Source organism: Myxine glutinosa, chromosome 3 (genome assembly GCF_964187855.1).
Source record: "Myxine glutinosa chromosome 3, kmMyxGlut1.1, whole genome shotgun sequence".
Classification (NCBI taxonomy): Eukaryota; Metazoa; Chordata; class Myxini; order Myxiniformes; family Myxinidae; genus Myxine; species Myxine glutinosa.
Genome location: NC_136263.1, coordinates 53,494,160 through 53,566,248, shown reverse-complemented (window position 1 = coordinate 53,566,248; position 72,089 = coordinate 53,494,160). Strand labels below are relative to the sequence as shown.

At 46.7% G+C, this 72,089-nt stretch overlaps 1 protein-coding gene across 2 annotated transcripts; it reads left to right on the top strand.

The window, feature by feature from the left end:
- The first annotated feature begins 39,562 nt into the window (after window positions 1-39,562).
- Window positions 39,563-69,823, top strand: HIKESHI (heat shock protein nuclear import factor hikeshi). Of its 2 annotated transcripts, none has more exons than XM_068110851.2 (5): window positions 39,563-39,810; window positions 45,963-46,212; window positions 66,489-66,634; window positions 68,325-68,443; window positions 68,621-69,823. In XM_068110851.2, the coding sequence occupies exons 1-5, from the start codon at window positions 39,721-39,723 to the stop codon at window positions 68,673-68,675; spliced, it is 660 nt and encodes a 219-aa protein (XP_067966952.1). In that variant the 5' UTR covers window positions 39,563-39,720; the 3' UTR covers window positions 68,676-69,823. The 2 variants fall into 2 exon arrangements, with proteins under 2 accessions (XP_067966952.1, XP_067966953.1); XM_068110852.2 differs by having other exon boundaries at window positions 39,616-39,810; window positions 68,325-68,425.
- Window positions 69,824-72,089: the final 2,266 nt, after the last annotated feature.

Genomic DNA, 72,089 nt, shown 5'->3' with positions numbered 1-72,089 from the left:
ATGATATGGACCAACTTCTATCTACTCATCCCAACTCTCTCTTCCTCATATGTGGTGATTTCAACTGTCATCATGCCAGTTGGCTGGGTGTGGGTACCTCTCTCACCAGCCATGGCTCCTCAGCAAAGGACTTCTGCGACTCACTGGGACTGACACAATCTGTCAATTTCCCGACCCGGATCTCAGTCAACGGACCATCTTCTCTTCTGGACTTGGTTATGACTAACTTCCCTGAAAATGTCTGCTGCTCTTCTTCTGCTCCGATCGGATCATCTGATCATGTCCTTGTTAAAGTGGACATCTCTCTGACCATCCTCAGGGAGCCTGCTCAGCGTCGACGAGTCTGGCATTTCACTCAGGCCAACTGGCACGGTCTTCAAGCAGCCATCAATCATCTGGACTGGTCTCCCATCTCTACCACCTCTGACATCAACTCATCCTGGGAATTCTTCCAAAGTAAATTGCTCTCTCTCATGCACAGATTTATCCCATCTCGTCTTCAGTTGTCATACCCTTCCTCCCGTCCATGGTACACGGAATCTTGTGGTGAGGCTGTTGCCCAGAAACAACTTGCCTTCGTCTCCTGGAAAGCAAATCCAACGGAAGGAAATCTCATTTCCTTTCACAAAGCCCGAAACAAGTGTGTGTCCACCCTCAGGAGAGCCAGGAAACAATATCTCTCCGTTCTCAAGACCGAACTCTCATATCTGTCTCCCTCTTCCAAATCCTGGTGGCGTCTGGTCAAATCCGTTTCTGGTGTTTGTTCCCCCTCCATCCCCTCCCTTACCTCAAACGGCTACACAGCTGACTCCGCACGTGAAAAAGCTGAATGCCTCAACTCTGTGTTTGCCTCTAAATCTTGTGTCCCAAACCCATCCCTCTCTGTACCCACCATACCCAGTCGTACCCTGCTGCTCCTGGACTCCGTGTCCTTTCCTCCTGACAAGGTGGAAAAGTTTCTGTCAACCCTCGACTCTGATTCTGCAACTGGACCCGACGGCATCAGCCCACGGGTCCTAAAATCCTGCTCTGCTGCTCTATCTCACCCTCTCTCTGTTCTCTTCACCCTCTCTTTTGCTCAAGGTCAACTGCCATCTGCTTGGAAATCAGCCAATATCACCGCTTTGCACAAAAAAGGTGCAAAAACAGATCCTAGCAACTACAGACCAATCAGCCTTCTCCCAATTATCAGCAAAGTCATGGAATCCATCATTGCTTCGGATATGAAATCTTTCCTCTTCTCCAATGGCTTGATCTCTGATCATCAATTTGGTTTCAGACCAGGTCACTCTACTCTGGACATGCTGCTTCTGCTGTCTCAACAATGGATGGAGGTCCTCAATGCCAAACAGGAAATTAGAGCTGTCTCCCTCGACATATCACGTGCCTTCGACACGGTCTGGCACCCCGCTCTGCTCACCAAACTCTCCTCCTTTGGTATCCATGGAAATCTCCACGCATGGCTGGCGGACTTCCTCTCTAGTCGTCGTCAACGTGTGGCCCTGAATGGGTTTCTCTCATCTCCTCTTCCTGTTCAGGCTGGAGTTCCCCAAGGCAGTGTTCTGGGCCCCGTGCTTTTTCTGGTCTTCATCAATGATCTCTCTGACTCTCTCGAAAATCCTCTCTATCTCTTTGCTGATGACTCCACTCTCTGCCGCTCCATTCCTCTTCCCTCAGATCGGCAGTCTGCTGCCTCCTCACTCTCTGAAGACCTGGACAAAATCACAGACTGGTCAAACAAGTGGAACATGTCTTTCAATCCTGACAAATCTCACACTCTTACTATGTCTCTCCGAAAAGATCGACTGGACAACCCTCCCATCTACTTTCTCAACAATCCTCTCCAAGAAGTTCTGTCGCTCAAGATTTTGGGTCTCACTATCTGCCATGATCTTTCTTGGGAAAACCACATTTCCAAGCTGGCCTCCAAAACCAGTCGCCGACTGGGCATCCTCCGTCGTGCGAAGTCCTTCCTTGGCACACCTGAGCTCCTCACCACATACAAGGCTTTCATCCGCAGCTCAATGGAATACTGTTCTCCCCTATGGGCCGGTGCTCCTGCCTCACACCTAGCTCGGCTTCACGCTGTTGAAACCAAAGCTTTCAGAATTATTGGAATCTCCCGCGATGAAGCTATCTCTGAGGGCCTTTCACTCACTCACCGCAGGCAGGTAGGTGGTCTTTCTGTCTTCTACCGACTCCTCTCCGGCCTTGCACCCCCAGCTCTCTCTGTGCTCTGTCCCCCAAATATTCCTACAGGTCGCACAAGATCTGCCAGCAACCCTCTGATGGTTAAACTGCCGAAATCTCGGCTCTCTGCTCACCTTCACTCTTTCATTCCTCTTTTCTCCCGCCTCTGGAACAAACTCCCTCACTCCCTTCAATCCCACTCCTCCCTCCAGGTCATTAAAACAGCTGTTCACCACCATCTCTTATCTTCCCCCATCCAAAACCTTGATATTTTCTACCCCCGCTAATTCACCCCAGATCCACCTTGTTTGAAATTCCAACTTCTTTCCTGGAAGTCCTGGCAGTGTCCATATGTTTTATACCTCTCCCACCGCCCCCTTCCCATGCCCCCCCCCCCCCCCAAAGCCCTCGCCCTCTCTCAGATCTGTCGATGTCTCCATGTCTCTCGGTCCCTGCTCTCATATGTTGTGTTTGTGTCCTTCCCCCTCTCTCCCCATCTTGTCTACCGCTCCCGATGTTATATGTGTCGGTTTGTCTTTCTGTGTGATTAATGTTCGCTCTTTCACGAGCCTCGATATTGTATACAAAAAAAAAACAAAAAAAAAAACAAAAAAAAACAAACAAACAATACCCCTAGACTGTTAAAGACACAAAAGACCATGAAGACCCAGAAGTCCCCAAAAGCCCAAAAGACAGAAAAGTCATTGAAAACCCTATTGACCCCAAACACCCAAAAGACCCCGAAGACTCTTAAATACCCAAAAGACCACAAAAAAACAAAAGACACTGAAGACCCCAAATTCCCCAAAGACCAATAAAGACCCAAAGACCCAAAAGACTGAAAAGACCCAAAGACCCTTAAATACCCAAAAGACCATGAACACCCAAAATACCCTGAAGACCAAAAAAACCCATGAAGACCCTTAAATATCAAGAAAACCCAAAAGACCCAAAAGACCACCAACACCCAAAATACCCCAAAGACCCAAAATACCCTGAAGATCCAAAGACCTTGAAGATCCAAAGACCCCAACGACCCTTAAATACCCAGAAGACCCAAAAGACCATGAAAACTATATAAAAAAAACCCAAAGATCCAAAAGACCCAGAAGACCCTTAAATACCTCAAGGACCCAAAATATCTCAAAGACCCTTAAAGACCCAGAAGAGCAAAAAGACCCAAAAATCCAAAAGACCCCAGAGACCTAAAATATCTCAAAGATCCCCAAAAATCAAAAAGACCCAGAAGACCAAAAAGTCCCTGAAAACCCAAAATACCTCAAAGACCCTTAATGACCCCACAGAACCAAACAATCCAAAACACCAAAAAGACTCTTAAAGACCCTGAGGACCCAGTGGAACCCAAATACACAAATTACCCCCAAAGACCCAAAATACCGAGATGACTGAAAAGACCCGAGGACCCCAAAGAGGCAGAGGACCCAAAGGACCCAAATGACCTAAAACACCCCGAAGACCCAAATTAACCTGAAGATCCCAAGGATGCAAAAGAGCTTGAGCACCCAAAGGACCCAAATTAACCAGAGGACCCAAGAGACCCTTTGGACTCTGAAGACCCAAAAGAAGAGTAATCATGTCTCTTACATTGGAATTGTAGATGGTGGCTTGCAAACCGAGCCTCAAGGTCGGTGAACGGAAGCGGTTTTTTAAAATTACAATAAATACACGGCGTAGGGAGGTGAAATTCGCTGAATGTGAAGTGCAAAGTGCGCAGAGTAAAACGAGTGTTCATTTACGTCTGTAGGATGTCAATCTAAAACACCAAAAATACCCTGAGGGTGCAGTGGACCCTAAAGACCCAAATTACCCCAAAGACCCAAAATACCCCAAAGACCCAAATACCCCAAAGACCCAAAATACCCTAAAGACCCGAGGACTCCAAAGATCCAGAGGACCCAAAAGACTCAAATGACCCAAAAGACCCTGAGGACCCAAATGACCCAAAAGTCCCAAATGAACCAGAGGAACCAAAAGACCCCGAGGACTCTAAAGACCCAAAATAAGAGTAATCATGTCTCTTACATTGGAATTGTAGACGGTGGCTTGCAAACCGAGCCTCAAGGTCGGTGTACGGAAGCGTTTTTTTTAAATCACAATAAATAAAAGGCACAGGGAGGTGACATTCGCTGACCGTGACGTGCAAAGTGCGCAGAGTAAAACGAGTGTCCATTTACGTCTGTAGGATGTCTAATAAATGAAGATAAGAGCGTTTACGCCTGTGTCGTTGGAGATACTGACTGCTATAGGGAGGCCCCATCACCCTCCCTCCCCCATCACCCTGCCATCACCCTGCCATCACCCTCCCATCACCCTGCCATCACCCTCCCATCACCCTTTATTGGACCATCTGACTTCTATAGGGAGGCCCCATCACCCTGCCATCACCCTCCCATCACCCTGCCATCACCCTGCCATCACCCTGCCATCACCCTGCCATCACCCTGCCATCACCCTCCCACCACCCTGCCATCACCCTCCCACCACCCTGCCATCACCCTCCCATCACCCTCCCATCACCCTTTATTGGACCATTTGACTTCTGTAGGGTTGGTTTTCTAAGGCTTATATCAAAATATCAATTTATATCAAATAAATCTTTTAAGGTGAAAGCGCGATGACGTCACCACGTCACGCGGCATGAATGCGCGCCTGTATCGTTGGAGGTATTGACTTATATAGGGTTAGTTTTCTAAGGCTGTAGGCCGCACCTCATTTTGTCGAATAAAGTGGTATTCGGGTGGTTCCGGTATTTGGGACCGCAGGGACGGAAAGCGCAGGTACGGGGTGCTTGGCACTCCCCAGCCGGCCCGCTCTGAAGGTTCGGATCGGGACACCGGGATTCATTCCGGTCGCCCGGTCGGCCCGGAGGTGGGGGTGCGGGGCCTGTCACTGAACGTCAAAACAAACGGCCTGCCGGGGCCGCCCAAAAATCGGGCGTGGGGGGCGCGTCCACTAATGGAACGCCTCTCACTTCCCAGATCGAGGGCCACGTACGTGGTCAGGAGAACCTCGTCCCTTCTGGTTGCCCTGCCGTCCCACCGGGAGCGCTGGCAGGGTGTACTTCAAACTAAGCTTAAGTGTCAAGTGTTAAGTTCCTCCTTGCCCTCGCAAGGGAAAGGCTCGGGTCAAGCTCTTCCAAATTTCCGAACACTAGAAATCGGACGTCTCAAATTAATTAATTATTTGTGTATACATCTCAGTCGCCCGCGACCTCTCTAGCGCGGGCGTCGAACCAGTTCATTCCCGGCGCGGCCGGGCCGATATTCGGCCCGGCCGTGGCTGAAGCCGTTGATTCCGCCGTAGCACGCTCACGCGTAGGCTCGCGCGTCCCCGGTCCGCCGGGGCTCCGCGGGTGTCCTACCGTGCCCACGTCGTCATGTCTCACTGAATAAGAGAGTCATCTGTGGTGCCCGGGGACGGAGGTCGCTGTCTAAACATGGTAGCGCAAGGCCAGTGGGACCGCCGGGACCCACGTGCACTCACAAGTTGTTCTGCGCGTGGGCGGCAGTATCAGACTGGGGCGCCCAAACGCTCCCCGGCTAAAGTTCATCCTGAAAGCGCCCACATTGTGCGGACAAACCAAGTCAAGGGCCACGTGGTCAGGAGAACCTCGTCCCTTCCGGTCACACTGTGCCTATCGGCCGGCCTCAAAGACCGAAATTGTGACGGTGTCACCCCAAATTGTGACGGCCGCGTGACCTTTAGACGGGTGACACCGTCACAATTTCGGTCTTTGAGGCCGGCCGATAGGCACAGTGTGACCGGAAGGGACGAGGTTCTCCTGACCACGTGGCCCTTGACTTGGTTTGTCCGCACAATGTGGGCGCTTTCAGGATGAACTTTAGCCGGGGAGCGTTTGGGCGCCCCAGTCTGATACTGCCGCCCACGCGCAGAACAACTTGTGAGTGCACGTGGGTCCCGGCGGTCCCACTGGCCTAGCGCTACCATGTTTAGACAGCGAAAGTCCGTCCCCGGGCACCACAGATGACTCTCTTATTCAGTGAGACATGACGACGTGAGCACGGTAGGACACCCGCGGAGCCCCGGCGGACCGGAGACGCGCGAGCCTACGCGTGAGCGTGCTACGGCGGAATCAACGGCTTCAGCCACGGCCGGGCCGATATTCGGCCCGGCCGCGCCGGGAATGAACTGGTTCGACGCCCGCGCTAGAGAGGTCGCGGGCGACTGAGATGTATTAACAAATAATTAATTAATTTGAGACGTCCGATTTCTAGTGTTTGGAAATTTGGAAGAGCTTGACCCTAGCCTTTCCCTTGCGAGGGCAAGGAGGAACTTAACACTTGACACTTAAGCTTAGTTTGAAGTACACCCTGCCAGCGCTCCCGGTGGGACGGCAGGGCAACCAGAAGGGACGAGGTTCTCCTGACCACGTGGCCCTCGATCTGGGAAGCGAGAGGCGTTCCATTAGTGGACGCGCCCCCCACGCCCGATTTTTGGGCAGCCCCGGCAGGCCGTTTGTTTTGACGTTCCATGACAGGCCCCGCACCCCCACCTCCGGGCCGACCGGGCGACCGGAATGAATCCCGGTGTCCCGATCCGAACCTTCAGAGCGGGCCGGCTGGGGAGTGCCAAGCACCCCGTACCTGCGCTTTCCGTCCCTGCGGTCCCAAATACCGGAACCACCCGAATACCACTTTATTCGACAAAATGAGGTGCGGCCTACAGCCTTAGAAAACTAACCCTATATAAGTCAATACCTCCAACGACACAGGCGCGCATTCGTGCCGCGTGACGTCATCGCGCTTTCCCCTTAAAAAGATTTATTTGATATAAATTGATATTTTGATATAAGCCTTAGAAAACCAACCTTATAGAAGTCAAATGGTCCAATAAAGGGTGATGGGGGAGGGTGATGGGGGAGGGTGATGGGGCCTCCCTATAGCAGTCAGTATCTCCAACGACACAGGCGCGCATTCGTGCCGCGTGATGTGGTGACGTCATCACACTTTCACCTCAAAAGACCCATTTGATATAAGTTAATATTCTGATATAAGCTTTAGAAAACCAACCCTATACAAGTCAATACCTACCTCCAACGATACAGGTGCGCATTCGTGCCGCGTGACGTGGTGACGTCATCGCGCTTTCACCTCAAAAGATTTATTTGATATAAGTTAATATTTTGAATAACTCGGTCAATATCAGTCCGAATTTCGCCAAATAAAGGTTCCCGTTATCCACAGATACCCCTGTATCCTCCTAGAGGCGAAGTCAGGATGAATTTCGAAAAAAATAAAGTCCTTCGGCAACGAAAATTTAACATGGGGCTTTCCTATGTAACTTTATCCCGAGGTAATTCCACCAAAAATCTCCGAAATTTCGCGGGTCCCGTTCTATTGAGTGTTAAGCTAATCTAGCGACTGCAAAATCTGAAAACAGAATTAAGATCCGAGGATTCCGAGTCCCCGTTCACTCTCGAGGGCCTCCAAGAGCAAATCGCATATATTCCTAGTGAAAAAACCCCGGAGTTCCTAAATCCCAAATCCCATGCCATCCGATGTCAATCCATATATCTATACCTCACTACGAACGTTATGCATCTAATGATAAGCATTAAAACCATCAAAATATATTTTGTGACCACTTTATTTAACAAAATGAGGTGCGGCCTAGCATCTAGTCGAGACCAAGTCACCCAAGCCTACCACCCATTCCGACCCCAAATTCCTCATCGACGATAACTAAACAATATATTATATGAATCGCACCGTACATACCTCCTTCTAGATCTTGTTCTTGTCTTGATATACTCACTCAGGCTCACCCTATCACGACTGAATCCTCTCAACTCTTCCAAATGGCGTCCGCTCCGCGGCCTCCGCCTCGTGTCCAGTCCACCTCCGAGCTCTTCTTCTTCAAAAGACCTTCAACACTCATGGTGGGGGCGTGATGACGTCACTGCGCTTCAGTCTTAGAAAACTAAGGGCGTGATGACGTCACTGCGCTTCAGTCTTAAAAAACTAATTTTTATATAAGTTAATATTTTCAATAACTCCTAGAGGCGAAGTCTTAGAGAATTTCGCAATAAGAAATAGAGTCCTTCGGCGACGGAAATTTAACACGGTGTTTTCCTATTAGTCCGGCAGATATGTGAAGAATTGTGGTAGAATTGTGCCTTTGATGATACAAGCATGAAACTTGGCACACAGTTAGGGCATACCCTTACAGTGAAATTTGGATGTAGGGGCATTCCAGATTTCTCCTTGGCCCAAAATGGCGGCCATTTTACAAAATGGCGGCTAAGAAGGACATATTTACCTATTATTTCAGACTTGTCATTTGTGCTGCTATTGAAACACAATGTAATGAGCATATTATAAATTGTCATGTACATGCTATGCAATACCTTCATACTGGGTTCAAAATTGGAATCTACGGTGGCCTATAAGGGGCAGAACAAATGGTTTACCATTGCAATAGACAGGACTGGTCTAGCGGTTTAATTATTTAACTTTGCATGACTATCTGATTTCTCCTGGGTGTAATTTTGGTTCAATACCTTTATATGAACAACTTTGATGTAGCTTTATGAACTTTCCTATCATAGACTAGGTGACTATAAGGAACAATGCAAGGCTAGTGAAAAGTTACGAAAGCGAATTACTATATTTATGATAATAATGTATGTATTTCTTTTTCAGATGATAACTCGACTGCACTGCACCTTCGCTCATTGACTGTAGTGGCTACCTAGATTTGGTTCCCAATTTGTATATTGATTGAATGGTGGTGGTGGATAATGCTTAATTGACAATGGCCAACAAAAATTTCAAGCTATTAGACCCCCAAAGCCCTAGTACATCTGGAACAAACATGCCTTATCTGACAGATTGGGAGAAGTGTGTGTTATGTCAGGAGGTCACCGATGAGGCCCTTGCCTGTCCAGCTGATTCCAAGCGAACCACAGGGTCCGGATACCAAACTCTTGCAGATTATCTCCTCACCTTCAGCCAGATGGGCTGCCTGCCAAAATCTCTAGAACTGTCCCGCCTGGACGATGGTGAAGGTATCCAGTCAACCTTCCAGAGCCACAAGGCTAAGTGGCATGATTCATGCAGACTGAAATACAACAAAACTGAACTGCATCGGGCACAAAAAAGAGAAACGTCTAGTGAAGAAACCGCAAGTGTCTCAAGAAAGTACACCCGTCACAGAGTACATGTAGACCACACACAGCCACAGCCTGAAAAGTGTTTCTTTTGTGACAAACCAGCGGGTACTAATTCTCTGCGAAAAGCTTCCACCTTCGACCTCGATAAACATGTCAGGACAGCTGCCCTGAAACTAGGAGATCAGGCACTTCTTGCTAAACTGAGTGCAGGTGACCTTATAGCACAAGATGCACAGTACCACGTGAAGTGTCTGGTGTCACTTTATAACAAAGCAAGGGCCACAAGCACAACACTGAATGAACAAGATGATATCAATCACGGTATAGCACTTGGAGAGCTAGTGTCCTACATCGATGATGCCCGCACAGATGCTCTTGTGACACCAGTGTTCAAGCTGGTAGACCTAGCAAGACTATACACCACCAGGCTGGAACAGCTTGGAACAGTCTTGACCAGGCGTGTCCACTCCACCAAACTCAAAGATCGAATCATGACATATTTTCCAGACCTAGAGGAGCACATGTCCGGTCGAGATATTCTGCTTGCTTTCAACCAGGATGTTGGCTCAGCCCTTCAGAAGGCATGTGATCACGACACTGACATGACAGTGATGGAGTTTGTCTTGCTAGAGCCGCAAATATAGTTCGTAGAGACATGTTGAAAATGAACTCAACATTTAGTGGTTCATTTGAAGCCCACTGCCAAGAACATTCGGTACCTAATTCGCTTGTATCACTAGTTTCTATGATCTTGAATGGTCCTAACATCCAAGAGCAGTCAAGCCACTCGTCGGTATCAACACCTACTCTCACAATCTCACAACTCCTTATGTTCAACAGTTACTCACGCCGCAGAGAGAGTAGCAGTACTACCACGTCCACGAGGCACAGTCACAATCGGGAGACTCCCCTGCCTGTGTACCTGGGCACCCTTATCCACACAAAGACTCGAAAAAGAGACCTGGTTGATACTATGTTCAACCTGGGTCTCTCGATCTCCTATGACAGGGTGCTTAGCATCTCCACGGACTTGGGGAACAGAATCTGCCGTTTCTTCCAAAATGAGGGTACAGTTTGCCCCCCTGAGCTAAAAAGTGACCTCTTCACAACTGGGGCAGTGGATAACATTGATCATAACCCCAGTTCAACAAGTGCCCACGACTCCTTCCATGGCACTGGCATTTCACTTTTCCAGCACCCAAATAGCGATAGCCGTGGAGTTCAACGGGTAAACCCAGATGACACATCAACAACAGATGCACACCTGCCACAGTCATACACCATCGTACCTCCTGTTGTTCTGGGTAAATGTGACCCACCTGTACCCAAGCTAGCGGGTCCCAACAAAAGCAACTGCCAACTCATCCCTGAAGCAATGCAGATTGAGTACAGGTAACTGATTATTGTGTTTGAACTGTGGACAGTTATATGTGTACCTCAATAACCAAGACTTGTTAACTTGTGTGGACTTGTTTGTTCTTAATTGTGTTCATTATCTTGCATTTTGACAGGTGGCTGGAGCAGATGGAGAAGACAGTGCTATCTGACACACCACTTAAGGGAGACGAGACAGTATCATGGGCTGGATACCATGCCAGCAAGCAGTCTATTCCAGAAGAACCAGAGTGTAGTGTGGCCTTAACTTCATTGCTGCCTCTCTTCTATGACCAGGCAAAATCTGTGGCAATGATTCGTCACTCCATGGATGTCATCAAGAAAGCAATCGATATTCTGAATCCAGGTCAGATCCCTGTAATCACACTTGATCAGCCACTGTACACACTTGCCAAACAGATCCAATGGAGATGGCCAGAAACACACGGAGAAGATCACTTCGTCATGGTCTTTGGTGGACTCCATATTGAGATGGCAGCATGGAAAACCCTCGGTGACCTTCTGGATAGCAGTGGGTGGACAGGCGTTCTGATGCTTGCAGGGGTTGCTACAAGTGGTACTGCTGATTCCTTCCTGAAAGTGACCCATGTGACACGCACACGACGAGCACACCAAGTCACAGCCAGTACTCTCTATCTTCTCCTGAAGGAAGCCTACAGCCAGTACACCAGTGGACTAGATGAGGGACAGGATACGATACCACTAGATGACTGGTGCGGTGAACAAGCCAATGCAAGTCCACAGTTTCAGTTCTGGTTCCTAATTATGCAGCTAGAACTGGCAGTCCTGATCTATGTGAGATCCGTCCGTGAAGGAAACTTCCAACTGTACACTGATGCTCTGACCAAGCTTGTACCATGGTTCTTCGCCTTGGGACATACAAACTATGCCAGGTGGATCCCAGTTCACTTGCGCGACATGGTGACACTTGCAACAAAGCATCCAACTGTATACGCACAGTTTCTGGCAGGAAACTTCACCATGAAGAAGACTACACGTGCATTCTCTGCCATAGCCTTAGACCAGGCACACGAGCAAAATAATGCATTGGTGAAAGGTGATGGAGGGGCTGTAGGTCTTACGGAGAATGCTGCAGCTTTGCGCCGATGGATGGTGTCTGGTCCAGAGATGGCCAAACTGATCTATAAGTTCGAGGCCATTGCAGAAAAAAGAATTAGGAAAACTGAACTAAAACACCATGAACAGACAAAGCACACGCAGGTAGCCTTTGCTCGAGATGTGAGAGCACTCACCCGTGTCATAGGAGAGATGGGGAACCCATTCTGTGACGACAGCAAAGATCTCTTGGTGCTAGACAGCAGAGACCTGGCAGACCCAGCAGTCATCAACACCCTTTACCAGATCGAGAAGCTGGGAAAAGAACAGTATGACACATATGTGAACGAGAGGCTTGTACATCAGACAAAGCCTATCACTGACCCAATAAAAAGAAACAATCTCCCTCTCTTCAGCCGACCCCCAGTCAGAGAGAAGTCAAGAACAGAGTTGAAGGTGGTATCTCTGAAGAATGACTGCGTTCTGTTCTCCAGGCTGTTTATTGCATCCCAGACACGGAATGGAGATCTTGATGAATTCTTTGCACATGAAAACCAAGCTTGTCCCCCTGCATTGTCACAAATGGGCAAAATCCGGCTTGGAACCAAGTCTGATCTGGTTGGGTGCTTAGAAGATCTGATCACCTCACGGGAAAATGATGATGTAAGCCCCCCTGTTGAAGTCATGATCCTGGATGGAGCAGCCATCGTGAACATGCTGGCACCTCGTAATGCGAAGACCTTCTCTGAGTATGCATCACTAGTATTCTTGCCATACATCACATCTCAGATACAAAATAAGAGCAGGGTTGATATTATCTGGGATGAATATTTCCCAGACAGTTTGAAAGCCGACACCAGGAAGACGAGGGGTAAAGGCACCAGGAGACGAGTTGAGCCATCTAGTTCCATCCCTCGAAACTGGCAGGCCTTCCTTCGCATAGACGAGAACAAGGTGGAGTTGTTTGACTTTCTAGCAACGAGGATAGCAAACATTGAGACTGACAAGCAAATCGTCACCACAAACCACAAAGAAGTTTTTTGTACACAGCCACGAGATGTTACTGGTCTTTCCCCGTGTAGTCACGAGGAGGCAGATACAAGGATACTACTCCATGTCCAAGATGCAGTCAGACAGGGCTATACCAAGGTGTCAATCCGCACAGTGGACACAGATGTTTTGATCCTTGCAGTGGCAGCAACTGGATATCTTGACATCGATGAACTCTGGGTTGCTTTTGGCACAGGGAAGAATTTCAGGCACTTGGCAGCTCACGAGATGGCTGTGGCACTGGGACCAAACAAGTGCCGAGGGTTGCCATTCTTCCACGCCTTCACTGGGTGTGACACCGTGTCCTGCTTCGGCGGAAGGGGGAAGAAAACAGCATGGGAAACATGGAAAGCCTATGATGAGGTCACCTCAGCTTTCTGCGCACTGGCTGCCACACCAACCATTTCAACTGCAAATGACAACATGGATCCACTGGAGCGTTTTGTTGTTCTGCTCTATGATCGAACAAGCAGCCAGGAACATGTTAACGATGCCCGCAAGCATCTCTTCACCCAGACTGGTAGATCAATAGAGGCTATCCCACCAACGCAAGAAGCCCTCAGACAACACATCAAGAGAGCTGCCTACCAAGCCGGCTTTTGTTGGGGCCAGATGATGATTTGCGCACCTGAGCTCCCATCGCCAAGTGAATGGGGTTGGAAACAGAGTAATAACGGCTGGGGGATATATTGGACAACCCTCACAGAGGCAACTGAGGCATGCCGACAATTGATTAGATGTGGATGCAAGAAGGGTTGCAGGAAACAGTGCAAGTGTGTTAAGGCCGCACTCCAGTGCTCAGCTCTGTGTCACTGTGCAGGGGAGTGCACACGATAGTATACAGGAGGAATAACACACCTGTTACATATACACAAACATGTGGAAGACTGTTTTGTAGACTGTTTTTATCTGACAGCGTTAATGTGGCATTTTCACTTCATTTCCATTGTGTTTCTGGAGTTTGCTCAAAATAGCTCAAAAAGTAATTATTTTTGTAAAGAATAAGGACCAAATAAATGTTATGTGAGTTTGTTGACATTTAATTATGATCTTACAACCTGTTTACGTGAAAAAAACATCATAGGTGTGCTTGAGCAATAAGTAAATATAGTTTTATAGACATCGGTACTGTGTGTCTTATTATCCGTAAACGGCCATTTTTAAAATGGCCGCCATTTTGTCCCTAGGAAAAGATTTGAATGCCCCTATATCCAAAAATCTTCCTAGTAGTATGCTCTATCAGTGTTCAAAATTTCATGCTTGTATCACCAAAAGCACAATTTTTTCACATATCTGCTGGGCTATATGTAACTTTACCCTGAGGTAATTTTACCAAAAATCCCCGAAATTTCACGGGTCCAGCCCTATTGAGTGCCTGCGGCCTCTCAAGTCCCTTCACAGAGTCGGGCTAGAGTCAAGCTCAAAAGGGTTTTCTTTCCCCACTGATTCCGCCAAGCCCGTTCCCTTGGCTGTGGTATCGCTGGATAGTAGATAGGGACAGTGAGGATCTCGTTCATCCATCATGCGCGTCACTGGTTAGATGACGAAATGAATGAGTTCATTCATTTTCGCTGCATGATTTTGGGGTGACACCGTCACAATTTCGGTCTTTGAGGCCGGCCGATAGGCACAGTGTGACCGGAAGGGACGAGGTTCTCCTGACCACGTGGCCCTTGACTTGGTTTGTCCGCACAATGTGGGCGCTTTCAGGATGAACTTTAGCCGGGGAGCGTTTGGGCGCCCCAGTCTGATACTGCCGCCCACGCGCAGAACAACTTGTGAGTGCACGTGGGTCCCGGCGGTCCCACTGGCCTAGCGCTACCATGTTTAGACAGCGACCTCCGTCCCCGGGCACCACAGATGACTCTCTTATTCAGTGAGACATGACGACGTGGGCACGGTAGGACACCCGCGGAGCCCCGTTGAGGATGGTGATGGTCACTGAATTAATCAAACCGGCTGCTGGAGCAAATTGCTCACCAGACTCGGACGAATTCATTCTGACGCTGCAGAGTCACAAACAAGAAAATAACGAGTCGATCAGTGCGGTTTGTCCCAACTGTTCAGCACAGATAGAATAAATGTTGCAATTGCTAAAGTTCAACTCAGGCCTCCTCAGCAGAACATACCAGCACACATCTCTGGTTATGTGTGTCGCAGAATCCTCAGTGGACATGAATTGCTGTCATCGTGTCTGGTTTGCAGAAACGATCTTCTAAGAAGTGCTGCTTTAATTGGATGATCCTGCCCTGCTCTTCATTCACAACAGGGAATACGACATCCAAGTCCAACTTTCGATCTCCGATAGTCTCATCAGATGAGTACCTCACTTTTTGTTCACAATGTGAGGAAGCGTTTCATACTGAATTCAGTGAATCTAAGATGACGAGAAACAATATCTGTCTCCTGCTCAATGAGGCCATGCATCAGCTGGATGTCTACAAGGATGTACGGTTGCAGTGAGCAATTTTTGATTAATTCATTCATTCATTCACTCATTAGTTATTTAATTTTTATCGATTAATTAAGTACTTATTTATTTCCTTTCTCATCTGGGCAATTTCTCAGGCACCTTTTGAGCTCAGAAGCTAATATTTGGACACGATAGTGACCAAGTGATGTGGCTATGTAGGATATTTTTGATTTATTGATTAATCAATTAATCGATTAATTATTTAATAATTCGATTAATAACTTAATTAATTTTTTGAAGTTACAGATTGGATGAAACGGTGGTGGTATAGGTATTCTATTATCCAATTGATTAATTATTTAAATAATTTATGATTATGATTTATTTATTTTCATTATTAATCATTTATTTATTTTCTTTCTCATCTGGGCAATGTCTCAGGCACCTTTTGAGCGAGGACGCTGATATTTGGGCATGACAATGACCAAGTGATGTGGCTATTAAAAAAAGAAAAAAAAAAAAAAAAAAGTGATGTGGCTATGAAGGATATTTTTGATTTATTGATTCATCAATTGATTAATTTATTTATTAATTAATAAATTATTTAATTTTTTCGATTGATGACTCATTTAATTAATTTTCTAAAAGTTACTGCTTCGGATGAAGCACTAGTGGTTTAGTTATGCTCTTTGCCAATTGATTAACAAAATATTTTATGATAATTATTTATTGATTTTAATTTTGCAATATTGATTCAATCAATTATTGTGCACTCCTCCCTCCAAATACAGTCTCTATATGCTAGACTGCAGTGGTTATTAACCTTTTTAAGGCGCCGAACCCTAACGAAACCCACCGAACACTCGCGGAACCCCTCAAATTTGACAAAAATTAAGAAGAATTGCATCTTAATGCATTTTCTGTTCTTTTCGGGAGGCGATCTGGGAAATGCGTGGTTTTATTTTGGCAAGGGCCACCCTCAAATCATTTTCACATGCAAGCCTGCTCCTTTTCTTTGTTTTAATGTCCACCAGTTTCGAAAACGCATGCTCGCAGAGATACGTTGTAACGAACGGCGTGAGGATCTCAAGGGCAATTTTAGCGATGTGAGGATACCCTTCCATTTGGCAGCACCAAAACGTTGAGAGCGTTGTTGTGCTGAAGAGTTGTTATTGAGTCTGGCTCTGCTGAAGTTTGATGAGGTCGTCGAGGTATTGGTCGTTGACATCTGCCGTTGCAACATCGAAAGTAAACGGCTGCCGCCCCCATGCTGGGTATTGCTCTTGGTTGGGGAAGTAGGCGTTGAATGACTTTCCCAGCTCATCCAAGTGCGTGGCAATCGCTTGCTTCAGCTCCCCCGGTACAGCAGTGCCTCCAACTTCAGACTCATCTTCGATCCCGCTCACGCACTCGTCCAGTGGCGAAAAGTTCGCGAAGTTGTCGTTCTCTGTTCGCCGCCTCCACAACGGTAACTTCTTTCGGAAAGCGCTCAGCTTTTCTTCAGATTCGATGACATTCACTCCACCGCCCTGCATCTGGCAATTGAGATGATTGAGTGCGTCGAAGATGTCAGCCAAGTACGCCAAGGCGAGGATGAACTCTGTCTCTTGGAAGTGCGTTGCATGGCAATGCTGGTGTTCTCGCAAAAACAGGGCTAATTCTACACGCAAGGCAAAAGCATGGCTCACTACCTTCCCTCGTGATAACCATCGAACGTTGGAGTGGTAGAGAATGACTTCGAATTCAGAGCCAATTTCATTGCACAGCTCTTTGAAGATGGGATGATTCAGAGCATAGCTTCGCATGTAAATTCACAGTTTCAACGACGATTTTCAGAACATTGGCCAGTTTTGGAGGCAGAATTTTTGATGCCAGCGCGTGTCTGTGCAGGACGCAGTGTGTGACGATGATGTGTGGTGCATTGGCCTTCACCAGCGCTGCAAAACCGGAGTTGCATCCCAGCATGGCTGGAGCTCCATCCGAGCAAACTGCAGACACCATGTTCCACGAGAGGCTGTTGCTTCTGAAGAAGTCGTCCACAAGCTTCTTCACATCAGCTGCCTTCGTCGTTGTTGTGAGAGGCTTGCAGAACAGAAAGTCTTCCTTGATCTCGTCTCCTTTGACATAACGCACAAATAAGATGGGCTGTCTCAAATTCAAAACATCGGTGGTCTCGTCGAGTTGAAGGCTGAATTTCGTCGGGCTCGCGACTAAATCTGCAACTACCTGGGCGAGGATATCGTCGATCATGTCGTCGATTCTGCATCTGATGGTGTCATTTGAAAGTGGAACGAGAGACGGCTTGTTTTCAGCAGCTTTTCCCAGCATGATGTTGGCCATTTTCAACGCGGCCGGTTTGATGAGTGTCTCACCAACGGTGTGCGGTTTGCCCTGCTTTGCGATCAGGTACGCAACTTCATACGACGCGGTGAGGATCGGTTTGTCAATTGGAACGAAGCCGAGAGTGGGCAAGGTAGCACTTGCGTCGAATCGGACTCTTTTCAATTTGAATTCATCCAGCGTTGCGTCTTTGTACTGCCCATCACTGTGCAGTTTTTTGAAGTGTTCCTGTAGTTTTGCTGGTGCAAGGCTGGTGTTGCTCAACTTGACATTGCAAAGCATGCATTGAAGACGCTGACGTCCGTCCCGTTCTGTCAAACACGTGAACCAGTACCGCATGTAATCCTCCGACCACTTCCTTTTTGAAGGAAGAGCTTTTCTGACATACTGCAAAAAAAAAAAAAGTAACAAACTGATCTTAATTGAGTTCGGGCAAATAATTATATGACAAAAATTAAAAAGGAACATGCTTTAATAGAATCAGTACCCCTCTGAAAACTGAGAAATTTTAACGAATAAAACATAACTTATAGTTACGATGACGGGATTTATTATCTACTCAACTCTCTGTCACCTCAAATCCCATTATAATATTACATAGAAAACTGCGAATTGTTAGTTTTGAATTGTGACCAAAGGAGTTATCTCACCTCCACCTAATTTTCTGAGTAATTCAATCATATTTTATAATCACCATCTACTTTTGACTTTAATATAATTGAACCCACCCTGCATATCCACAAACATTTCCAACTTACTTTTCAATTAATCAGTAACTCCAAAGTAAGGCGCGACTAATGACGCACGGCACACGGCAAGCTAATCGAGGCTATTCACGGGAATTTCCGAACACCTGCAAAGTCCAAAATCCAGTAAGTAAGTAAGCAAGTTAGCACCATCAACATAATAATTAGCAAGTTGCTCATTGATTCAACTTACTACAGTCAGTGTGAAACAAGTTATCTTAAACACAGACCAGAGAAACCATGAATGTGATGGGAATAGGCCTACAATTACAAATAACATTTCCATTCGTTCGTAACATACATAGCAAAATAATAATAATATTAATAATAAGCATAATTACACATAGATTCAAAATTGATACAAAACTAAAAAATCAAAAAAAACATTGCAATGCGTTTCGGAGGACCTCCGCCGAACCCAAGACTGGCTCACTGAATCCCTGGGATTCGGTCGAACCCAGGTTAAGAACCACGGCGCTAGAGGATGTTATTTATTTATTTGGCATGGGGACGGTGTGATTTGAATGTATCTGTACTTATTTTTGTGCTTTTTTATTCCTTTCTTGTTACAAAACCGCCAGTGATTCCACCATCATGTCACCAAAGTAAAACATTTCATTCATAATGCAATTAATCCCATTCATTTACACACGAAAACTAGTTAGAAAAACACTGCCTTTAAATTGATATTCCGTCCCCTCCTTTGCACCCAAAGGAAAAAAACCTTCATTCAATGCTACGTCGGTGACGGTCAGTAGTCATGGAGCACCGCAGGTAAGTTGCTTTCCTAAAATGGCGGCCGTTTCGCCCCAGTGCGTGTCGGTTTCATTCCATCGTGTTTGTGCGACATTCACATCCCAGCACAACCACCTTCACTGCAAGTAGGAATCAGTGTTAAAAAATTTTGGTCGTTCTGTCTTCTACCGACTCCTCTCCGGCCTTGCTCCCCCAGCTCTGTCTGTGCTCTGTCCCCCCAATATTCCTTCAGGTCGCACAAGATCTGCCTGCAACCCTCTTATGGTTAAACTGCCAAAGTCTAGGCTCTCTGCTCACCTTCACTCTTTCATTCCCCTTTTCTCCCGCCTCTGGAACAAACTCCCCCACTCCCTTCAATCCCACTCCTCCCTCCAGGTCTTTAAAACAGCTGTTCACCACCATCTCTTATCTTCCCCCATCGAAAACCTTGATCTTTTCTATCCCCGGTAATTCACCCCAGAGTCCTTGCAGTGTTCATATGTTTTATTCCTCTCCCACCTCCCCCCAAGTCCTCCCGATGTCCCTGCTCTCAAATGTTGTGTTTGTGTCCTTCCCCCTCTCTCCCCATCTTGTCTGCCGCTCCCCTTGTTTTTTGTGTTTTGTGTGTCGGTTTGTCTTTTTGTGTGATTAATGTTAGCTCTTTCACGAGCCTCGATCTTGTATACAAAAAAAAAAGAAAAAAAAAAAGATGAAATTTTGCCGAGCGGTTTAGCAATCCCAAACTCGAGCCGTTCACAGAAAGACTAACCCGATTCTGAGCGGTTCCTATATCGTGCCCCCGATATTCAATTGGGGACAGGACGCAAGCGATCGGATGAGAGGAACCAAAGTAAAGCAAGAACAAATATAATTTATTAATTATGTACAAGAAACCCGAAGAGGAAATGAAAGAAGGGTCTATACAAGAAGAAGAAGAAGCAGTGACACAGGGTAGCCTTAAACAGTCTTATATTATCACACGCCCAGGACAATACAAACACACTTACATGAATGGGGAATAGCAGGTAGAAGGAGAAGGGTCAAGCAGATGGTTCCAGGCTCCGGGTCCGCCGCGAAGAATGGCAGGCAGCTTCGCGTGTCGTTGGTGCACGACCGGACTTTATAATGATGCGGGGGACTGGGATGCCACGTACGTAATCTTTGTGCCAACTCTCTCTCGCCCAGCGTTCGTCTTGGAGGGTACCCTTGCGCAGGTCGCTCCAACAACGTGACAATCAATCGAGCGCTCCCCTCGCAGTTCGTTCACAATCAGCATCCCCCGGCGCAGTCCTTAATCAATGGCCTCCCCTCGCGCATCTCTGTGAGAGGGCTTAGCGCTTGCGCTTTTATAACCCGCTCAAGAATCGAGCCGCGCTTCATCGAGCCACGCCTATTAACGAGCTCACCTCAGCCCTGGTTGGCTGGTGGGGGCTTACCGGCCACGCCCTGGTGGTGAGTTGACGTGGCCACACCTCGTTCTTGCCGCCCCGCCCCCTTCTTCTCCAAGCCTGACCTCGTGTTCAATGGCAGCTGAGCCAGGCAGCGAACGCTACTGGCAAGTCAAGGAACACACTTTGGAGGAAGGCTACGCCACAATATGAATCGACAGCGGGGCCTACTCTTATTTAATTAATACAATGCAGATTCAACTATTGGGAACAGATCCTTACCTGAAACACATACTAATGAAATAACTAAAGAAGAAGCCTATGGTGTGCTACGTGTTGCCCGTGGCCTAACTAGGGTGCGACCTTTGACCTTACACCAAAATGGGAATATTTACAGGGGATTATTTATAAGAGAATATTACAATATTTACAAAGTGGAGGGTTCTAAAAACCGCAACAATATTTTTATACCACCTTTTCAATTTCATTGCTCACTTGTTCCATATAGACATGTAGATATGGATTGTCAACACGTGGTGTCCAGGTGCTTTTTGGTTTAGGTAAAGTCAGTTGTGGTGTATTAGTATCGGTGTATGTGATTGTATGCGTGTTTGTTGGTGTTGTTTGTTGTGGTGTTGATGGTGCTGGGTGTACTTTAGCAAAGTGTGCCTTTAATGTCATTTGCCTATAGAAATCTTTTAAATCCTCTTTCAATTGTAATTGGTCTATTTGTGGAGCGATTGGGCAAAATTTTAAACCCTTAGAGAGCAGGTTTATTTCCGCCTCACCGAGGGAATGATTGGAAGGATTGATGATCCCGAGTTTAGGTAGATCTACAAGTTTGGTTGTAGTAGAAGTTATATTGTTGTTGGTTTGACTATTTTCAACCTCAGCTGTGTTTATTTCCATGGAGGAACGGTTCTGTATGTAATGATGTCTGTGGTTTGTGTATTGTTTTTTTTACGATAATGTCGATTTTTGTGTTTATGCTTAAGTTGGTCAGAAGTGGTTGGAAGTGGTTGTGGTGGTTGGGGTATATATATAATATTGCGAATCTCAGCACCGGCCTTTTCCCCTTACCAAGGGGGGAGTAGTCCCCTTGTCTTTGACTAGCAGACGGGACCCGGGACCGATGACGTCCTTCCCGGACAGCACGAAATATGGTCGTAGGACTAATCACGAATACCTAATTACTCGCGTTGATCGGAAACGAGGAAATAAGCCCCACCCAAATCACGGGTGTTGGTGGATACGCCGAGCGGTAGCGAACCCGTGACCCGAGCCATTATCGAGGACTAGATCCCGATCCGAGCGGTTCTTAATTGTGCCACGCTTACCCAATGGAGGGAATCAATGAAACGGTCGAATTTGGAAGAAAGGGATAACACGATTTATTTACACTTTGTACAAAAATAATAATAAGAAAACACAGTGCAGCCTTAAACAGTCTGAACTTATCCCAAGACAAACGGGCCCAACACACTCAGACACACTCACACGGGGTTGCAGACGAATAGGTTGATGGTCCAGGGATGGCGTCCAGGCAGCTCGCTCTCCGGTCCCCAACTCGCACCGCAAAGTAGATGAACAGATGGCAGGAGCTCTCCATGTGTCGTCCTCCTGCACGGGATTATCACAGGGCGAACGGTAGGCTGGGTTTTGGCGGTTACACTCGCGGGGCTGCGTACGTAATAAACGAACAGTTCAATAAATGCGAACAATGCGCTTCTCAATCAATGGCCTCGAAACTGTTGTGTGCATGCCGTTTCTCTCAATGCAGTTCTCCTCACAGGAGGGCTCTGGATCAGTTCTCTCCAACTCGGGCGCCTGCCTCTCCCTTCTCATAACTCCGTATGCATGCGAGTCCTTTCAGTCCTCTTTACAAAGCGTAATTCTTTCACCCAACGATTCCTCCTCAAGGGCTTTGTGCACTGGCTTATATAGCCTTGCCCAGCGAACCCTCTGGAACTTACTAGACGCTCTTTACCACGCCCTATCAAGCCATGCCCTCTCAGCCCTGGTTGGCTGGTAGCTCTTACCGTCACCGCCTCTGACGCGCTGCTGGCCGCCAAATCGGAACAAACTTGAGGGATGTCAAATGGGGCGCGGGATCGAGTTTGCCCATGATGAAAATGAAGGGTGGCCGCAAAATGAAAAGGACCTAAGCTCATTTCTTTACACAATGCAGATATCACTCGGGAAATGGCCTACTCTTACACATACTATGACATAACTAATTCTAATGGGCCTACGTGTTGCTTGTGGACTAACTATGGGAGGCAAACCTTTAACCTTTAATGATGTTATATGTACAATCTCAAAACCTCAACAATATATATATATATATATATATATATATATATATATATATATATATATATATATATATATATATATATATATAATATAAATATATATATATATATATATATTGTATATATATATATATTGTATATATATATATATTGTATATATAAATATATATATATATATATATTGTATATATATTGTATATATATATATATTGTATATATAAATATATTGTATATATAAATATATTGTATATATAAATATATTGTATATATATATATATTGTATATATAAATATATTGTATATATAAATATATTGTATATATATATATAAATTAGGGTGGGCTTAAAAAAAGCAAAATGCAGATGTTCTCCGGGACATGGCCTATTGCTGTTCCTTTTGGTGTCAAAGGAAACCACACCAAATTTGAATGGAATCCAATAATATGTAGGGGTGCCACATCAGTGATGAATTTTCCCCCATGCAAAAATAGGAATTCCCATTTTTTGGGCTGTATATACACAAAATAAATACATAATTATATATATACATTAAATATAATATTAAAAATAAATATATAGTAAATATACATTAAATAATAAATATACATAAATACACATTATACATTATATATATACAATATATTATACATACAGGGGCGCGGGATCGAGTTTAGTTTTGAGACTTCCTATGATCACTATCTGGGCAATTTTCATGCATGTTTTGTACAGGTTCCCGGGGTCAGGGGTACGCTTTTTTAGTGTGTAATATGTAGGCCTAACTTATTGACTGTGGCTCTTTTGTAGAGAGTGACCCTGTGGAGTAAGAATTAACAGGATTTTACCCACATTCTTGCTTATTTTGCAGATATGGCATGTGCTAGTACCAGTGTTTCATTGAAAACTCGGGCTCAGGATAATGTGTATCTCATTGGGTCCACTTCTGGAGATGCCATCAAAGGTGCCAAGCTCCCGACTGTGCATCAATCTCTTGTCCTGTTTTTCCATCACCTGAAGAAGGAGAATCGCACTGCCCGGGAGAGTGCAACCCTCACCATTGAAGAGGTTGTGAAGTTCTGGGAAAAAGCTCACCTACCTACAACGACGAAGCAGCACAGCATCCATCGTTTGGAGAGGCTATATGAAGAATGGAGGAGCCTCCAAAACGGTGCAAAGCGGGGTGGTGCGACCCAAGAGAAAAAGGAAGCATCCTTCAAGGCCTCCTTGGAGAAGACGTTTGATCTTAGGCATGCAGATTCGGAGGCCATAATCACCAACCCCGAGGACAGGAAGTTTCTTCACGATAAATTCTCAGAGAGGAAGGCTTCAATGGGATCTGTAGACACTGTGTTGGAAGCAAAAACGTTCTTGTGTGTTTGAAAGATCAGCAGCCACTAGATGATTATCGTGAACTCCTAGAACTGACTGTCATCTACATGGGAGGAATCCCACCTCGTGGAATCCGGATCATGGCTCCAGGAGCAATGCACAGAGCCAGATGGATGGCAAAAGCACTATATTCACTACAGGTGTTCATGTTTCGGTCAGAGTTCCACTTGACACTTCGAGAGGCGAGAGAACTCCGAGCCTTCAACATTTTTGTCTGCCTTGTGTATGTACAGGCTTGGTTTCGGGCTCCACAAGCTATTGAGGCTCCCCTGAATGACATTAACCTCTTCAAGAAGTTGGAAAAGTTTGAACAAATCAATCAGAAGATGGCTCAGGCAGCCTTGAAGGCACTTGGCCGCCACACGTGGTACATGAGCCCAGTACTAGTGGCATTTGCATTCTTTGACACCACAATTGACAAAGAAAGCAAGATCAATATGATTGAAGCATTGAAAAATGACGGTGAAAACCCCTCTCCAAAGAGACCAGCTATCAAACGAGGAACCGCCCTGTCAATCGCTGGCCTCATAACAAAACACACCAAGCATTTCTTCAGCATCCTAGGGACCCCAACTGATTGGATGGATAAGGATCCTGGTTCATGGGAGCAAGAAACCAGCTTTCAGGAAGCAATGAAAGCCGCCAGTGGCTTAGTCGTGGTGAACGACAGGGCAGAAAGGGGTGTCGCATTGATACAAGACTACAATAAGCTCCTTACAAAGGATGAAGAGCAAAAGCAAGCTCTGCTCCAAGTTGTTGCTGCTCACAGGAAGATGTACCCCGATGCCAAGAAGGCAACAGTGGTGAAACAGGCCCAGAAATAGGAGTTACATTTCTCATTATATTTGGGTTTTTTAATATTATGTGATATGGTGTCTCTTCATTTTATGAACTGAACATTTGGATTGTTATCATTGAATTTGAGTTTTCATAGCAATATAGAGCTATTTGTGCAGCTATTGTAACTTGTGTTTGCTAGAATACAAAGAAAGTGAGTGGAGGGTGGATTTTCATAAAACCAACTTCTGGTTTTGCTTTCGATCCATATATAGAAAAGGTTTGTAGACACCTTTAGTTTGAAGGCTGATGTGGCACCCCGAAATAAAATCAGATTGCTTTCATATTTGGTGTCTTTTCATTTTGGAACAAAAGGAACAACATAAAGCCATGTCCCAGTAAATATTTAAAAATATATATTTTGAGCACCACCCTAATATATATATATATATATATATATATATATATATATATATATATATATATATATATATATATATATAAATATATTGTACATATATATATATATATATATATATATATATATATATATATATATATATATATATATATAAATATATTGTTATATTTTGTTATATATTGTTACTATATATTATATATATATATATTATATAATACTATATATATATTATATAATATATATTGTTACTGATCGCGGTTAGATGGTATTGACCGAGCGGTTGGTATGACCGCGACCTAACAAACTCACCCGATTCCACCCGAACTTTGGCCGTATCGCACCGCAGCTGCCCAATCTGGAAAACTCTAAAACGACCGAATGCAAAGAGGAAAAGAAATAAGACAAGAAGACGGACAGAAGAGTAAGTGGATTTATTATTATCACAAGCAAAAAGAAAGCAGTCACGTTTATTTACAACACATAAGACGCAGGTGACACAGTGAAAATTATTGGCTTATACAGACTTAACTTATTCCCAGGACAGAACAAACAAAGACACTGACTCACGCGGGGAATTGCAGAGTGGATTGCTGGAAGGAGGTGTGTGGCTGGAGGGGGAGGACGGCACGGAGCTGGCTGGAGCTTGATCCCGCACGGGACGTCGGGCTGGACCTCGACGGCCGCTGATGCCACCGGGCCTGTCGTGTGCGCGGAATCACGGGTCGGAGCTGCTTGGTGGAGCCGACGCGCTGGTGTGGGGGTCTGGCATGACGGGTTCTCTCCTCTTTACGCGCCCTTGCTCTGACGACCCAGCTCTTTTTCCTCCTTCCTTGTCTCAACTCAAAGTGCATCTCTCTCCTTGTCTCAACTCAAAGTGCATCTCCCTCCTTGTCTCAACTCAAAGTGCATCTCCCTCCTTGTCTCAACTCAAAGTGCATCTCTCGCGGACACACCCCTGCCTTGGGTTATATAGGCCCCCGCCCCTCAACCTTTGCGAACCTCCCCGATCGCTCTTCCTCCGCCCTCTCTAGCCAAACCCCTGGCTCATGGTTGGTCGAGTGGGGCTGGCTCACTCCTCCCCTCTATGACGAGGTGGAGACACGCCTTTCTTCCCCAACCCTGCCTCGTGGTCAATGGCGGCAATTGGATCGGAGGTAATTGGTAATGGGAATGGAGGGAATCTATCTCTTTCACTGGTGCAATGGAGTATTTCTATTAATGGAAGACACAGCCTTATCCTAAAACACAGAATAAGATATAACTATCGAACAGGGATATTCTATGATTGGCTGACGTGTATGCTTGTGGACTAATTATGGAACGCCCTTTGATCTTTACACAGCTCCGGAGGCAGGAGGCACAGAATAACCAATAATAATAATAACAAAGCACACAATCAAAAAAATATCCAGTCCTCATATCCACAACAATATTGTATATATATATATATATATATATATATATATATATATATATATATATATATATATATATATATATATATATATATATATAAATATATTGTACATATATATATATATATATATATATATATATATATATATATATATATATAAATATATTGTACATATATATATATATATATATATTAGGGTGGTGCTCAAAATAATATTTTTAAAATATTTACTGGGACATGGCTTTATGTTGTTCCTTTTGTTCCAAAATGAAAAGACACCAAATATGAAAGCAATCTGATTTTATTTAGGGGTGCCACATCAGCCTTCAAACTAAAGGTGTCTACAAAACTTTTCTATATATGGATCGAAAGCAAAACCAGAAGTTTGTTTTATGAAAATCCACCCTCCACTCACTTTCTTTGTATTCTAGCAAACACAAGTTACAATAGCTGCACAAATAGCACTATATTGCTATGAAAACTCAAATTCAATGATAACAATCCAAATGTTCAGTTCATAAAATGAAGAGACACCATATCACATAATATTAAAAAACCCAAATATAATGAGAAATGTAACTCCTATTTCTGGGCCTGTTTCACCACTGTTGCCTTCTTGGCATCGGGGTACATCTTCCTGTGAGCAGCAACAACTTGGAGCAGAGCTTGCTTTTGCTCTTCATCCTTTGTAAGGAGCTTATTGTAGTCTTGTATCAATGCGACACCCATTTCTGCCCTGTCGTTCACCACGACTAAGCTACTGGCGGCTTTCTTTGCTTCCTGAAAGCTGGTTTCTTGCTCCCATGAACCAGGATCCTTATTCATCCAATCAGTTGGGGTCCCTAGGATGCTAGATGAAGAACCAGCCTGTGCCGTGGTCTCAGAGTCAGAGTCTGAGTCTGTGACTTCCATAGCAGTAGCACCCTTCATGACCATTTCCTGTCTCTTATTTTCCTTCTCTGCCTTAGTCTTCTCCTTTTCTTCCCTTTCTTTCTTTCGCTTCGTTTTTGCTTCCAACACAGTGTCTACAGATCCCATTGAAGCCTTCCTCTCTGAGAATTGATCGTGAAGAAACTTCCTGTCCTCGGGGTTGGTGATTATGGCCTCCGAATCTGCATGCCTAAGATCAAACGTCTTCTCCAAGGAGGCCTTGAAGGATGCTTCCTTTTTCTCTTGGGTCGCACCACCCCGCTTTGCACCTTTATGGAGGCTCCTCCATTCTTCATATAGCCTCTCCAAACGATGGATGCAGTGCTGCTTCGTCGTTGTAGGTAGGTGAGCTTTTTCCCAGAACTTCACAACCTCTTCAATGGTGAGGGTTGCACTCTCCCGGGCAGTGCGATTCTCCTTCTTCAGGTGATGGAAAAACAGGACAAGAGATTGATGCACAGTCGGGAGCTTGGCACCTTTGATGGCATCTCCAGAAGTGGACCCAATGAGATACACATTATCCTGAGCCCGAGTTTTCAATGAAACACTGGTACTAGCACATGCCATATCTGCAAAATACGCAAGAATGTGGGTAAATTCCTGTTAATTCTTACTCCACAGGGTCACTCTCTACAAAAGAGCCACAGTCAATAAGTTAGGCCTACATATTACACACTAAAAAAGCGTACCCCTGACCCCGGGAACCTGTACAAAACATGCATGAAAATTGCCCAGATAGTGATCATAGGAAGTCTCAAAACTGTATGTATAATATATTGTATATAACTATATATATAATGTATAATGTGTATTTATGTATATTTATTATTTAATGTATATTTTATGTATAAATTTAATGTATATTTAATTATAATGTATATATATTGTATAACTATATATTATTTAACCCTGGTGTTGGGCTAGCGGCTAGGGTGCCGGCTTAGGATCCTATGGATCCTGGGTTCGTAATCCCGGTCAATCGCTGAATTAACACCAGGGGGGTTGACTCAGCCTGTCCATCCTTCCGAGGTTGGCTAATTGAGTACCAGTTCACTGGTAATTCCCTGTTTGTCGTTAAAGGCGGCAAAAAGGGTTGGCGTCAGGAAGGGCATCCGGCCGTAAAACATTGCTTCAAAAAGGGGACCGAAAAACAACAACAACCACGGTTCCCAAAAAAGGCCAACCCCCGCTTTGCGGGGAAAAATGGCCTCTAAAGGTGGTTATTATATTGTTTTTAACTATATATTATTTATTATATTTAAATTTTAATATATTATATTTATTTTTAATATATTATTTAATGTATTATATTTGTCTATATTTGTATAATTGTCTATCGTATAATTGTATATATAATGTATAATATAATATATATTATTATTATTTAATGTATATTTACTATATATTTATTTTTAATATTATATTTAATGTATATATATAATTATGTATTTATTTTTTAATGTATATATATAATTATGTATTTATTTTGTGTATATACAGCCTAAAAAATGGGAATTCCTATTTTTGCATGGGGGAAAATTCATCACTGATGTGGCACCCCTAAATATTATTGGCTTCCATTCAAATTTGGTGTGGTTTCCTTTGACACCAAAAGGAACAAAAATAGACCATGTCCCGGAGAAACTCTGCATTTTGATTTTTTGAAGCCCACCCTAATATATATATATATATATATATATATATATATATATATATATATATATTGTGATTTTTGGAATAAAGGCAACCCCCCTTTTAGCTAGTTGCACCACAACATGTAGCCTCGCTTAGTCAGTTATTTCTTATTAAATGTGAAGTATAGTCTCCTTCCCAGTGTTAGTATGTGTTGAGGCAGGTAAAGTAAGGGTCGGCCTCATTGCAGCTTGGAATGCCATGTGGTGGGCCTAGGACAATTCGAGGAGGCCCGAGGGAGGAGCCGGAGGGCGTGGCTGGTAAGCAGCAAACAGCCAACGGGAGCTAAAGGGGAGTGGCCAATAACGGCGCCCAATGAGAGTTAAAGGGGAGTGGCCAACAACGGCGGCCAATAAGAACTAAGGGGAGTGACTGATGAGGGGCTATCATGACACGTGACCCCCGACGGCCAGTCGAGGCCTTTGGAACATTCTGGTGGGACTCCGGGGGCTATAAAACCCGGCCCAGACCCCAGAACTCTCTCTCTCTCTCTAGCCCAGGACTCTGAACGTGCTCTCTGCCCCCACTCGCTCATTGGCCCTGGACTCTGACGATCTCTGGACTCTGGACGCTCCCTGGATTCACTCTCTGGCCCGACGATCTCCCTGCCTGGACTAACTGCATGTGTGCTTTGCCTCGCTGGCTCTGGGACACGCTGCGTGGATTCCCGTTCATGCACGACTGAGGCCGACGTCCCTGCCGCGAACATCCTCGGGGGGAAACGCCGAATGAACCGTCCGGGGCGAGCGAGCTGCACCGAGCTGCGCTTTGTGCGCGTCCCCTTCTTCCTCCCCTTCCCCAAACGGGTCAGAGGGCTCTTGTCTGGGAAACGTAAGTGAGGTGGTTAAGATTCTCTTCTGTGTCCCTTTTCTATCACCAGTGTACATTTGTGAATAAATCTGTGCTTTGTTTCCAACTTGGCCATTTTCGTCCCTTCACCATTGGCCTCACATTGCACGAGTTAAAACCGCTCGATCGGGTTCATAGTGATTAACGGCACAAGTTACGCGACACGCAAACCACTCGGTGTTAAAGACCAGCATGACTCGTGTGAGGTCCAGCCCCCATCCTCGCGGTGGCGTGTGTATCGAAGGTACTCGCGTTGTGACCGGAAAACCTTCCACGTGCTCGCTGCGAGATTGGTGGCTGGAATTGCCCCGCAATCCGTCCTCCACGAGTATAGCGTGGGGGCGGCCTCGTGGACTCGAAGCTCGAGGGGGAGGAGGGCTTAACCCCCCGTCAGTACGTCGACGAGCTCGAGATCCGCAACAATATATATATTGTTACGTGCTCCTCACCGATCCCCTGGTCTCGGTAACCCTCCGAACCCCGAGAGGAGCCCCGGCAGAAAAATATGTTATTCTGTGTTAGAAATGAATAGTGAAACCACACCAAAGATTATAAATGAAAACATTGTATTAAAAGCCCACACAAGAATAATGGTACAACAAATGGTAATTAAGAGTACAATCAATATCTCCTATGATGGTACCATCAGCTAACATGCATAAGGTAACTCACTCACTGTGCTCCAAGTGAGTGGCAACGAACCTTCCCCAATGTCTCTATATTCCCGTCTTCGAGCTCAGAGTTGGTCCCCTCCAGTGATCAACGGAACGATGTCGAATCGAAACCAGAATCTCGTTCAGAGGACAGGCACAGGCACGCCGCCCAAAACGGCACAAAGGCGCACGCGGCCCAAAGCGGAGAAAAAGGTCACGTGGTTAAAGCAGCACAAAGGCGCACTTGCAGCGACTGGGAAATCCAACGGCACCTTCCAGGTATGAACTTTCACTGTTCACGGCCGGCGAGCTGCAAAGAAATCGCTAAAAGCCTCGGTGCCCACACACACCACAGATACGTCGGAAAACGGTGGAAACGGTTGACGAAGCCAGGAAAGTTTGCTCAACGTGCGAAGTGCACGAGTCAAAATGGCCGACGGCTCGTGGTTCTCGAGTCGTCATGACCCAGCGATGATTCTTCGGAATCTAACGCCAAACCTGACATGCAGGTTGCTCTCCATACAGGTTGGTCTCTCCATACAGGTTGCTTCTGACAATCCAGACTTGATCTGATTAACAGAGACTTTCCTCCTTCAAGATGTCTCTGATTCCTTAATATCTCTTCCTGGTTACTCCCTCCTCCGGTATGATAGACCTGAGCCTCGGCCTGGTGGTGGGGTGGCTATCTTTATCAAAAACTCTCTTCCTCACTCTCCTTGCACTGCCCTCTCTCCTCCTCACCCCCAGGAGTACCTCTGGCTACGGCTTCCTCTCCGCTCCCACCTTTTGTTCATATGTGTTCTGTACCGTCCCCCAAACAGTGATGACTCCATCTACATTTCACTGTCTGACAACATGGACCAACTTCTATCCACTCATCCCAACTCTCTCTTCCTCATATGTGGTGACTTCAATTGTCATCATGCCACCTGGTTGGGTGTGGGTTCCTCTCTCACCAGTCATGGCACCTCAGCAAAGGACTTCTGTGACTCACTGGGATTGACACAATCTGTCAATTTCCCGACCCGGATCTCAGCCAATGGAGTATCTTCACTTCTAGACTTGGTTATGACTAACTTCCCTGCTAATGTCTGCTGCTCTTCTTCTGCTCCAATCGGTTCTTCTGATCATGTGCTTGTCAAAGTGGACATCTCTCTGGCCATTCTCAGAGAGCCTCCTCAGCGTCGACGAGTCTGGCATTTCACTCAGGCCGACTGGGACGGTCTTCAAGCAGCCATCAATCGTCTGGATTGGTCTCCCATCTCCACTGCCTCTGACATCAATTCTTCCTGGGAATTCTTCCAAAGCAAACTGATCTCTCTCATGCACAGATTTATCCCATCTCGCCTTCAGTTGTCTTACCCTTCCTCCCGTCCATGGTACACTGAATCTTGTGGTGAGGCAGTTGCCCTGAAACAACTTGCCTTTGCCTCTTGGAAGGCTAATCCAACTGAAGGAAATCTCAGTTCCTTCCACCAAGCTCGGAACAAGTGTGTGTCTACCCTCAGGAGTGCCAGGAAGCACTATCTCTCCTCACTCAAGAATGAACTCTCAAACCTGTCTCCTTCCTCCAAATCCTGGTGGCGTCTGGTCAAATCCGTTTCTGGTGTTTGTTCCCCCTCCATCCCCTCCCTTACCTCAAATGGCCACACAGTTGACATCGCACGAGACAAAGCCGAATGCCTCAACTCTGTGTTTGCCTCAAAATCCTTAGTCCCAAACCCATCTCTCTCTGTTCCCACCTTTCCCAGTCGAACCAAACTGCTCCTGGACTCTGTGACCTTCTCTCCTGACAAGGTGGAGGAGTTTTTGTCAAACCTCGACTCTGATTCTGCAACTGGACCAGATGGCATCAGCCCACGGGTCCTAAAATCCTGCTCTGCCGCTCTATCTCACCCTCTCTCTGTTCTTTTCACCCTATCTTTTGCTCAAGGTCATCTGCCAGCATCCTGGAAATCAGCAAACATTACTGCTTTACACAAAAAAGGTGCAAAAACAGATCCTTGCAACTACAGACCAATCAGCCTGCTCCCAATTATCAGCAAAGTCATGGAATCCATCATTGCTTCGGATATGAAATCTTTCCTCTTCTCCAATGGCTTGATCTCTGACCATCAATTTGGTTTCAGACCAGGTCACTCTACTCTGGACATGCTGCTTCTGCTGTCTCAACAATGGATGGAGGTCCTCAATGCCAAACAGGAAATCAGAGCCGTCTCCCTTGACATATCACGGGCCTTTGATACGGTCTGGCACCCAGCTCTGCTCACCAAACTCTCCTCCTATGGTATCCATGGAAATCTCCATGCATGGCTTGCGGACTTCCTCTCTGGTCGTAGTCAACGTGTGGCCCTGAATGGATTTCTCTCATCTCCCCTTCCTGTTCAGGCTGGAGTTCCCCAAGGAAGTGTGCTGGGCCCTGTGCTTTTTCTGGTCTTTAACAATGATCTCTCCGACTCTCTGGAAAATCCTCTCTATCTCTTTGCTGATGACTGCACTCTCTGCCGCTCCATTCCTCTTCCCTCAGATCGGCAGTCTGCAGCCTCCTCACTCACTGAAGACCTGGACAAAATCACAGACTGGTCAAACAAGTGGAACATGTCTTTCAATCCTGACAAATCTCACTCTCTTACTATGTCTCTCCGAAAAGATCGACTGGACAACCCTCCCATCTACTTTCTCAACAATCCTCTCCAAGAAGTTCTGTCGCTCAAGCTTTTGGGTCTCACTATCTGCCATGATCTTTCTTGGGAAAACCACATTTCCAAGCTGGCCTCCAAAGCCAGTCGCCGACTGGGCATCCTCCGTCGTGCGAAGTCCTTCCTCGGCACACCTGAGCTCCTCACCACATACAAGGCTTTCATCCGCAGCTCAATGGAATACTGTTCTCCCCTCTGGGCTGGTGCTCCTGCCTCACACCTGGCTCGGCTTCACGCTGTTGAATCCAAAGCTTTCAAAATCATTGGAATCTCCCGCGATGAAGCTATCTCTGAGGGCCTTTCACTCACACACCGCAGGCAGGTAGGGGGTCTTTCTGTCTTCTACCGACTCCTCTCCGGCCTTGCTCCCCCAGCTCTCTCTGTGCTCTGTCCCCCAAATATTCCTACAGGTCGCACAAGATCTGCCAGCAACCCTCTGATGGTTAAACTGCCGAAATCTCGGCTCTCTGCTCACCTTCACTCTTTCATTCCTCTTTTCTCCCGCCTCTGGAACAAACTCCCACACTCCCTTCAATCCCTCTCCTCCCTCCAGGTCTTTAAAACAGCTGTTCACCACCATCTCTTATCTTCCCCCATCCAAAACCTTGATCTTTTCTACCCCCACTAATTCACCCCAGATCCACCTTATTTGAAATTCCAACTTCTTTCCTGGAAATCCTGGCATATGTTTATAGCTCTCCCACCCCCCCCCCCTTCACATGCCTCCCCCCCAAAGCCCTCTCCCTCCCACAGATCTCTCGATGTCTCCATGTCTCTCGGTCCCTGCTCTCAAATGTTGTGTTTGTGTCCTTCCCCCTCTCTCCCCATCTTGTCTACCGCTCCCGATGTTATTTGTTTTATGTGTCTGTTTGTCTTTCTGTGTGATTCATGTTTGCTCTTTCACGAGCCTCGATCTTGTATACAAAACAAAAAAACAAAAAAAGACTAGTAAGAAACCACATCAGTAAGAGACCACACCACAAAGAAATCAGATCAGTGAGAAACCAGACTAGTAAGAAACCAGATCAGTAAGAAACCACCCCAGCAAGAAACCAGATCTGCAAGAAACCACACCAGCAAGAAATCAGATCAGTAAGAAACCACACCAGCAAGAAAACAGATCTGTAAGAAACCACACCAGTGTGGCGGACACGAAAGCCCAATGGCGTGGTGACATCATTCCGCGCACCAAGTGGGCGGCGGCCACGCCCGAGGGGTAGGCGTGGCCTCAGGATATACACCGGGCACGCAGCCCGGAGCGCGCCAGTGCTACAGTGACCTCTTGTCAATAAAGACACTTTTGTTTTAACCGCGTTGTCCGCTTCCTCCTTGATAGCAAGTAAGCGCGCGTAGCACCACGCTTCATTTGGTGACCCTCCGACGTTGGATCAGCCGTCGCTGACCGACCGAATACGCCATCGCAATGGCAAACAACGCGGTTACGATCAAACTCCCCGAGTTCTGGGAGACGCAAGCTGAAGTATGGTTCCTGCAGGCGGAAGCCCAGTTCCGACTTCGAGACATCACGGTGGACGAGACCAGGTACTGCCACGTGGTCGCTTCCCTCGGGCCCGGCACGGCCGGCCGCGTCGTGTCGGTCCTGAGGAACCCACCGGCCGACGGCAGGTACGAGGCGATCAAGCGTCTCCTCCTCGCCACGTTCGGGCTCACGATGGACGCTCGGGCCAACAGACTCCTGGACCGCCCCGAGCTCGGTGACACGCGACCGTCGGTCCGCATGGACCATATGCTGTCGTTGTTGGGCGAAGAAACCCCGGACGCTCTATTCCGGGCGTTGTTTCGACGCCAGCTGCCGGCACGAGTCCGCCTCGCGTTGGCCGGTTCTGTGACGACGGAACCCCGGGCTCTTGCTGCAGAGGCCGACAGGTTCTTCGTGGCTTTGGACACCCAGGTGAGTTTTGGCACGGCCGTCACGGCTATCGGGGCTGATGCTGATGCTGACCCTGATGCTGATGCACCACACCTCGTGGATCTCGAGGCTGATGCGCATTTCGTGTCCGCCGCCACGCCCCGCCCACCACCGCCGCGGAGAAAACTGCGGCCTCCGCCGCCTTCGCCGCACACCTGGTGTTTTTTCCACGCGCAGTTCGGCCACAAGGCTCGGCAATGTAGCCCGCTGTGCTCATTCGGCAGGTCGGGAAACGCCCGGGCCGGCCCTCGGTAGTGGCACTGAGCGCCGGCCGTGCAAACAGCCTACTGTTCATCACGGACACTTTATCCGGGCGCCGTTACCTGTGCGACACGGGAGCGCAGGTGAGTGTCGTTCCCGCCGGTACGTCCGAGAAGCAGTTCGCGGGCCGGGGCCCTGCGCTGCTTGCCGCCAACGGTATGTCCATTCGCACGTACGGAAAACGCTGCCTTTCTCTGCGGTTCGGAGGGCAGGTTTTCCGGTGGTCGTTCGTCACTGCCGACGTGCCTATGGCACTGCTCGGGGCGGACTTCCTCTGTGCCAATGGCCTGTTGGTCAACGTAAAGCACAGTAGGCTTGTCCAGGCTGAGACGTTCAGCTGGCTCGCGTGCGCGCTGCCAGCCTCATCGAGCGGCTCGCCGAGCGGCTTGCTGAGCGGTTCGGTTCCGGCCAGGTTCATCTGTACGCTTCCGGCAGCGAACGAATTCACCCGCCTCCTCGCGGGTTTCCCGGCCCTCACGCGGCCCACTTTCTCGGCGGGGGCCGTCAAGCACGGGGTGGAACACCACATCCCCACCGCCGGGCCACCGGTCTACGCCCGGGCACGCCGCCTCGAGCCGACGAAGCTCGCCGTAGCTAAAGCGGAGTTCGCTATGCTGGAGCGGCTCGGCATCGTGCGGTGCTCCGAGAGTGCTTGGGCATCGCTGCTTCACATCGTGCCAAAGCCCGGCGGGGGATGGCGACCGTGCGGGGAGTACCGGCGCCTCAACGACGCCACCACCCCCGACCGCTACTCCGTCCCCCACATCCAGGACTTCTCTGCCCGGTTGGCGGGCATGTCCTTCTTTTCGAAGGTGGACCTCATACGCGGCTACCATCAGGTCCCCATCAGGCCCGGAGGACATCCCGAAGACGGCGGTCATCACGCCGTTCGGACTGTTCGAATTTCTTCCGATACCCTTCGGTTTGAAAAATGCGGCTCAGGCGTTCCAGCGACTTATGGACAGCGTCTTGCGCGACTTGGATTTCGTCTACGTCTACCTGGACGACATCCTCGTCGCCAGCGCGTCCCACGAAGAGCACCTTCACCATCTCCGCACGCTCTTCGAACGTCTGGGCCAGCATGGCCTCATCGTGAGCCCCACTAAGTGCCGGTTCGGCGTCACCGACATCGACTTTTTGGGGCACCGCGTCACGAGGCACGGGGCCGTCCCCCTACCGGCCAAGGTGGAGGCGGTGAGGGGGTTTCCGCGCCCCCGCACGATTAAGGGGCTCCAGGAGTTCCTGGGCATGGTGAACTTTTACCATCGGTTCCTGCCCCGCATTGCTCAGCTCCTGCGGCCCCTCCACGAGGCCCTCCGAGGGAAGCCGGGCAAAGGTGACGTTACCTGGACCGAGCAGATGGACGCGGTGTTCGCGGGCGCGAAGCTCGCCTTGGCTAACGCCACCATGCTCGCGCACCCGGCGCCCGATGCACCGATCGCCCTCACCACCGACGCCTCGGACTACGCGGTGGGCGCGGTGCACGAGCATTGGGTGCGTGGTGCTTGGCAACCGCTGGTGTTCTTCAGCCGGCAGCTTCGCCCGCCCGAACGCCGTTACAGTACCTTCGACCACGAGTTGCTCGGGCTTCACCTGGCGGTCAGGCACTTCCGCCATCTGCTCGAGGGCCGTGCGTTCACGGCCTTCGTCGACCACAAGCCGCTGGTCTTCGCGATGGGCAAGGTCACCGAGCCGTGGTCGGCCCTGCAGCAGCATCACCTCTCGGCCGTGTCCGAATACACGACGGACATCCGGCACGTCGCGGAAAGGACAACCCGGTGGCGGATTGCCTTTCCCGGTCCGTCGCCCACGCGGTCCATCTTGGCATCGACTATGCCCGGATGGCGGCGCACCAGGCCGCCGACCACGGTGTCCAGGCCTTGCGGACCGCCGTCATGGGCCTCCGCGTCACCGGGGTGCCGTTCGACGGCGCGGGCACGGCCCTCTTGTGTGACGTCTCCCTCGGGCGGCCTCGCCCCATCGTGCCCGCGGGCTGGTTTTTGACGCCATCCACGGCCTGTCCTACCCGGGCACGAAGGCCTCCCAGAGGTTGGTCGCTGACAAGTTTGTCTGGCATGGCCTTCGGAAGGCCGTCCGCGGCTGGACCAGTACGTGCCTCGCGTGCCAGCGCACGAAGGTGCATCGGCATACCCAGGCCCCATTGGCCCCGTTTACGGTGCCGGCACATAGGTTCGACCACGTGCACGTGGACCTGGTGGGACCTCTGCCCCCCTCGCGGGGTTTCACCCATGTCCTTACCATGGTGGACCGCACCACCCGGTGGCCGGAGGCCGTGCCTTTGGTGGCGACGACGGCGGCGGATGTCGCGCAGGCGTTCATCGCCACCTGGGTTGCCCGGTTCGGCGCCCCCTCGGACATCTCGTCCGACCGCGGCCCCCAGTTCACCTCGGAGCTTTGGGCCGTTTTGCGCGGGGGCTCGGGGTCCAGCTGCACCAAACCACGGCCTACCACCCCCAGGCCAACGGCCTGTGCGAGCGGTTCCACCGCTCGTTGATGGCCGCGCTCCGGGCCACCCTCCGCGACAGCGGCTGGGTCGACAGGCTCCCCTGGGTCCTGCTGGGCCTCCGGACGGCGCCCAAGGAGGACCTGCGCACTTCCGCGGCGGAGTTGGTCTTTGGACAACCGCTGCGGGTGCCGGGCGAGTTCCTCCCCGACCCCACGGCACCTTGGTCCGCAGCGCAGGAGCGCTCCGCGCTGCAGGAGACCGCCCGGAGGTTCGCCCCGGTGCCGACGGCGCACCACGGGCACCCACGCACGCACGTCGCCCCGGAGCTTCGCACCGCGGAGTATGTCTTCATCCGGCACGACGCCCACCGGACACCACTGCGGCCCCCGTACGACGGGCCTTTACGCGTGCTGGAGACCAGGGTGAAATACTTCACCTTGGACATCGGCGGTACTCCCGACCGCGTCTCGGTGGATCGACTCAAGCCGGCCCACCTCGACGTGAACCACCCACTGCCGGTGGCTCGGCCCCCGCGTCGGGGCCGCCCCCCGGCGGGCGGATCCCCGGCACCGCCCAGCACCGCCGGCACGCCGCCCCCCGGTCCGGCACCCATCCTGGGTACAGCCGGGGGCATCCCAGCTGGCATCCCTGCACCCCGGACGCCGCCGGTCGCCAGAGGGCGCTTCGGGCTGGTCATCCGTTTGCCCCGCAAACTGGCCCTCCAGGTGTGCGGGAATTCTGGGGGGGCGCGTGTGGCGGACACGAAAGCCCACTGGCATGGTGACATCATTCCGCGCACCAAGTGGGCGGCGGCCACGCCCGAGGGGTAGGCGTGGCCTCAGGATATACACCGGGCGCGCAGCCCGGAGCGCGCCAGTGCTACAGTGACCTCTTGTCAATAAAGACACTTTTGTTTTAACCGCGTTGGCCGCTTCCTCCTTGATAGCAAGTAAGCGCGCGTAGCACCGCGCTTCACCAGCAAGATACCAGATCTGTAAGAAACCACACCAGCAAGAAACCAGATCTGTAAGAAACCACACCAGCAAGAAATCAGATCAGTAAGAAACCACACCAGCAAGAAATTAGATCAGTAAGAAACCACATCCAAAAGAAACTGCAACTCCCATCCACCTCCCATTCGACTTGCATTGCGCTGTCACAGGCGGTGGCTCCACAAAGGGTATTGCACTATAATTAATAACACAATTACACGTTTTTTCCATAATTACACGATTTGTGTATAAGGCGTCAATATACTTTCACTTCTACCAATGTATTATTTGTGGTGATTCATGCATTCTAATACTTGGATGGTGTATTGGCGTCCGAACCGTTTTCAATATGGCTGCTCTATAACCTACGCAATGTTGTTTGTTTTTTTCAGTTACAGCAGTACACATATTAAAGTTGAGCTTGATTTGATTTTGCGAGACTTAAAAAAAAAGAAGGAATTAATTTAATGTCACGAGACAAGAGAGGACCATTGAATGTTCTGGATTGTTGTTGTGTTGTTGGCGTGATGATTGGCTGCTTGGTGGCAGGCCGCCTGGTGAGGGTCGTCTCGTTATGAGCCTGTCATAGTGTAACATTAGCAGCTTTATTACAAGTTTGAATAACATTCGCCGTCCAAACCGCGATCAACTAGACGCTTATAAATTGTCCTTCGTTTTGTTTAACGTCACCCCGAAGCCCGAGTCTCGACCTCATTTCTTTGCGTGTTCGTTCTGTTTACGTTTCCCCTCAACAACACTCCCTGTTTGCACAACCTCACACTTCTTCACTCTTCTTCGTCAGTGTTACATTTTCCTCAGTACGTTGTCAGCTGGGCCTGATTGAGTTATCTTTGTCTAAATGTCTCCTCGTCCTCATCTCCCTGCACCTTGTCACATCCTCATTATCTCCCTGCACCTTGTCACATCCTCATTATCTCCCTGCACCTTGTCGCATCCTCATTATCTCCCTGCACCTTGTCACATCCTCATTATCTCCCTGCACCTTGTCACAGCCTCATTATCTCCCTGCACCTTGTCACATCCTCATTATCTCCCTGCACCTTGTCACGGCCTCATTATCTCCCTGCACCTTGTCACATCCTCATTATCTCCCTGCACCTTGTCATCCTCATTATCTCCCTGCACCTTGTCACATCCTCATTATCTCCCTGCACCTTGTCACATCCTCATCTCTCTGCACCTTGTCATCCACATTATCTCCCTGCACCTTGTCACATCCTTATCTCCCTGCACCTTGTCACAACCTCATTATCTCTCTGCACCTTGTCATCCACATTATCTCCCTGCACCTTGTCACATCCTCATTATCTCCCTGCACCTTGTCACATCCTCATTATCTCCCTGCACCTTGTCACATCCTCATTATCTCCCTGCACCTTGTCACATCCTCATTATCTCCCTGCACCTTTCACATCCTCATTATCTCTCTGCACCTTGTCACATCCTCATTATCTCCCTGCACCTTGTCACATCCTCATTATCTCCCTGCACCTTGTCACATCCTCATTATCTCCCTGCACCTTGTCACATCCTCATTATCTCCCTGCACCTTGTCACATCCTCATTATCTCCCTGCACCTTGTCACATCCTCATTATCTCCCTGCACCTTGTCACATCCTCATTATCTATCTGCACCTTGTCATCCACATTATCTCCCTGCACCTTGTCACATCCTCATTATCTCCCTGCACCTTGTCACAACCTCATTATCTCTCTGCACCTTGTCATCCACATTATCTCCCTGCACCTTGTCACATCCTCATTATCTCCCTGCACCTTGTCACATCCTCATTATCTCCCTGCACCTTGTCATCCACATTATCTCCCTGCACCTTGTCACATCCTCATTATCTCCCTGCACCTTGTCACATCCTCATTATCTCCCTGCACCTTGTCACAACCTCATTATCTCCCTGCACCTTGTCACATCCACATTATCTCCCTGCACCTTGTCACATCCTCATTATCTCCCTGCACCTTGTCACAACCTCATTATCTCCCTGCACCTTGTCACATCCTCATTATCTCCCTGCACCTTGTCACATCCACATTATCTCCCTGCACCTTGTCACATCCTCATGATCTCTCTGCACCTTGCCATCCTCATTATCTCCCTGCACCTTGTCACATCCTCATTATCTCTCTGCACCTTGTCATCCACATTATCTCCCTGCACCTTGTCACATCCTCATTATCTCTCTGCACCTTGTCATCCACATTATCTCCCTGCACCTTGTCACATCCTCATTATCTCCCTGCACCTTGTCACATCCACATTATCTCCCTGCACCTTGTCACATCCTCATTATCTCCCTGCACCTTGTCACATCCTCATTATCTCTCTGCACCTTGTCACATCCTCATTATCTCCCTGCACCTTGTCACATCCTCATTATCTCTCTGCACCTTGTCACATCCTCATTATCTCTCTGCACCTTGTCATCCACATGATCTCCCTGCATCTTGTCACATCCTCATTATCTCTCTGCACCTTGTCATCCACATTATCTCCCTGCACCTTGTCACATCGTTATCTCCCTGCACCTTGTCACATCCTCATTATCTCCCTGCACCTTGTCACATCCTCATTATCTCTCTGCACCTTGTCATCCATATTATCTCCCTGCACCTTGTCACATCCTCATTATCTCCCTGCACCTTGTCACATCCTCATTATCTCTCTGCACCTTGTCATCCACATTATCTCCCTGCACCTTGTCACATCCACATTATCTCCCTGCACCTTGTCACATCCTCATTATCTCCCTGCACATTGTGACATCCTCATTCTCTCCCTGCACCTTGTCACATCCTCATTATCTCCTTGCATCTTGTCACATCCTCATTCTCTCCCTGCACCTTGTCACATCCTCATTCTCTCCCTGCACCTTGTCACATCCTCATTATCTCCCTGCACCTCGTCACATGCTCATTCTCTCCCTGCACCTTATCACATCCTCATTCTCTCCCTGCACCTTGTCACATCCTCATTCTCTCCCTGCACCTTGTCACAACCTCATTATCTCCCTGCACCTCATGACAGCCTCATTCTCTCCCTGCACCTTGTCACATCCTCATTCTCTCCCTGCACCTTGTCACAACCTCATTATCTCCCTGCACCTCGTCACAGCCTCATTGTCTCACTGCACCTCATCACAGCCTCATTGTCTCACTGCATCTCATCACATCCTCATTCTCTCCCTGCACCTCATGACACCCTCATTATCTCCCTGCATCTCATCACATCCTCATTCTCTTCTTGCACCTTATGACAGCCTCATTCTCTCCCTGCACCTTGTCACATCCTCATTCTCTCCCTGCACCTTGTCACATCCTCATTCTCTCCCTGCACCTTGTCACATCCTCATTATCTCCCTGCACCTTGTCACATCCTCATTATCTCCCTGCACCTTGTCACATCCACATTATCTCCCTGCACCTTGTCACATCCTCATGATCTCTCTGCACCTTGCCATCCTCATTATCTCCCTGCACCTTGTCACATCCTCATTATCTCTCTGCACCTTGTCATCCACATTATCTCCCTGTACCTTGTCACATCCTCATTATCTCCCTGCACCTTGTCACATCCTCATTATCTCTCTGCACCTTGTCACAACCTCATTATCTCCCTTCACCTTGTCACATCCTCATTATCTCCCTGCACCTTGTCACACTCTCATTATCTCTCTGCACCTTGTCATCCACATTATCTCCCTGCACCTTGTCACATCGTCATTGTCTCCCTGCACCTTGTCACATCCTCATTATCTCTCTGCACCTTGTCACATCCTCATTATCTCTCTGCACCTTGTCATCCACATGATCTCCCTGCATCTTGTCACATCCTCATTATCTCTCTGCACCTTGTCATCCACATTATCTCCCTGCACCTTGTCACATCGTTATCTCCCTGCACCTTGTCACATCCTCATTATCTCGCTGCACCTTGTCACCTCCTCATTATCTCACTGCACCTTGTCATCCATATTATCTCCCTGCACCTTGCCATCCTCATTATCTCCCTGCACCTTGTCACATCCTCATTCTCTCCCTGCATCTCGTCACATCCTCATTCTCTCCCTGCACCTTGTCACAACCTCATTCTCTCCCTGCACCTTGTCACATCCTCATTATCTCCCTGCACCTTTCACATCCTCATTCTCTCCCTGCACCTTATCACATCCTCATTCTCTCCCTGCACCTTGTCACAACCTCATTATCTCCCTGCACCTCATGACAGCCTCATTATCTCCCTGCATCTCATCACATCCTCATTCTCTCCCTGCACCTTGTCACATCCTCATTATCTCCCTGCATCTTGTCACATCCACATTATCTCCCTGCACCTTGTCATCCTCATTATCTCCCTGCACCTTGTCACATCCTCATTCTCTCCCTGCACCTTGTCACATCCTCAATCTCTCCCTGCACCTTGTCACATCCTCATTATCTCCCTGCACCGTTCACAGCCTCATTCTCTCCCTGCACCTTATCACATCCTCATTCTCTCCCTGCACCTTATCACATCCTCATTCTCTCCCTGCACCTTGTCACAACCTCATTATCTCCCTGCACCTCATGACAGCCTCATTATCTCCCTGCATCTCATCACATCCTCATTATCTCCCTGCACCTCATCACATCCTCATCTCCCTGCATCTCTTCACCCCCTCATTCTCTCCCTTCATCTCATCACAGCTTCATTATCTCCCTGCACCTCGTCACAGCCTCATTCTCTCCCTGCACCTTATCACAGCCTCATTCTCTCCCTGCACCTTGTCACATCATAATTCTCTCCCTGCACCTTGTCACATCCTCATTCTCTCGCTGCACCTTGTCACACCCTCATTTCTCGCTGCACCTTGTCACAACCTCATTAGCTCCCTGCACCTCATGACAACCTCATTATCTCCCTGCATCTTGTCACAACCTCATTATCTTTCTATACGTTTTCATATCCTCATCTCCTTGTACCTTGTCTCGTCATTGTCTTTGTACCTTGCCTCAACCTAATTACCTCCGCCACCGAAGGTGGATTGAGGTTATGTTTTCACCACTGTCTGTTTGTCTGTCCGTCCGTTTGTCCGTTTGTTTGTGAACAAAATATCTCAGAAAGTTGTGGACGGATTCAGACGACATTTGGCAGAGATGTAGCGTATACGACAAGGACGAAATGATTCGATTTTTGTGAAGATCCGGATTCGGATCCGGCTAGTAGAATTTGGCTTTTTGGGGCCAAAATCTATACATAGCAGGATATCTCAAAAAGTTATGGACGGATTTGGACGAAATTTGGTGGAGAGGTTGGATGTCTGACCAGGACGAATCGATTCGATTTTGGTGAAGATCTGAATATGGATTCGGATATGAGAATTATTTAATTTTTAAAGTGATTCTTCACCATTGTGAGAAAGGGCTAAAAATGATATATAACATTGTAAAAATCTGAGGACGAGTTATGACTAAACTTGGCGGACGACTTGGTTAGGTGACAAGAAAAAGTGGATTCGATTTTGGTTCACGTCCGAATCCAGATTCGGTCTCAGTGGGATAGAAACCATAAACTGTTCAGCCTGACGAGGTATGTGCTCTACCGAGGGCCGTTCTAGTTGTCTTTGAATGTTGTCTCGTCCTCATAGTCTTTGAATCTTGTCTCGTCCTCATAGTTTTATCAATCTTGTCTCATCCCAGATTGTCTTTGTTTCAGCCTTATCTAGTCTTCATTTTCCTTGTTTGAACCTTGTCTTTTCATACCTCATGCCACCTACGAGCACACACATCTGGTTTTTTCATTTCTGTTCCTCACAATTCTATCTTTTATTCACACACACACACACACACACACACACACACACACACACACCTACACATATACCTACACATATACCTACACATATACCTACACATATACCTACACATATACCTACACATATACCTACACATATACCTACACATATACCTACACATATACCTACACATATACCTACACATATACCTACACATATACCTACACATATACCTACACATATACCTACACATATACCTACACATATACCTACACATATACCTACACATATACCTACACATATACCTACACATATACCTACACATATACCTACACATATACCTACACATATACCTACACATATACCTACACATATACCTACACATATACCTACACATATACCTACACATATACACATACACACGCATATACACACACACACACACACACACACACACACACACACACACACACACACACACACACACACACACACACACACACACACACACACACAGTGAGTGTGGCATGCATTCTGTCATCACAAATCTACATCATCAAGGTTGTTATTTCGTGCTATCCACAAGGAATATTGTCTCTCATATCTCATAGCCTGTGAATACTTCATCAAATGCATTCATCTCTGTGCCTCATTTCTGTTGCACCTCATCCTATTTTACCTTTTTAAAACCTCTATCATGTGTTACTGATCCTTTCGTTATGTTCGACGTATGCTGCACTTTTCTTGTGGCTTCTCACCAATTAATTTCTATACTTTTTGGTGCATTGTGTCAATGTGCAGTCAATCCCTCCATGTCAATCATTCCCACCTTTCATCACTATTTTACCCACCTCACTTATAATCGATCTGATCTGATCTGATCTCCATCTTCTGAAAGGTCCAAACGGATGCCGTGGCATTTGCTCCAGACAAGTTCCTGCTGAATGTACCGGGTATTGAGAGAGGACAGCACGTCGCCGTGTTCCTACTTGGCACAGTCCCCTTCCCACAGGGAATGGGTGGGGCCGTGTACCTGTCTTACCCACCTGGGGGCTCCGGAATAGCCGCAGATTCTGCCTGGCATCTCCTGGGTTTCCTCTCCAATGAAAAGCCAAGCGCCATCTTTAAGATGGTAAAAGCACCGCAAGGTGTGTTACTTTTTAATTTTTATTCTGCAGTTTATAAAGCTCATGGAAGAGGTGTTGCACACAAATCACATGCATGTACACAGAGATGTCGGTCAACGCGGCACCTGGCGACTTTAGACAAACACAGCCGTTGACCTTGGGGGAAGTATCTTCCAGAGCATGCAAGGCGCTGGCGCCATCTTGTGGTGGAGCCTGTCATTCCACAGTCAGGGCTTTGGAGTGACAGGATAGCCTCGAAGTACCCACACTTGCTTCTCGGCTGTCTAGACTAGGTTCGAATCTCGACCCAGATATAAACCGTCATCCCCGTGTTTCACAGGGTGATTCATCAATGTTTGCGCCGTCTCTCGGGTGGACGTTAAACTTGTGTCCCGTCTTCCGACATTAGTTGGTGGACGTTGAAGATCCTCCAGTGTCCTTTGTGATCCCGTGGAGTCCGAACTCCCGTGGGGTTTGTCCGTGCTCTGTCCTCTAAAGTCTCGGTCTAAATGATGAGCATCAAGCAATGAAGCCATTTCTAAAGTCTGGTTTCGCTCAATCGGGTTCGAAATAGAACCGCTGAACTCCCGCACTCGGAGCAGATGGTCCAACTGCAATGCCATTGAATCTGCTCTTATTCCAGTGATAAAGTTTCCATTTATTGGATCATCCCTGATAAACGTTCATCGAGTTTCCTCTGCTGCTCTAAATTTAATAGCTAGAAAACTAAATTTTGGTTCTCAACTTTTCCCTCAAGGCCAATGTACTTCACAGTACAGTTATACATTGACAGTTGTAGTAAAACAAAAAATACCAGGTTGCTACAATATGATCACATCAGTAACTAAAACAGCATTTGGTAGAGCGCACATCCCCGCCAGGCCGAACAGTTTAGGTTTTGTATCCCACCGATAGGCCGGATCGACATCCAGACCTGGAACGGAATCAAATTGCCTTGTTCTTGTCACCTAACCATCTCGTCGACCTAGTTTTCTCATAACTCGTCCAAAACTTTTTGAAATGTCATGCGATATATCTTTTTGCTCCATTTCTGAATCGTGAAGAATAACGTAAAAAATTTCAAAAACACTCATATCCGGATCTTCACCAAAATTAAATAAATTACCTCTCCACCAAGTTTCGTCTGAATCCGTCCATAACTTTTTTGAGGTGGCATTCTCACGGAGAGACAAACAAGAGAGATGTCCTGCGCGATGCTTGCGAAATCCAAAAATACAATAGTTGCCATGGAAACAGCAATTTGGTAAATTGGAAAATTTGACCTATGATGTGTTTTCCATGTTGGAATGTTGTGCATAACAAATTTGGTTGATACATTTTCTAATTGTGACCTAATAGGTGTTTTACATGCTTTGCATGGCATTGACTTTGACCTTTGACAAATTTTGATCAGATTTCAGAAACATATACTACACATGTGTACAAATAAGCTGAGATTTTCATTCTGACATCTTGAAAAATTCCTCAGGTTTGGCAATAATAAAATCACAAAAATATCCCATTTGATTATAACTAGTACACCTGCTCGCTATGCGAGTGGCAGGGACTCATGTTATTATCCTTGTTATTATTGCCAATTATTATTATTATTACTTAGCCTGGTGTTGGCTTAGCGGTTAGGGTGCCGGCTTGGGATCCTAGGATCCTGGTTTTGAATCCCGGTCGATCGCCGAATTAACGCCAGGGGGGTTGACCCAGCCTGCCATCCTTCCGAGGTCGGCAAATTGAGTACCAGTTCACTGGTACTTCCCTCTGTGTGCAAATTGAGTACCAGTTCACTGGTACTTCCCTCTGTGTCACAAGAGGTGACCAACAGGGCTGGTGGCAGGAAGGGCATCCGGCCATAAAACATTGCTTCAAAAAGGGGACCACGGTGCCCAAAAAAGGCCAACCCCTGCTTTGCGGGGAAAAATGGCCTCTAAAGGTGGTTCATTATTATTATTACTTATGTTAGATCAGGTCATTGAAAAGATCAGACTGTCCCTCACCATTCTAAATTCCCGATAGTAAAATTTACTTCCGTGAGGGCATCGGGGTTGTGGGGGGAAGAGAGGGCAATATTGCAAGTCACAAAACCCCTTGGGGAATGGGGATATTGTTTTGTAAAATCATTCATATTTTGCTATCATCATAAGTGTTTTTATTACCCTCGCCAGAGGAGAGGGTATTGCATTTGATTCCGTCTGTCTGTTTGTTACTTGCCGGAAAAGATTCCGGCAAGTATGTTGATCTGTTCGTTTGTTTGTCTGTTTGTTACTTGCCGGAAAAGATTCCGGCAAGTATGTTGATCTGTTCGTTTGTTACTTGCCGGAAAAAATTTTCCGGCAAGTATGTTGATCTGTTCGTTTGTCTGTCTGTTTGTCTGTTTGTCTGTTTGTCTGTCTGTTTGCAGCACTGCGTCTACACCGTTGCACGGAGAATCGCCAAACTTTGCACACATATTCGTCTTGCCCTGGAATAGACTGTGCCCAATTGATGACGTCATCGGTGACGTGGTTCGGCCGCCATCTTGGAAAAACGGCAAAACGTTGCGCCACTATATCTCCAAAAGTGCTGAACAGAAAAAATTGAGACATGGCTCATTGTAAAGAACTCTCCATGGGGAATAAAATATGTTAATGATGACGTCATATGTCACGTGGTCGGCCGCCATCTTGGAAAAACGGTAAAACTTTGCACCACTATATCTCCAAAAGTGCTGAACAGAAAAAATTGAGACATGGCTCATTGTAAAGAACTCTCCATGGGGAATAAAATATGTTAATGATGACGTCATCAGTCGCGTGGTCGGCCGCCATCTTGGAAAAACGGCAAAACTGTGCACCACTATATCTCCAAATGTGCTGAACAGAAAAAATTGAGACATGGCTCATTGTAAAGAACTCTCAATGGGGAATAAAATATGTTAATGATGACATCATATGTCACGTGGTTCGGCCGCCATCTTGGAAAAAGCGAAAAAATTTGCACCTCCATATCTCTGAAAGTGCTGAATAGAAAAAATTGAGACATGGCTCATTGTAAAGAACTCTCCATGGGGAATAAAATATGTTAATGATGACATCATAGGTCACGTGGTTCGGCCGCCATCTTGGAAAAACCGAAAAACGTAGCACCTCCATATCTCCAAAAGTGCTGAATCGAAAAAGTTGAGACATGGCTCATTGTAAAGAACTCTCCATGGGGAATAAAATATGTTAATGATGACGTCATCGGTCACGTGGTTCGGTCGCCGTCTTGGAAAAACCGAAAAACTTTGCACCTCCACATCTCCAAAAGTCCTGAATAGAAAAAATTGAGACATGGCTCATTGTAAAGAACTCTCCATGGGGAATAAAATATGTTAATGATGACCATCGGTCACGTGGTTCGGCCGCCATATTTATCCTAAATGGTCGATAAAAGTACATTCCGGCAAGTCCTCGGTCTCTGACCGATTTTTCATCTGTTTGTCTGTCTGTTTGTCTGTTTGTCTGTTTGCAGCACTACGTCTACACCGTTGCACGTAGAATCACCAAACTTTGCACACATATTTGTCTTGCCCTCTAATATACTGTGCCCAAATGATGACGTCATCGGTCACGTGGTTCGGCCGCCATCTTGGAAAAACCGAAAAATTTTGCACCTCAATATCTCCGAAAGTGCAGAACAGAAAAAGCTGAGACATGGCTCATTGTAAAGAACTCTCCATGGGGAATAAAATATGTTCATGATGACATCATCGGTCCCGTGGTTCGGCCGCCATATTTGTCCTAAATGGCCGATAAAAAAGTAAATTCCGGCAAGTCCTCGGTCTCTGACCGATTTTTCATCTGTCTGTCTGTCTGTCTGTCTGTTTGCAGCACTGCGTCTACACCGTTGCACGTAGAATCGCCAAACTTTGCACACATATTGGTCTTGCCCTGGAATAGACTGTGCCCAATTGATGACGTCATCGGTGACGTGGTTCGGCCGCCATCTTGGAAAAACCGAAAAACGTTGCACCTCTATATCTCCGAAAGTACTGAACAGAAAAAATTGAGACATGGCTCATTGTAAAGAACTCTCCATGGGGAATAAAATATGTTAATGATGACGTCATATGTCACGTGGTCGGCCGCCATCTTGGAAAAACGGCAAAACTTTGCACCACTATATCGCCAAAAGTGCTGAACAGAAAAAATTGAGACATGGCTCATTGTAAAGAACTCCACATGGGGAATAAAATATGTTAATGATGATGTCACAGGTGCCTCCATTATGACGTCATAATTCGACAAGTACAAAACTTCATCCGATCAAGATGAAATTTCTTGAGCATCATCAAGGAATAAATTAGTTTAGAAAACAATGACAGATGACATCATCGGTCACGTGGTTCGGCCGCCATATTTGTCCAAAATGCCCGATAAAAAGGACATTCCGGCAAGTCCTCGGTCTCTGACCGATCTTTCATCTGTTTGTCTGTCTGTTTGTCTGTTTGTTCACAGTACGACGTCTACACCGTTGCACGTAGAATCGCCAAACTTTACACACATATTTGTCTTGCCCTGGAATAGACTGTGCCCAATTTTTAACTCTCGGCCCAAGGCCTCCATTATGACGTCATTATTTGATAATTGGACAAGTACAAAACATCATCGAATCAAGATGCAATTTATTGAGCGACATGACGGCATAAACTGGTGGAGAAAAAAAAAATGATGACGTCATCGGTCACATGGTTCGGCCGCCATCTTGGAAAAACCGAAAAGCTTTGCACCTCCATAGCTCCGAAAGTGCTGAATAGAAAAAATTGAGACGTGGCTCATTGTAAAGAACTCTCCATGGGGAATAAAATATGTTAATGATTATGTCATAGGTGCCTCCATTATGACGTCATAATTTGACAAGTACAAAACTTCATCTGATCAAGATGAAATTTCTTGAGCATAATCTCGGAATAAATTAGTGGAGAAAAGAAAATGATGTCATCGGTCATGTGGTTCGGCCGCCATATTTGTTTTAGCACAAAAGCCTTAAAAACCACTGAAAATACATCCTGGCGAGGGTTTGCAATCTCTGATTGCTCTTTTTCTTGTTTGACTTGTAATCCACATTGACTTATCGGCTGAAAAATACAGTATGTCTGTTTACATGGTCAGACACTGGAAGAGATTCGCTCTCTTGTACTGCTAGGCTAACGCCTCACCATCATATTGTTAGTGCTGGCACACGCCCAATGCCCTCGAAGTGCGTACTCGGACCCGCTGCCACTATCGACTCTGAGGCCACCAGGCCACGGATAACTCCGTGACCAAGTTAAGTTGTTGCGGATGCCACCCGTAACTGCGGATGCCAGTTGGGATAATTAGGTCTAACGGGGTCCTCTCGCCTTTTATGTTGTGTTACCTGTTGGTGACCTTATGATCTCAACTAAGATCCGCACCCTCAGCGTTCACCCATCGTCCCCTAATATGGATGAGCAACTGTGGCTGAACGCTGGCTAAGCACTATCGAAGTGAAACAGTGGGGAAAAACTCCCACATATCCACTGCGTACTATGTACATATCCACTACGTACTCCCACATATCCATAGATCTGTCAGATCAATGAAAGAAAGGATACAAACGAGGCAGATTTGAAAATGTAACAAATATTTATTTACACACACACAAGCAGGCAATCATCAAGCAGGTATTTACAAGCAATCTCCAGCCATCTTGATTTACTCAGGCAGGCAATCAACAAAGCACATATTTACAAGTGAAAATCAAAAGACACAGAAGAGCAGACTTACACCTAAAACGTATTTCCCTCTTATACATACTTACTTAGACAAAGGACATGGTGCCATCATTTATTCCAGGAAGGAGGATAGGACAGAAAGAGGCAGTTCAGGGTATTAGATAAACTCCTTTACTTACATCACACAACCATGCGGGGTTGCGTCGAGCCAAATATTGCGAGAGGAGGAGGTTGGAGGGTGAGGGTTTGGTGTTGTGTAGGAAGCATGTGGTGTGAGAATACATGGATCTGCGCAACACTTCAGGGGCTTCACCACGTCCTTAGCTCAAGGAACACTTGCCATCGGCCCTGGCACGAGTCGCTCCTGCGACTCGTACCCCAGTGCAGCCGGGTCCAGCGTGACCCGCATTCCAGCAGACAATCTCCTTAACTGGCAGTCTGAGGCGTTCTTGTGCCCCTGGTGCATTGCCAAACGGCCTCAGACCAAGTCCTGGCCTTTTCCATGACCTGATGGGCATGGCTTCACACGGCTTCAAGTGGAGCAAACCTCCTGCGAGGATCTTTCCCATCGATGTGTGTCTGACGGGGCGGGTGTGCAATGAGGCTGTGGGAAATCCCTGTGTCATGTGTGACCACCCTGCCCTTGCACACCCAGCATCCGACACATTTCCACATTTCACCCCTAAAATTCCGAGTTGGAACCTTTCCCGATGGCCTTTCCGATGCCATCACCCGACCCACCTGCCATGTCTCGCTAATTGCGGGTCCATCATCTCCCGAACCGCTCACTCTAGGTTTGCCGCATTCGAGCGACCCCCTCCCCAGACCTGCCTTGTTTGCAGGGCCCACATGTCACACCGTCACCGCATAGCGCTAACCCCCCTCCCTCGCCACAGGCCTCGCTGCCTCCCAACAGGCCGTATTGTCAGCTGCCTGGCTTATAGTGGGCAGGTGCTAAACATCCAGCCAGATGCCCCTACTGCACGGTGCATGTCATGTCACAATTCGCTGATGGATTCATGGGCCTTTAGTTTTTTGTACACAAGCTGAGCTTTAACAAGTTCGCTCTGTTGTTTTACTAAAAATCGTTTTTTAGAACCACAGAGGTTTAGTACCGTCACCGCACCGTCGAGTATGGCGGTTAGAACGTCCTCTACCGCACCCCACAATGCTGCCACCAGATGCACTCGACTCTCATCTGGGTTCCACCTGTTGCCTCTGGGACACGCATTCAAACTGCGCTTAAAAATACCCTCAAATCACTCTTACCGTTATACAGGGCCAACGTCACCGTTCCGTTTCCCGGGTTTTGAATCCCGCACACCAGTCCTTGTGGGGCCAACGTGCAGACGAACCCTCCAAATCCCTGTGGTGTTGCGCACACAGGGGACTCACCCCTCCCGTCCGTCAAACTAGCCGCTACCTCTGGGTCGGTGCAGGCCTTGCATTCTTGTTCCTTGAACTTGGCGTGTTTGAGAAGCGTTGTCCCATGTGACGAATGCAAGATGTGGGGAAGGAAGAATGTGGGAAGGTACTTTGTCCGTGGATTAATTGTTTTTAACCGTGAGGGAGTCGCCAGCGCATATGGGGTTTAAACAGATGGACTGATATGAAGCAGACAAACCGAAGGACCAGAATAAACTGATGCAGGGTTTGATGGAAAGACCGATTGGGGTGAAGGAGGGATTTATGCCTTGAATTGAGGTTTGTTGAAGCGGATTATTGATGGATTTAGGAGAGAGGTTGTGGAACGGACCGATGGTTGATAGATAGAAATATATATAGAGAGATAGAAAACTAGATTGATAGAAGGCTACATTGATAGAAAACTCAATAGATTGAAAATAGATAGTAAAATAGACAGATAGCTAGATAGATAGAAAAAATGGATAGAAAAATATATAGAAAGAAAAATAGATAGATAGCTAGATAGACAGAAAAATTGATGCAAAGAAAAATAGATGGATAGAAAAATACATGGATAGAAAATTATGTAGATAGAAAAATAGATAGCTCGATAGATAGAAAAATATATAGATAGAAAAATAGATAGATAGTAAAATAGATAGAAAGTAAAATAGATAGAAAAATATATAGATAGAAAAATTGATAGAAAAATACAGACAGAAAAATGGATAGAAAAATAGATAGGTAGCTAGATAGATAGAAAAATAGATGGAAAGAAAAATAGATGGATAGAAAAATAGATGGATAGAAAAATAGATGGATAGGAAAATATATAGATAGAAAAATAGATAGCTCGATAGATAGAAAAATAGATAGAAAAATATATAGATAGAAAAATATATAGATAGAAAAATTGATAGAAAAATAAATAGATGGAAAGAAAAATAGATAGATGGAAAGAAAAATAGAACGGATAGAAAAATAGATGGATTGAAAAATAGATAGATAGCTCGATAGATAGAAAAATAGAAAATAGATGGAAAAATTGATAGAAAAATACAGACAGAAAAATAGATAGATGTAAAAAATAGATAGTAAAATATATAGTAAAATAGATAGAAAAATAGATAGCTTGATAGAAAAATATATAGATAGAAAAATATATAGATAGTAAAATAGATAGTAAAATAGAAAAATTGATAGAAAAATACAGACAGAAAAATAGATGGATAGATTAATAGATGGATAGAAAAATAGATAGAAAAATAGATCGAAAAATATAGAAAAATAGATAGAAAAATAGATAGTAAAATAGATAGATAGAAAAATAGATCAATTTATTCAAAGATAGATAGATACTGTAGTTAGAAAAATAGGTATTATATGGGTGGACCCAGTGTGAGTTTTGTGTTCTGTTACGGATTCGTCACTTCCGTCTTTGTGGTTTTCATCTACTTGAAGCATTTTTAGTTTCAGGTACAATTATTGTTACGGTTTCGGTGTGACATGGAGATAACTGTCTTCAAAGGTAAAAATAGTGTTTCAGAAGTTAAACGAAATGGGTGAAGAAGAAACCGGAAGAAGAAGAAGAGGCGGGCGATAGGATCGAGAGAGATCGGAGGAGGAAAAGGGCTTATCTTCTTCGTGGTGGCAAGCGGATCTTGTGCACCTTGGTCACGAGCGAATGTTGGTTGCCCCTGGAAAGGGATTCCTGTGACAGAGTCGTTATTGCTGTTGCAAATAAACCTGCGTGACGAGTTTTGGTTCCGAGAGTGCATCATCGTGGGAGAGCAAGCTGACGCCTCCATTATCGGCCGGTCCGCCATTTCACCTCGCGCCAGTCCTTCGCCCGGTTCCACGTGTGTGTCGTGGGATTTCTCACGACTACAGGAGGAGCTACAGGAGTTTTCCCATGGCTACAGGAGGAGCTACAGGAGGAGCGACCTCACCCTGGGAACCGCTGAGTGTTCATGTCAACTTCATGTCGGGTGAACGGAAGGTTTGAGTTTCCATTCACCTTTTGAGTGAACCATTACCGGACCGACTTTGGCCCGACCTCTCACCAAGCGGCTCTTTTGCAGCTTTGACTGTCTACCGACCTGGGTTCAGGTCTCAGTATGACCTTTTCGCGTGATCGCCAAAGCGGGGATCGACTTTGGCCTTGTGTCGTGACACCGTGACTTTGGGGAATGTTACAGTTTGCTCACGTTAGAGTGCTGTGAGTTATTTATTAAGGAAATATTGGTGGTACCATCATAGGAATTGTATGGTTTATGATGTGCAAGTGAGAGTTTCCTTGTACTTGCGTTAAGTGTTATTATTGTGCGAGTTTGAATACAATCATTGGTTTTGTATCAATTGCTTGGTGTGGTTCTAACACATCTTTCTGCCATGACTCCTTTCGAGGCTCGGAGGTACACCGTGGCTGGGGGTTGGGGAGGAGCACGTAACAGAAATTGGGGGCTCGTCTGGGAGAGAATTCCCAAACATTCCCCAAATTCCCAAATTTGGAATTTTCTAACATTCCCAAATTTGCATTTCTGAAAATTTGGAATTTTTTGTGTGAAGGTTAACAGGTGCTAACTAATAGTCACAATGGTTCTTGAAGTAGAAAAGTTTGTGACGTCCCCTAACGAGGCACAGTTCCAGGCGTTAAAAAGATCGGAACTTATGATATTGGCCAAATACTATAACTTGGAGGTCCGAGTTAGTATGAAGAAAGCAGAGATTCAGACATTTGTGGTAGAATCCCTAGTGGGACAAGGAACATGGGAAGAGGTAGCCTTGGATTGGTTACCAGAGGAAAAAGGAAATATGAAGCTCCGGAAACTGGAGATGCAACTGCAGAGCCAGGAAAGGTTAAAGGAGTTGGAATGGAAAGCACAAAAGGAAAGAGCAGCGGAAAGAGCATAGGAAAGGAAAGCAGAAAAGGAACTCGAGGAGAGAAGAGCAGAGGAAAGAGCAGAAGAAAGGAGAGCCGAAAGGGAGTTAAAGGAACGGGACATGGAGTATCAGAGGGAACTTAAACTCAAGGAGCTTGAATTACTGGGGGAACGGAGAGAAGTAGTATCCATGCCGGCTAGTTCGACAACCAGTCAGAACTCTTGGGATGTTGGTACGCATTTGAGGCTGGTTCCACTCTTTAATGAAAAGGAGGTAGCCAAGTTCTTTTTACACTTTGAGAAGGTGGCTCAAATGTTAAAATGGCCTGTGGGGTCATGGACTATGTTAGTACAAAGTGTTCTGGTGGGTAAAGCTCAAGATATCTATTTGGCTTTACCGATTGACCAATGTGCAGATTATGAGATAGTGAAGAAAGCCATTCTCAAAGCCTATGATTTGGTCCCTGAAGCTTACTGACAAAAATTTAGGAATGCCAGGAAGAGGGAGAGTGAGACACATGTGGAGTTTTCCAGAGTGAAGCAAACTATGTTTGATAAGTGGTGTGACTCGAAGGAGATTGGGGAAGACTTCCACCCTTTACAACAACAACAACAACAACATGCATTTTAAGGCCATTTTCCCTGCTAGAGCGGGGGTTAGCCTTGCGGTCCCCATGACAATCTTCTCCATTTTGCCCTATTTTCTGCATCTCTCCTTGTTAACCCCCTTGCCCGCATTTCTTCTTCCACCATCTTTAGCCAAGTCTTTCTCGGTCTTCCCCGTCCTCTACTTCCTTCTACATTAACTTCCATCACTCTTCTCAACCAGTCACTTTCATCCTTCCTCAATACATGACCAAACCATCTCAACCTGTTCCTCTTCACAGCATCAATCACAGGCAATATTCCCATCATCTTTTGCAATTCATCATTTGTCTACCTCTCTCTCAACGATACTCTGCACATCCATCGAACCATTCGCATTTCCACCCTTTCCAGCCTTCGTTGCTGCTCTACGTTCATTACCCATGTCTCACTCCCATAAATCATAACACTTCTCACACATGCAGCATACACCTTTCCCTTCAGCTTCAGCGACACTCTCCTCCTCATCAGCACGCCACTCAGTTCCCGAAACTTCGTCCATGCACATCTCACTCGAGCAACCGTTGCCGAGTCTGATCCACCTTCTCCATTCAGCATGTCTCCGAGGTAGCAAAATGTTTTCACACCTTCCAGCTTCACGCCGTCTCCAACATCCAACTCAACATTTCCTCCATCTGCAGCTCCCTCTGTGCACACCTTACATTTGAATGTAGCTGCCACACTGGTAAATGACCCTCTCAGACCACTACATTTTTGATGAACCCACTCAGCACACATTGTACATTGAATGGAGTTCACTCCGACACCCTTCCTGCACACAGCACACGGCCACTTCCCAGTTCTTTCCACCTCACCACATGCTTTACCACTTGCCATCACCTTCGTCTTTCCGATATTCACCTTCAGACCTTTTGTCTCCATACATTCCTTCCACTTGTTCATCTTTTCCTTCAGTCCATCCATACTTTCCGCAATCAACACCAGATCATCTGCATACAACAACTCCCACGGTAAACCCTCCTTTACGTTCTGAGCCAGCACCTCCATCACAGCTACAAATAGTAGTGGACTTAGTACCGACCCCTGACGCACTCCCACCTTCACCTCAAACTCACCACTGTTCCCGTCCTTCGTCCTTACAGCTGTGCGCGCTCTTTTGTACATTGCCATCACTACTCTGATCAACCATTCCTCCACTCCTAACTTCCTCAATGCCCATTTCAATACTTTGCGTGGAACCCCATCGAATGCTTTCTCCAGATCAACAAACCCAAAAAACAACTTCTTCCTCTTATCCATGTACTTCTCCTGCAACTGCCTCACAATGAAAAGCGCATCTGTCGTTCCTCTTCCTGGCATAAATCCAAACTGCATTTCGTCGATCTTCACTTTCTTCCTTATCCTCCTCTCCAACACACTTTCCAATACCTTCATTCCATGCTCCAATAACTTTATCGCTCGGTACGAGCCACACTCCAGAGGGTCACCTTTCCCCTTGTATAGAGGGACGAGGATACTCAGTTCCCAAGCCACTGGAATGCGGCCTTCTTTCACCACCAGATGACAGATCTCTGTCATTCTCTTCACACCCCAACTTCCTGCTGCGTTCAACATATCTCCCACAACTCCCGTCGGCCCTCCCGCTTTTCCACTCTTCATTGCTTTTATCACTTCCTCAACTTCCTTCTCAGTTATCTTCTCTGCCGGTCCTAAAACTGGGTTACTCTCTATGTTGCCATCGCATTCATTCTCTGTATTCAACAGCATTTCCATATATCTTTTCCATCTTCCTTTAATTCCATCTGGGTCGACAACGATTTGTCCCACTTCATCCTTCAAGCAACTCACCCCCATCACATCACACCTCTCTTTCGCTATGTGCTTTGCAATCCTGAATACTGCTTTCTGACCCTCTTCCAAATCCAAGCGTTCTCCGAACATTTTCCTACATGCCTCCTGCGCCTTTGCTACCTCTTTCTTTGCAGCCTTCCTGGCTGCCTTATAACTTTCATGCTCTGCTGTTTCTGCTCCCGTACCCTTCGCCTTCTGCCACTCTTTGAACTTCTTCCTCTTCTCGTCAATCCTCTTTCCAACTTCAACATCCCACCACCATGTTTCCGAGTGCCTCGGTGGCCCTTTTGTCCATCCACATACCTCACCAACGGCTCCCAACAGACTAGCTTTCATTGACATCCAACCACTTTCAAGCTCAACCACATCATCCTCTACCCTACTCAGCCTCTCTTTTAATGCCTCCCTTACTGTCACCTCTTTCAACCTCCACACCTTCATTCTCGGTTGGTACTTCACCCGCCGAGCTCTCCTGGCACCTTTCACCCTTATGTCGCAGACAACCAAGTGGTGCTGTGAAACAGCCTCCTCCCCCGGGATCACCTTTGTGTCCCGGAGGTGCCCCCTATCTCGCCTACGCACCATCAGGTAGTCAACTGTTGTCGTCGACCCACCTGACGTGTATGTAACAAGCTTATTGTCCTCTTTCTGGAACTGAGTATTACAAATCAACAAATCAGCTCCATCAGCAAACTCCAAAATCCTTTCACCTTCTCCATTTCTCACACCATATCTGTAACCCCCATGAACTCCCTCAAAACCATCCATACTCCTTCCCACATGTCCATTCAGGTCTCCTCCCACCACAACAACTTCCTCATCTTTCACGTTTTCCTTCAGCTTCTCTATTGCACACCAGAACTTGTCCTTCTCTTCATCGCTTCGACCAACCTGCGGAGCATATCCCGAGATGACGTTCACCAAGAGCTTTCCAACCATCATTTTCACCATCATCAACCTATCACTCACTCTAGTCACACTCACCACACTGTCTACAAACTCCTCAGAAAACAGGACACCAACACCATTCACGCCCTCCGGGCACCCTTACCACACAAACTTGTATTTCTGTCCCTGCCTACCCTTCACCATTCTCACACCACTTCCCTTCCATCTCGTCTCTTGCACACAACATATGTCCACTCTTCTTCTGACCAATACTTCCACCACTTCTCCTGATCTCCCTGTCATTGTCCCTACATTCCATGTCCCAAACCTCAGAAACCGATCTCCACTTCGGGCTGCACCCTGCCCATATGTACTTGTAATTGTCATGGTTCTCTTTTTGAGGCAATGTTTTTTATGGCCGGATGCCCTTCCTGACGCCAACCCTCTTAGTCGTCTCTTACGACACGCAGGGATACAGTGTACCTATTCTGACCAGGGTACACACTGGGAAACGTTTAAAACATGGAAATTCTGGGGGGGGGGGGGGGGGGGGGGGGGCGTCGGCATCACGGCTGCGGTTTAAACATATTCCAACAATATCCAAACAGAACCATGAAAACCATGAAAAAACAATCCGGGAAAAGTCTCCAAGCGAGAACGTGGATTTGAGAAAGAAGGAGCAAAGGCGGAAGAAAACGAGATACAGGGGGCGGGGCACAAGCCGAGACGAGGAGGAGAGCGAACAAGCACGTGTCCGGGAGGAGAGAAAGAATCAATATCGAATTCTTTGTCTCGGGAGGTGAGGTGAGGGGGAGAAAACAAAATAAAAGAAACAAGCAATACAGCGAAGGAAATAACCCAAACCGACAAAACACCGAAGGGGGGAGGGAAGCCCCAAGTCACCAGGCCGCGCACGAGGTATGACCCAGAAAACGATTAATTACACACAAGTTTGCACGAACCACAAACCAACACCAACTAGAAACACACAATAACACGTACACAGCAAAATAACCAGTGGAAATTTGACAAAGACAAGAATGGGAAAACACTCAAACTTCGATGCCGTGGAGAGCTGGAAGCACGCCTCACTCGCCCGAGGAACTGTATATATATATGTATATATACAGTTATATATTCGATGCCACCCTTTATGACAACTGATATTGGTGGAGGAATTTAAACTGTGTGTCCACGTGGACATTAAAGTGCATCTGGATGAAAAAAGGTACCGGAGTTGTGTGAGGCAGCAACAGTGGCAGATGACTGCCTTGACACACAGGATGGGGATCCCCAAGCCTAACTTCCCGCCTCGAGTTAGCCAGGGGAGGTACATTAAATCAGGTTCGGAGAATAAATTTTCATGGAGGTGGCTGAGAGAGGACTATAGGGAAAATCTGATACCACAACCTTTAGGGATCAGAAGACTGCAGGTCCAAGGCATACCTATCTTCTGGGGGGGCCGAGGCAGACCACGGGTTTTTCCTCTGGGCCTACTTGCGCTTTTTGCCAGAAACCTGGGCATTTGATGTCCCAATGTTATGCCCTGAAAAGGAAAAATCAGGATCGGAGTCAGCCTAGTGCAACTCCAAATGCGTTGGCCAATGCGAGAAATTGTCCTTGGAGGACAGTGACTTGTGAAGGTTCCCTTGCCAAACTTACGGCATCACAGAACGACCTTGTCCAAGAGGGTTACAAACCTTTTATTTCCGAGGGGTTTGTGTCAATGGATGGGGACTTAAGTAACCAGAGACCTGTTAGTGTTAGGGTATTGAGGGACAAAGGAGCACATCAATCTTTGATGCTTGAGGGCATTTTGCCATTGTCGGAGAAGATGGCAACTGGGGTTAGTGTTCTCTTACAGGGGGTTGGTGGCTATGTTAAAGCTCCTCTTCATGTAATCCATTTAAAGTGTGATTTTGTGTCAGGACCGGTCACTGTGGGGTTACAAGCCACTCTTCCTGTAGAGGGAATTTCTTTTATTATCGGGAATGATTTGGCCGGTGGTTGAGTTTCCGGTAATCCGATGTTGGTTGAAAAGCCCAGTATGGAAAATAACACAGCACAGTTAGAGCAGGAGAGTCCGGGTATCTTTCCATCCTGTGCAGTGACTCGTGCTTTGGGTAGGAAGTGCTTGGAAGAGAAGGAGAAGGAGAAGGAAGGTGATGTGGATTTGGGTTCCATAGAGATATTAGAGGAAAAGTCTGGAAGAGACGATAGGAAAGGGAGTGACATCAAGGAACCTAAGGAAAAGGTGGCATCTGGACCAAAAGAGAAAATGGAGTGTCCGTCGGAGACATTTGGGAACGAAGCTGAACAAACGGTGCTTGTCCAAAAGAGACTTGTTGAAGAGCAACACAGAGATTCGGAGCTCCGGAGTTTGATTGGAAAAGCCATTACAGAGGAAGAGGCTATGAAGGTACCTGTTGGTTACTTCATGAAAGGGGAAATACTCATGAGAAAATGGAGACCACCGGAGGTGCCAGCAAATGATGAGTGGAAAGTTCATGACCAAATTGTTGTGCCACAGCCGTACCGGAAGGAGATATTGAGTTTGGCACATGAGACACCTTGGGCCGGGCACCTTGGAGTGAACAAGACATGTGACAGAATTTTGGTACATTTTTTCTGGCTAGGATTGTGACGTGATGTGGCGGAGTTCTGTAAATCTTGCCATTCTTGCCAGCTGGTGGGAAAACCTAATCAGAAAGTCCCTTCTGTGCCTTTAAAACCAATTCCAGCTTTTGAAGAGCCATTCAGCCGAGTCATTATTGACTGTGTCGGCCCTGTACCTAAAACTTAGGCTGGACATCAGTATCTGCTGACCATCATGTGCGCTTCCACTAGGTTCCCAGAAGCGGTGCCTCTTAGGAAAATTACTGCGGCAGTTATTGCGAAGGCCTTGATTAAATTTTTCACTCTGGTTGGCCGACCTAAGGTCATCCAGTCTGATCAGGGTTCCAATTTCATGTCAACGCTTTTTCAGCAAGTGGTACACTTGTTGGGAGTGGAGCAAGTAAGGTCAAGTACTTACCATCCCGAGAGCCAAGGGGCCTTGGAAAGGTTTCACCAGACATTGAAGAATATGATCAGAACGTACTGTTTTGAATGTGACAAGGATTGGGATGAGGGAATACCCTTATTGCTGTTTGCTACGAGGGAATCTGTTCAGGAGTCATTGGGATTCAGTCCTTTTGAACTTGTGTTTGGACACGCAGTTCGAGGACCATTGAAATTGGTGAAAGAACAGTGGCTACAGGAGGAGTCGCAGTCAACAGTGGTAGAGTATGTGTCAACGGTTAGGCACAGATTGGCTAAGGCTTGTGAAGTTGCGAGAGGAAACTTGAAAGTGACACAGGATAAAATGAAAGTGAGACATGACAAGAATTCTCAGATAATAAATTTCAGTCCTGAGGACCGGGTGTTAGTGTTGCTTCCTGTTCCAGGTCAGCCTCTACAGGCTAGGTATTTTGGTCCCTATGCAATCGAAAGGAGGGTTAATGAAACACATTATGTGGTGACGACTCCTGACCGACGGAAAAAGCAGCAGCAATGTCATGTCAACCGACTGAAGAAATATTATGAGAGGAAGCCTTTGGGAAAAATGGTTCCTGTCTCACCTGTCGTGCCTGTAGTCGGGGTGCAAGATAATCCAGAGTTTGAGGCCAGTGTGAAGTTTGATAACATTGACGACCAGGCTTGTCCCAGATTGACGAACACGGACGTGTTGAGTAATTTAGACAATAAATTAGGTCATTTGACGAGGGAACAACAAGGACAACTATCCAGCCTAATTTTTGAGTTTGCACATTTGTTCACAGATGTACTTGGTCGTACCGATCTGATATGACATGATATTGAAGTGGGGGAGGCCATTCCCATGAAACAACACCCCTACCGGATGAACGCTGTTAAGATAGAGTATCTTCAGACGGAGGTTCAGTTTATGTTGGAGAATGACATCATCGAACCAAGCAGCAGTGAATGGAGCTAACCATGTGTGTTGGTTCCGAAACCCAATGCCAGTTTTCGCTATTGTACGGATTTAAAACAGGTTAATGCAGTAACCAAGACCGACTCATATCCTACCCCGAGGATTGATGACTGTATTGACAGAATAGGCCCAGCTAAATTTGTAGCTAAATTTGACTTGCTGAAAGGGTATTGGCAGATTCCTCTTACTGATCGAGCCGAGGAAATCTCGGCTTTCGTCACGCCAAATGGGTTGTATCAGTCCAAGGTTCTTCCCTTTGGATTGAAAAACGGGCCTGCTACATTTCAACGGCTGATTAATAAGCTTATTGCAGACCTTGAGGGGGTAGAGGCTTATCTGGATGATGTCATCATCCACACCATGACCATGGAAGATCATCTTAAACAAATTCATGCATTTTTCAAGAAACTGACCGAGGCAGGGTTGATCATCAACTTATCTAAGAGTGAGTTTGTAAAAGCACAGGTGGTGTTCCTCGGCCATGTAGTAGGTCAGGGTCAGGTGCAACCAGTGACAGCCAAGATAGAAGCCATTGATCGCTTCCAAGTTCCAAATGGGAAGAAGGAGCTTATGAGATTCTTGGGTATGTCCCGGCGGTTCTGCAGGAATTTTTCTGACGTGGTAGCCCCTTTAACGAATTTGCTGAGGAAAGAGACCAAGTTTGTTTGGGATGACAAATGCCAGGCTGCCTTTGCCCACGTCAAAGCGATATTAATGAGCTCTCCTGTCCTAGCAGCGCCGGATTTTCAAAAACCTTTCAAGTTGGCCATTGATGCAAGTAATGTGGGGGCTGGGGCAGTTCTATTACAGGAGGGTGATGGCGTGGATCACCCAGTGTGCTACTATTCGAAAAGGTTTAACAAACATCAGGAAAATTATGCCACTGTGGAAAAAGAGACCCTTGCTCTCCTGTTAGCTCTACAGCATTATGACGTGTATCTGGGAACTACGACCTTTCCTGTAAGAGTCTTCACTGATCACAAGCCCTTAACCTTCATTCAAAAAATGAAAAATATAAATCAGAGGTTGATGAGATGGAGTTTGTCTTTGCAGGAGTTAAACTTGGAAATTAGGCATGTAAAGGGCAGGGACAATGTAGTTGCCGATGCTTTATCCAGAGTGAACCAACTTTGAAAATTCCTGTAGGTTGTTTGGAAGTTTTGTTGCTTTCGTCTGGGGAATATTAGTTATTGTTGCTCACGTGAGTTGATCAGCCATAGGTTGATTGGTAGTTTTTTGGGTGTGAGTTCTACCTTTATTTGTTAAAAAGTGTTTTTGCATGAAAAGAAAGTTTCCACTATGTTCAAACTTTCTTTCTTGAGGGTGGGGAGTGTTACGGATTCGTCACTTCCGTCTTTGTGGTTTTCATCTACTTGAATCATTTTTAGTTTCAGGTACTATTATTGTTACGGTTTCGGTGTGACACGGAGATAACTGTCTTCAAAGGTAAAAATAGTGTTTCAGAAGAAAAACGAAATGGGTGAAGAAGAACCTGGAAGAAGAAGATGAAGAGGCGGGCGATAGGATCGAGAGAGATCGGAGGAGGAAAAGGGCGCATCTGCTTCATGGTGGCGAGTGGATCTTGTGGACCTTGATCACGAGTGAATGTTGGTTTCCCCGGGAAAGGGATTCCCGTGACAGAGTCGTTATTGCTGTTGCAAATAAACCTGCGTGACGGGTTTTGGTTCCGAGAGTGAATCATCGTGGGAGAACAAGCTGACTTTGGCCCTGTGTCGTGACATCATGACTTTGGGGAATGTTCGTTTGCTCACGTTGGAGTACTGTGAGTTATTGATTAAGGAAATATTGGTGGTACCATCATAGGAATTGTATGGTTTATGATGTGCAAGTGAGTTTCCTTGTACTTGCGTTAAGTGTTATTATTGTGTGAGTTTGAATACAATAATTGGTTTTGTATCAATTGCTTGGTGTGGTTCTACCATTGGTCCTTGGGACACACACATAATAACACATCTTTCTGCCGTGACTCCTTTTTAGGCTTGGAGGTACACCGTGGCTTGAGGTTGGCGAAGAGCTCGTAACAGTACGGATGACGTTACTACACGTCATCGACTATACCTATAAATAGATCTTCAATGCGTGGTTGCATTCCCGTACCAAAATGGCAAATTAATCCCGTACCGGGGGCATTTTTATCAAAAAAAAAATCTCGTACTCAAAGGGTTAAATTTTATTTTCCCTTTTATAGTGCATGTGATCAGAAACTTGAATTCCATCGTTATCCCCCACTTTTTGTGAAAAAAACGGGGGGATGTTTTAATCAGCTCCGTCTGTCTGTCCGTCCGTCTTGCTCTAGCCTCAAACGCTTGTGCAGACATTCACCAACTTGGTACTTATGATCACCACATGGCAAGAAGGTGTGAGAGTAGTGTCATTTTTGGACCCACCTCCAGGTATGGGCCAAAAGGTCAAATACCAAAAAATGCAATTATGGGCACATTTTACACATTTTTAATGAAACCCTTATATGCAATCAACATTGAGGGATGCCTGAAATATGCCACGATTTTTTGGGTTTGATCCCCGGTTCATGCCCACAAGGAGCAGGGACTTAGGGAAAACTTTTAACTCAAAATTTGATATTGGGTCCACCTACGTTTTGCCATTTTTCAACTTTTTTGGTGGGAAGCGTGGGGATTTGGATAGCGTGCCATTGACTTCACTCTCTTTGAAATTGCATCAAATGTGGTTGCTTTAAAGCTCAGTTTAAACCCTATAAATATGCAATCTTAGAAAGTTTCAGATCTTTCATTCCAATCTGTGGGTGTTTGACTTGCCATTGAAATGACGTCATGGAAATAAGTATATAGATGATAAATGTGCGAATTCTTGAAATTGATCTCCAAAGTGCTAAAATGCATGGATGGTGACGCCTGATATCGATGGTTTGCGACGGTCGTTTGTTCCCGTCTGATTGTAGAGGAAGGTGTGTCATCACTGTTTGGGCCACCGGCACCAGGCCCGAGCCAGGCGCAAATCGGTTTGTCGGTGGAGCCCATGGTGCAGCTTGCCCAGCAGACGCCAGTCGCCGGTACTGCTGTTTCCAACCTTGACTCTTTCACAGAGGTATTCGGTGATGGCCGACCCCTACCCATGTACCCTCCCAAATTTGAACATCAACAGATGGTGATGAGTACGCATTGTGGTTGGAATGCAAAAGGATGTTTTCATATTTCTGATGTTGAGGGATGAAGTTCTGCTAGTTCGTCAAAAGTGAGCTTCTCAATTTGTACTTTAATCAACCTGAGAGTTAACTTGAATTTGAGAGTAAACCGAACAGCACTTGGTAGAGCACATACCTCCAGGCTGAACAGTTTACATTTTGTATCCCACTGGTAGGCCGGATCTGGATCGGGACCTGAATCAACATCGAATTGGCTTGCTCTCGTCACCCAACCAATGCCTCCACCTAGTTTCATCATAACTCATCCACAACTTTTTGAAACACCATGCTATATATCGTTTTGACTCCATCTCTGGTGAAGAATGACTTGAAAAATAAAACATTATTGTATCCAGATCTGCATCCGGATCTTCACCAAAATCGAATCGAATCTTCCTTATCACACATCCAACGTGCATACCAAGTTTCATCCGAATCCGTCTTCAACTTGTTGAGATATCCTACTATTAGTCCGGCAGCTAAGCTAAATATAGCATAACAATTGTGCATTTTGTGAGGAAAGCACCAAATTTGGCACACTAGTAGACTATCATATTATGAAACGATCTGGATATTGGGCCATCTCAGATTCAGAGATTTGATTTTTGCAAGATTTGCAGATTTTGCAGATTTGCAAGCTGAGATTGCAACGCCAGGGACGGCCGACTCCTTCCTGCGAGCTGCCCACGTCACCCGCACAAGAAGAGCTCATCAAATCACTGCAGCGGCACTGCACATCCTGCAACACCGTGCGTATGAACGCCACTGTATGACATATGCTGATGATGCAGAAGACCTGCCTGAGTTCGAAGACTGGTGTCACCAGAGAGGAGAAGACATTCCCAACTTTCAGTACTGGGCAACTGTGCTGGAACTAGAGATGTTGGTACTGGTCTACGTGCGTTCTCTGCGGCAGGCTTCATTCACGATGTACCTTGATGCCCTGACGGAACTGGTCCCATGGTTCCATGCCTTAGACCACACACACTATGCCAGGTGGGTCCCTGTTCACCTGAGGGACATGGTTGCACTCCCAATGAAGCACCCAGATGTAGCCAGATAATTCAGGGCTGGCAACTTCACTGTACAGAAGACGAAGAAGGTGTTCTCTTCGATCCCAATCGAATCGAAATCTTGCAAAAATCAATCTCTGAATCTGAGATGGCCCAATATCCAGATCTTTTCATAATATGATAGTCCACTAGTGTGCCAAATTTGGTGCTTTCCTCACAAAATGCACAATTGTTATGCTAAGTTGCCCCACTATATACAGTATATCGTTTTTAGCCCTGTCTCTCAACGGTGAAGCATCACTTTAAAAATTCTAGTAGCCGGATTCGGATGTTCACCAAAATCTATTCAATTCGTTCTTGTCACACACTCAATCAGTCCGCCAAATTTAGTCAGAATCCGTCCACAACCTTTTGACAGACAGACAGGAGTAAAAACATAACATCCGGCCACCTTCGGTGGCGGAGGTAACAAACCATATATAAACGGATAATCAAATGCTAAAACTTTGAAATGATCGTCTCACGTGCTGAGTAGGTCCGAACCGTATTAAAATGTGTTCTTGTTTTTGTCTCCTGGCAGTTCACACAGAAAATGCTGGAAAACTTTTTTAATTACGCAGCGTCGTTTGCGGTGACTCAGGCACAGATGGTCTCGAATCCTACGGAAGCATATTTGCCAGCGTCAGTCTTGCAGAAATGGTTGGGCTGAATTTCTTTCTTTTTTTTCTTCTTCTATTTTCCTCTCGGTTCTCCCTGTCCCCCCTCCCCTCGGTAAATTCCTTTCTATCCAGTTGTCATTCGATGACTACAGCTGTCCTCTTGCTGCTTCCCTCCGAATATCTGCCAATCCTAAACTTGTGTCTCTTCTATTCCCAGGTACGAAACATTCCAACGGCGAATGGCATACAATCCTACCTTCTGGAAGTCATAGTACTTTGCTGACCCCACCTCGCCAAGAGATCCCGAATGCTCGCCAAACGTTTTGACATTGGTTTGAACTCTTCGTTCGTCTGTCGCTATTCAGGTTTCTTCTATTCTCGCTTGGCTGCCTGCGCGACACCCTGAAAGCTATCTTAGAGTGTAGTGTGTGCTTCGGTGCAAGAGCTGGTCCATAAGCTTCACAAATGGGCTTGTGCCTCTTTGCCTACTCCTTGGCTTCCAATTACTCACTCTTCCCTTCCTTAATATCCCGTGTAACAAGCTGTAAAAGAATGTGCATGTTAACATGTGTGCTTCAGTTTGGGATGAGGTTGGGGCTCTATCCCACTTGCCTTTTCTGCTTTTCTCCCATTCCCTCGCCATTACTCTCTACGTCTGTGTTTCACCACAATTGGATTGTAGAAACTCATCTGATCTGCTGGTGTGTGTTCCAGCCCATCATTGACTTGATGTATGCATTTCCACTTCCTTATTAAATAAGCTACCTATTTACTCCAGTTTTCATCCTGCCCCCTCCTTCACTACTTGGTATTCCCCAACTGCCCACCTCCCCACCCCAAATGCTAATTTTGTCAATCACGACAGAATGTTGAAAATCCCTTTTTTGATTGAGTTAATACTGAATATAGGCATATCGCTTCTGCTGATGAAAACTCAAACAATGGCTGTTTATTTTACACCCTCCCCACGTCTTCACCCCACCTGAAGAATAACCACAACAAATACACTGACTGGAAATGGGTACAGTCCATGGAGTATTGTTAAAATGCTTTGATTAAAACTATTATTATTCATATTGCTTCAATACCCATGTTAAGGTATGTCTACACATGCAGGGACAGGTGAATAGGCCTGATTGACATTTGTAGCTCATGATGTTGATTTTTTTCTTTCCACTTGTCTCCTTGTGTTGATTTTTTTTTTCATGGCATTTCTTACATTTAGAAGCTTCTATATGAATCTTAGACGCTGTAAAAAAAAAAAATAATCCCCTGTCTTGTGAAGAGCATATTGGATGGCTTTGTCTGCAACGTGTTTCTGTGGCAGCACGTTATTGTGCTGGAGAGAGAGGATTGCAATTGGATGTGTACAACATGGTTTTGCACTTGTAATTAACAAGGAAGGTTTGCCTCTTGGGGATTTTGCCGTTTCTTGTCACTTTTTTGAATCGTGTTCCGTCAACAACTTTTTTTGTTGATCCTTGGTTCAATACACGTAGCTTATAATTTCATTAATTAATTGATTCACGTGCAGCACGTGCCTGCTGGCTTGCATCGTTATTTGGAGTGTGGCTAATGCAGTGCCCCCATCAGCAGGAACTCCGTGCCCTTATTTTAGGGTAGGGATTTGGAAATTATTGACTGTGCTAGTGATAACTGGGCTCTTCTTCATGTAAGACACTGGGATCATTGACGTCTGCTAATCGGTGTTGGCGGCCAAATCCTCTGACCTCAGTCCTTCAGTCCACTCTCCATGTGAAACGGTTCATATCTGGGTTGAGTTTTGAACCCACACGAGACGGCTCAAAGGCGAGATGCGCATGTCTCTCATCTATTCTGCCAGCCATCTATTATATAATGCAAACCGAGGTGTCTTTTCCCACATTCGGCTGTCTCTCGTTTCCGGCAGACACTTCAGGCGCTACGTTTGAAAGCTCCGCACGCAGGCAAAGCTCAACATTCAACTAGAAGAAGAGCATGTTCCCAAACGAGATACATTTTAAATGTATAAAATATAAAGGCAACATGGACGAAGGTTATGTTTTCACCCCTGTCTGTTTGTCTGTCTGTTTCTTTGTCTGTGAGCTGGATATCTCAAAAAATTGTGGACGGATTCAGATGCTACTTAATTGGCAGGTTGGGTGTCTGACCAGGAAGAAATGGTTCGATTTTGGTGACTATCCGGATCCAGATACGTGAATATTTTAATTTTTTCCGTGATTCTTCCCCATTGAGAGATGGTGCCAAAACGATTTAAAGCACTATATTTCAAAAAGTTGTGGACGAATTATGACAAAACTAGGTGGATGAGATGGTTAGGTGACAAGAAGAAGCTGTTTCGCTTTTGCTTCAGGTCTGAATGCAGATCCGGCCTATCAGTGGGATACAAAACAAACTGTTCAAACTGGCGGAGGTATGCTCTCTACTGAGTGCTGTTCTCATTTAACAGTGCATTAATAGATGACCTGATTATCACAATATTGAACAAACAATGTCAGCGATGTTAATAACAATAGCTTAAACTGAAAGTCTTTGAACAAACGGTGCAGTGCAAGGCGATCATTTAATGAAAGAAAAACCTCCATTTAACATTGTGACCTAAAAATAACATTTAATAATGTCGCGCGACTCCCGGTTAACACCAGAAAGTCGCGGATGGACCGAAACGGATTTAATGGAGGTGATAACCAAACACGGATTTTGCTATCTGATGCGGGAGGAAGAAGGAAAATGGAAGGCTGCGGCAAAAGCTTACCTTCAGCGCACTGACGTAGCCCCGGTCCTGTAAGAGGATTAATGAACTTGACAAACACAAATCAGAATGTACAAAAATATAGATAAATTCACGGACCCCGAAACAATGAAACGCGACGGCAATGAAATAAAAGTAACTAATTTGGGATCCCACACACCGACTTCAGAAACAAGACGAGGGAATATGAATACGAAAGAAAATGTCTCGTCCTGTAAAGTGTAAATGCGGAGCTTGGGCTTATCTGGCTCTGTCGTCTTGTCTCCTCTGCCCACACGCAGCTTCGTTCGGCCCCGATGCACCCACGAGGTCCCACACTCCAGCACCGAGCACCATGAGGTCCGTGCACCAAGCACCACGCGCCCAACGCAGGCCAGCGGCTTCAAGCGAGGTCGGTCTTCCCACATGATCGGCCTGCCACGTCCCAGTCAGCTCTCCCGAAGCAAACGTGCCAGCAAGCGAACTCCATTCGGGCTGCCCAAGACGAAGCGCCGGATGTCCAAAACAGGCGAGCTGCGCGAACAAGAGCACCAACCGCAAGGGATGCAAGGGCTGCAAGAACGCACGAACCGCCAGAGACTCTCGAGACCAACGCAAAATGGCGCAAGACTCTCTCTCTCTCTCTCTCTCTCTCTCTTTCTCTCTCTCTCTCTCTCTCTCTCTCTCTCTCTCTCTCTCTCTCTCTCTCTCTCTCTCTCTCCGCAAGACTCACTCTCTCTCTCTCTCTCTTTCTCTCTCAACCTCTCCGGTGCAAGACTCACTCTTTCTCTCTCAACCTCCATCTCCAAGACTCACTTTTTCTCTCTCTCTCTGAACCTCTCAGAAGCAACAATGGCGTTCGGCGCTCTCTTAAATAACCTTCTCCGTGACGTCACGTCACGTCAGCCTTGGCACGTTACCCAATCAGTGCCCTCCACTGACTCGCCGGCTGGAG

Excerpts from the sequence above, each read along its gene's own strand:
- HIKESHI (XM_068110851.2), top strand. The coding sequence starts at position 39,721 with ATGTCACGAGACAAGAGAGGACCATTGAATGTTCTGGATTGTTGTTGT. Across the intron at positions 46,213-66,488 it reads GATGGTAAAAGCACCGCAAG|AGGAAGGTGTGTCATCACTG; the intron begins GTGTGTTACTTT and ends GTCTGATTGTAG. Across the intron at positions 68,444-68,620 it reads GCGTCAGTCTTGCAGAAATG|GTACGAAACATTCCAACGGC; the intron begins GTTGGGCTGAAT and ends TTCTATTCCCAG.